This window comes from Armigeres subalbatus, chromosome 2, assembly GCF_024139115.2.
Source record: "Armigeres subalbatus isolate Guangzhou_Male chromosome 2, GZ_Asu_2, whole genome shotgun sequence".
NCBI classification, from domain to species: Eukaryota; Metazoa; Arthropoda; class Insecta; order Diptera; family Culicidae; genus Armigeres; species Armigeres subalbatus.
Window position 1 is genome coordinate 376,230,966 of NC_085140.1, and position 72,089 is coordinate 376,303,054.

The window sequence follows — 72,089 nt, forward strand, 5'->3', positions numbered from 1 at the left end:
ACTGGATTATCAAATTTATAGAATACTCTTATGAAATTTCAGCGACTTTCCGGAAACCCTCTCGGATTTCAAGAGATTTTTTCGCACATCCTCAGATAAGTTATAAAACTCCCTATGACTATTAGGACAATCATTATCACTATTATTATTATTTATTCAGACTAAGGCCGAAGTGGCCTGTGCGGTATATAAGAGTCTTCTCCATTCGGCTCGGGCCATGGCTACACGTCGCCAACCACGCAGTCTACGGAGGGTCCGCAAGTCATCTTCCACCTGATCGATCCGCCTTGCCCGGTGCGCACCTCGCCTTCTTTTGGCTGTCGGATCGTTGTCGAGAACCATTTCATGGGGTTACTGTCCGACATTCTGGTTACATGCCCGGCCCACCGCAGTCGTCCGATTTTCGCGGTGTGAAGGATGGATGGTTCTCCTAACAGCTGATGCAACTCGTGGTTCATTCGCCTCCTCCACGTACCGTCCGCCATCTGCATCCCACCATAGATGGTACGCAGCACTTTCCTTTCGAAAACTCCAAATGCGCGTTGGTCCTCCACGAGCATCGTCCAGGTCTCGTGTCCGTAGAGAACTACCGGTCTAATGAGCGTTTTGTAGATTGTCAGTTTGGTACGGCGGCGAACTCTATTCGATCGGAGCGTCTTGCGGAGTCCAAAGTACGTACGATTTCCAGCCACTATGCGTCTCCGAATTTCTCTGCTGGTGTCATTTTCGGCAGTCACCAGTGAGCCCAAGTACACAAATTCTTCTACCACCTCGATTTCGTCACCACCGATGCAAACTCGCGGTGGGTGGCTCACATTGTCTTCTCTTGAACCTCTTCCTATCATGTACTTCGTCTTCGACGTGTTCATGACTAGTCCGATCCGATTGGCTTCCCCCTTCAGTCTGATGTAGGCTTCCTCCATCTTCTCAAAGTTACGTGCCATAATATCTATGTCGTCGGCGAAGCCAAATAGCTGGACGAACTTATTGAAAATTGTACCACTCGTGTTAATCCCTGCTCTTCGTATTACCCCTTCCAAAGCGATGTTGAATAGCAGACACGAAAGACCATCACCTTGCCGTAACCCTCTGCGGGTTTCGAAGGGAGTTCGGAATGCCCCTGAAACTCGAACTACGCACATCACCCGATCCATCGTCGTTTTGATCAACCGTATCAGTTTATCCGGAAATCCGTGTTCGTGCATTAGCTGCCATAGCTGGTCCCGATCGATTGTATTATATGCGGCTTTAAAGTCGATGAATAGATGATGTGTGGGCACGTTGTATTCGCAGCATTTCTGCAGTACTTGGCGAATGGCGAACACCTGGTCCGTGGTGGAGCGTTCGCCCATAAAACCAGTCGTTTCTCTGATCCGGGGGCACCGTGCCGAGTGCAGCGGTTGCGGTGCTACCAATGGCAGATCGAATATCTCTCCAGCCATCTTCAAGAGACGCTGCGCCTAGCTGCTCTTCCGTTGGGAGTGCCACATCCAGCTGCTGCGCGTATTCTTGGGCTAGTCTACCGTCTTGTAGCCGCCGTAGCCGAATTTCAGACTTGTTTTCTTTTTAACTTCTAAAATTTCATGCAAACGTAGGTATATTTGTGATGACTATACAGATTCTAATAAACTCTTAGAAGCTTCCAGAATTATTCTTCTCATAGGAGTGCTATCAGACATCTGAATGTGCTACAACATAAACTGCTTCATATTCGCATATTTCTGCGATTGTACGCTCATATCCTTGTCTAGTTTCTCAACTTCGAGAGTCTAGTGAGTACATCTTCTGCCTTATATACAGGAGGTCTGGCGTTAACTACATCACTTTTCTAAGTGAATCCTTGATCTATATTTTTGTTCATCTAACTTACCAAGTTAACGAAATCTCCTTTCCGTGGTATTGTGGGGATGCAGAGGTTTTCTCGGTCTCTAGTTGCAACAATAACTACACACTAGCATTCCTCTCCTTTCCCAACTGACTGGAGCCCTAGGCAGTAAATACCAACCTTTATTCATTTGGATCGTAGAGCAATTTACACCAGCTCTAACCAGTCACTGAGAAGCAACCATTGATAAGTACAGCCAGTCTTAGCTAACCATATCCTTGTTTAGATATTCAACTTTTGATTGATTCATGTCAGCCTGTCAATTCTTATAAAATTTCAGAAGTTCTCTGAGCTTCCCTAAACAAGCAAAAATAATTACATGCTTCCAGAATGTTTCAACAATTTTATGGAATAGCAGATACTATTATAAATATCAAGACTTCTTGTAAAATCTCAATACATCATTGAGCACTTTTTGGAATGAAAAAAATTCCTTATAGGCTTTGAGAATCCTTTCGGAATAGATTTTTCCTTTACAATCTCTGGAAACATCCACGATTGTCAGTTAAACCTCTGATTAACTTTGAACCGTTTTAATGATATTTTTATAGAACTAGAAATTGAAATAGTATTGATAATATTAGAATTAGATCTTTTAGTTATCCATATGGTATGTTTTCACCATAATCATGGGTAGGACAATGCATCGACTGTCCTACCCAGGTATTTTCATGCGTAGGACATGTCCTACTTGTCCCACCCACTCCCGGCGCCACTGATTGTGAGGAATGATCGCATACGTACAGTCGTGGAGGTGGTGTGTGCATTTATTATAAAAGTTTTTTGCAATGCAAATTGCTTTCTGCATATGAAATTTATGAAAATTGTATTATGGGGTGAACTAAATATTATTTGACCGATGGAGCTCAAATTTTCTAGGGCTTAGGAAATGTTTGCGTAACGTCCGGTTTTTAAATTCGGCGTTAAATTGTTTTCGCCATAAGACATTTTTTCGAAGTCCCAAAACAGTCGATTAAAAAAAATATTCTCAAAGTTTCATGCATTTTGGCACCAAAAAACAAACAAATTATTTCCTCTAGTGAGATAAAAAAAAAAAGTTTAATTTTGAGCAACCTTAAATCATGTGCGATTTAGCTCAAATTTTGCATAGGGTGATATGTTTGGCTACGAAAACGTTTGCGCATCGTCCGGTGTTAAAATTCGATGAAAAAATGTCATCATCTGAAAAAATTAAAAAAAAATGTTCTAAGAGAAAAAATCGATTTCTTTTAATTTTTTTTTAAATAACATCAGATCTCGACGTTTCATGCATTTGAAAGTCATTTGATATCAAAAACAAAAATTCGATTTTTGACTTTTCCTTTGGGTCCCCCCTTGGAAAAATAATCGTGTTTGAAAATTTCAAAACTTTGATGAATTTTAGGCACCCCTAAGTCATGTCCGATTTGAGCTCAAATTTTGCATGGGGTCATAATTTGGGGTAATGAAACTTGTGAGCAATGTCGTTTTTTGAAATTCGAAAATGTCATTTTCATTGGCACCCTACTATATAGTAATGGCACAGACATACAGTAAACAAAATACATAATATTTGTATTTGCGTAATGGGAGCGGACGGTAGTGAGCCAGGACCAATGAGACCCCCCTTTTCAAATGCCTCAGGGTCGGCGTACGCGAAAATACAGGAAACTTTCATATGAACACCAAAACCGAATTCTTCGAATTATACACACAGGTACCTTTATTGCTTCCTCTTTTCCCCACTTTCTTAGCTTATTTCCTACCTCACTTTCTCTAACTTTCTTCGGTGGGCCCCTACGGTCATGTTCCGCTACTCCAACAGCTCTCTACCGTGTACTATCTCGAGGTTTCGATGCTGGCTTGTCTCCTCGATCCTATGCACGGACGAACGCCTGCATCGTTAGTACTATCCACAAAATGGCGGTGACTGGATAGACTTGATCCCTTTTTCTGATTTCCGATGTATAACAACCAAAAATAAATAAACATACGCAATTTCCACACAGACTCTCTAAGAAATATAGTATTTAACTTTACTGATGTGTGACAGTCTTTAAATTATTGTTGTTATTGATACACAATCGATTTTTTGGAGTGCTGTCAAAAATCGACTTTGAAAATATTCGGGGGGAATTGATCCCTCTCTAAGAACTTGGTTTGATAAAATTCGAAAGGTGCCCTCAGAATTTTTAAATATTTTCCCTTCAAAATACGCGGAATAATCGAATTGCTGTGCGTATACATGAGTGATTTTTGTTATTGAATTCGACAGCACATGCAATTTTAAAATTTGGGGAGACTTGATCCCTTTTCTATGAGATCTATGCAATAAATAATTTTTACTGCTAACCCTTCATCAAATCCGGCAAATCTACAAAAAATTAGAAGCCTAAGAACAGATTTATATTTTTTTGAATTTTTTCGCCAAATTTTTGTATGGGTGACTAATGGGGGATCAAGTGTCCCCATATTGAGACAATAACTATTCTAAAACTTTTATGGATTGTTGACATTTTCATCAGTACAGATCATTAAGCATATTTATGGCTTTGTGCTGTGAATGAAAAGAAAGCATTTGGTCATTGTTATGAAATATTGTTCAAATTTTGCGTGGCCAATAAAAAATCTTTATGAAGGTCAAAACATACAAACCGCCCTGCAGCATAAATAAGGGTGTCAATCCAAAAATAACTCACTACATAAAGGTCATTTGTCTAAAGGATCTATACTAAAAACACGCTAGAACAAAACTACTTTAGTTCTCGATAAAACAGGAGGTGATCAAGTCTCCCCGGGGATCAAGTCTACCCACCTTCCCCTACTGCGGACGTACCAGAATGGCAAATCTGGCCTAGGGCGTGTGGAGTCAATCTTCGGACGCTAGTGGTCCACTGATATGCTACTTGGCTATTGGTCCCAAGTATACACCACGGTCAAGTTTTTTTTTTCTTCCTAAGCAATGGAGGGGGAATCTGCTCAACAGACATCCTGGGTTGTCCAGGAAGTGCGGGGTTAAAGACCACCTCCAACAGCAAACGAGGGAGGCATGACTACATCCCCGACCAGACTACATCGTACAACCAGAAAGTAATGCTTCAAAGGGGGGCCAGTGCACGACGCACCCTCGAGGTTAGCTGCGTGTCCTTGCAGCATCGAACATCGTGACTCGCTTTTTTAGAAGAACACCATGGTATCGTGCCAGCGCATAACCGGCTTTCCAGGTAGCCTTACCACGCCCTATGTCCTCGGAAGGTGGGAAGGGTAGACTTCGCACCTGCTTCCCTCTGCACGGCTGGTATCAAGAATGATGATGCCGCGTGCACCCCAAATTGACCTCTCTGCGATAGGGTCTGTTTTCCAACACACAAAGGGACTTGCCGACGCGGTGCCTACGCCTACCCCAGCCTTGACGAGGACCCCTTTCCGTCCTCGGGCTCGGAACCCGCCCGGTTGACCGACGCCTTAAAAGCAACGATACCATTTTGTCTGTGATATCATGTTGTCCAGTTCACATAGGCTAATGAGTGCACGTGCGCGAATGTCCAGCCAAAAAGGGGTTCTGTTTGAGGGGGTGTTGGGGTAATTTGTGGCGGTTAGTGATGAGAGGTGAGCGATGGTCCGGTTAAAACTATACCTGGATGTTTCCTTCTACCTTCGCACAATTTATCACTTCACTTCTGCAATGGTTTCAGCTTGGCTTAAGTTTTTCCAATGGCTTTATGGTAATCGACTCACGTCTTGCTTTAGCAAAAGGTGCAAACTAATTGCGATTCAGCGATGGTGGTCGTTCACGCGAAAAGCTTTGGCTGTTACATTTTCCCCTCATCACATTTTCGCTCTATTGAATTACTCCACCCACAATGGCCTCCCATGTCCTTGCGTACACCTGGTGTTGAGTTGTGGAACTATCCTATGATGCTAATGTCTGCATAGTGGGTGTTGGTTGGGTCAATTTTCAATAAATCAATAATTTTCAAGACATGTACAACAAAGAACGAATAGTAAAACCACGAAAATCTCAACAATCTTGGATTCTAAATTAATGATTTTGTGTGTGTGTGTTACTTCTACGTGAAGTTAAACGATTTAAGATATGAGTATATCATCTTGATTTAGATGTTAAGAATATCAGTGGAAGCTTGCGGAGATATATCATCTTCCACACTGATATTCTTCCTCCCCTTCATACGGGAGCTTGGCAGAAGGAAGGTCGTGTGATATGTGCCATCACAAATATTGCCCTCCGCTCGCTTTCAAATCGACTTCTATAAAAACATTCTTCATGCCTGCCGTATCCTAACGGAACTATCAATTCTATACTTTCGCCTCTAATTCTATCATGATCATGTACGTCTATGTTTGGAAGATGATATTAGCATTTTCATATCATTGTAAATCTTGGATTATTCTACACACCACTGGTTACACATGCCAAAAAGGAGCGCTCGGCAAGGTCACTGAGCTTACTCTGAATTTCAGAGCCAGCCAATTCGAAGCCGTTTAGGTCCCAAGCAGCACAACTTGTTTCACTACACTGAGGATACTGGTCGTAAGATTTTCATACGACAAAGCTTATGAGAATGTTTCATAAGAATTGAACTATGAAAATCTTAAGATCATATTTCGATCAAATCTATCTTTTTATTGGATATCCAACAAGACGATTCCTCGAAGCGTCGGTGGACGTGTGGTGTGATCACACGCCTCCTAATCACGATGTCCGTGGTTCGAAACCAGGTTCCACTTTTTTTTAAAGAACTTGAATTTTTTCATAAGATTGTCGTATGAAATGCATTCCATTAGTGAATCGTATGAAAATCAATACATTTTCTTGTGGCGAAATTTCAAAAGAGAATCGTATGATAGTATTACGACCAGTATCCTCAGTGTACTGAACATTTCACTGTGTTGCAACTATTCGGAAAGAAACAATCTTTACGTATGTGCCATCAAATATAACTCTCTTGCAATCTGAAAAGCGCAAGGGGTGGAGCCTACGGAAACATCCTTCGATTACAGAAAAATTGCAATAATGTTGCAAAACACTACAGCCGAAAAATAAAATAAAACAAAAATATAAACCTGGATTCGATTTATGGATCTTGTGATTGGATTGACAGTCCTTCACTCTACCACAGCACCATTGAACACTTCGAAGGGACTGCATGTTGACTCACCATAAAAACCATACGCTTATGAAGTTTTGTACTCGGGGTTTCTGTTACTTGATTGCACCATCACCGGAAAAAAATTGAGTTGCCAAAACGTTGAACGATGCTTAATTAAACATGAAGACACACTCAACTTATTTGCAACTTAATTTAAACAAACAATTAAATTTTGAAAGACGCATAAAAGTTGCATGGTAAAAACTATGCAACTTAATGATTTTGTTTTGTGTTTCCAACATGAAATGCAGTATTCTTTGGTTGTTTGATTCCAAATGTCGAACACGTACTGCATTGCAATGTTGATGAAACATTGATCACAATTCGAACGTTTTTGACATCTTCATGCAACTTTTTCGTGCTTTGATGTTTTTTCAATGCCTTTAATGAAACTGAAGAGAAATAAGGTGCTTTTTGGAAGATGTTGCGTGGGCTACTTGGGGTGCTCCATGGTTATAGGCTGGTCCTGCGTATTGATACACGGTCAATCGCACCTAGCAGAATCTCATCGATTACGGTGAAGGACAGTAACGGTGATAGAACACATTCTTGCCTCACACCAGCAACGACCCGGGCAGGGTCACACGATACCCCATGTGCAGCACTCTACACAAGAGGGCAAGGCCGATGATTTTCTCATGAACCACCTTCCGTCTCAGAACGCCTCACATATTCTCGTGATTGAGACGGTCGAAAGCTTTTTCGTAGTCAATGAATATCAAGCAAAGGGACTTTTGGAATTCGTCAGAGGGGGGACAACGAATTTTTTTTCATATGGATTTTGGCAAGTATGACAGTCGCCTCTTATTTGGTGCATAAATTTATACTCCAATGTCAAAATGCTCCTATACTTTCACATATTGGCGGAGTATTCGTGAACATTTGTATTGTTTACCATTTTTATAAGAGAGGTGTCGTGCCGCTTAGTGGCCATTAGGACACAATCCGAAAAATCTCCGATGAAATATAAATTTCGCCGAAGCAAAATGGCTGCCGTTCACACTAATTATGAAAATGGTTTTAGCAGCGTCCAACCGTCACGTGCTACCGCGTCAACAATCGCTAACAGAATGACCTAGGATTAAAAGTTTCGTCTAGTTCGAAGGAAGCAGCGTTTTCAGAAAACCTATTCTTGTCACTTTCCTCTAAAGTTGCTTTTTCTTTTATTTCTTTCAAACCGATAGCTCGTTCAATATATCCCGCTCTCACACCTGGCCTCGGCTCGAAATACCTTCCCGAAGTCAATCTACATACAGTCGAAATACTTTTCGCACATACTTTCGTTCACTTACCATAGTTGATTGTACGTTCTCTTTTGCTCAACAGATATAATTCTCGCTTCATTCGTCTCTTTCTCTCAGCAAGTATACATGATTTCGTAAAGGAGCTGGTCCTTGATTTTTGTTCTGCTCCTGAATTGAATTTGAAGAGAAATGTTTATAGCAATACTAGCTATTCCTCTCATACGCATTGACACCCTTTGAATCGCATTTTCTCCAGGGATTTATATTGCACGGAAAGGAAAAAGGATTTGTCGATATATTACATATGTTTTTATCTCGGACTTAATATACTACAATATCTCCCACCACTACTCTAAACAGTAAACTCTAATTGAGATTCTCACGTCCGAATGTGTGAGTGGCGATTAAAGGAAAACAAACACTCCTAGATGGTGCAACTCAGCAAAGATTGGGTAAAAATGAGTATATTTCCATATATTTTTTGACTCTTTTGATATCATTGTGATGACCCGATCATTTTTGAGGTTATGAGCAGAAGGAAAACAAACATGTTTTTACTAGAGGCCTGAATAAGAGAAACGCGGATAGGTATGTGCCGCCAATCGAACCGTCAAAAAACAGCAGCCAATCGAGCAGGAGACCTGTCAAGCAGCCAAAATGTTGGCTCAAATACTGAAAACGGCTAAATTTGATTTTATGCCATTTTTAAATAAACAAATTTTACATTAGTTTGCAATAATATATGCAAGTCATTTATAGATTATGAAATGTAATTTCTTTGTTTATTGGATTCTATTGTTATGTGATGTGGAGACATTAAATAACGGATTGTGGGATTTTTCCTACATAAACCATTTCCTTCTTTTCATGTGTTGTTCTTTGATGAAGAAGATTGAATGCAGTGTTTGCAAAGTCATATTTTCTATCCGCCTTTCTCTTATCCAGGCTCTATTCCCGTCTTTGTATATACTCTGAGATTCGAAACTATCCAAAATCAAGTGTGAAACTACTCAAATTTGAGAAATCTGCTAACACTCCCATTTTGGATATATTTTTATTTTGGTTGTTGGGTGATTTATACTTAATTTCGAAGTTTACCCCCAACACTTTCCACTGAGTTATTTTGTTTATATGTAAGTATCCAAAATTAAGTTTTGGCACTTAACACGGTTTTGGCTGAAAATTTACTTACAACCATTTTAACCGACGCTCATGACGTTTCATGAAGTTTCGAACTTAAAGTTAAACTTAAATTGATAATTGTGTGAAAATTTGCCTAAAATGGAACGAAATGCAAGGTTCCGAGGAAGGTACTTCACTACAGGTGAGTTACAATTAGTTTCTTATCAATATAATATGAAATACTAATTTATTCTGCGTACAGTTTTAGGAAGGAATAATTATTTTACCGGCAATCATCAAGAAATCACCTCGGAAACCACCTCTTTGATTTTATCACATATCCCGCAAGGTAAGTACGACGTTATTACATAGAACTAATTTTTACATGTAAATACCTGATATCCCAGGTAAATTATTGCTTATAAACGTTTGCGGTTATGAAATCTAACCTCAAACTACACATGAAGACACCTGCATTCGGTGGCGTAGCCAAATTTACCTACAATTTCCTTCGTGGCTTTTTTGATGAGTAATTCGGCAATTTTTCTTCTTTTACAGATTCGGAACGTTGTTTGCATCAAGTATTTGATCGTGACAGCAGAGGACACGACACACATCTTGCAGGATCATTAAAGTTATTCATAATCAATATGTCATTATTATATGTTTGTTTTCTATTTTTAAAATAGTTTGAATAAAAAAATAAAAACATGATGATAATTATAGATTTTAGTATGTTTACGAAACAAATCCTCATTTCGCCTAAAATTTGCTACCGTGAAAACCAGATTTTTAGTAATTTTCACGCAAAGTCGACTCATTGACTATAAGTAAAAATCACCCAACCAAAGTTTTATTAAAATAACTCAAAATTGAGTACTTAGTGAATAACTCAATTTTGAGTTGTTGCACTTTGCTGTCAAGTTGAGTGAAAAAGACTCAATTTTGAGTTGTTTCGGTTCTCCGTGTAGTGTCTTTAGTGTCTTTAAGTAAAACCAGAAAAAAATTGCTTTTCTCGCGAACGTAAGTAATTCCGTTCTTGAACGACCGTAAAAGCAACATCCGAACCGTTTGGATCCAAAAAGCCTGTGTTTCAAAATAGTGGGGTAAGCACCCATATTTACATCATAATTGTCAGAGTTTGACGAAATATATTTATATATATATTTTCTTAATTTTTTTTCCAGCCTTTCTGCTGTGCAAGTTTAACTTGCTTGACGATAATACCTTCAGTATCCTCCATCCCATGTATCATGACTAGAAATTTGAAACCTCACAAACACCTTGGAACTAAATACGAAAAGTAACATGTCGACAATATCCCGAGCCGTAATCGTGTTGACTGAGACTTAATTCCACGATACGACTTAACCTGTTTCATTATGTGGATAAGAAGTTCACGGCCGGTCTGATGGCCTCGTCGACCAGACTAAGATAAATCTCAACTACCGGTGAGCAAATGAGCATTAGCATTAGAAATATGTATCATTTATCGGGTGGGAACGATCATTACGTAATAAATGAACACACTTGGTTTATATTTGGGCTGTGCCCTTTATTTGATTAAGCCGTTGTTACTACGCTGGGAAGCTAAACAGTCAACTTTTAATGAATCGTTTTAAAAAGTTCATTGGTAAACATGATATATGAAACTATCATTGAATTTCCCCGGTCGTTTTATATTTGAGCGCTGACGAAGCGTAACCTTGTCCGTCGGTCGGGTGTCGATATAGGAATCCTTTTCAGCATTCCGCGAGTCATCATTCGAAAGTGTTATCATTCCTTTGTCTGCCTCCTTTTCGCTGTCCATTTTCGGCTCGTTAAACGAGCTTGAAACCTCCATCATAGGTGGGGCTAGCTTTACATCCTGCACATTTCTGGCATATTGCACGCCATTACCGCTCATTATGACAATTTTTGCTCCTGTTCTTGCTACTACAGAGTATCGTTCAGATGAGAAAGTCGGATCACTTTTGCATTTTTTTTGCTGGCTTACTAGCACGGTATCTCCAACCTTGATAGGACATTCCTTTGCCCCGCGTGTCTGATCTGCGTAATGCTTACTATAGAGCTTAGTTTCTGCATCTAACTCGCGTATGTGCTCGCGATCTAACTGTTTGGGCCGATGCACACCCGCATAAATTAAAATGATCTGCATTACTGTTATTATTATTCATTTGAATTAAGCAATATTGTTAATATTTATATTATAATCGATTTAAAATATGATTATAAGTTTATCCAGAACAAATACTGTACAGCATTTCAAATTTACGACTCCATATGCTATAATTTCACAATATATCATTTCTTTACAATTTTTTATAATTCATGTTTGATTTTCCTTAGGAAGAAAATCATAATTGACTGTGATGGGCCATCAACACATATAGTAACAGTACTGAATGTAGCGTTGATATAATCATGTACCCTTGAAGTTAAAATTATTTCGCTGTGGTTCCACACATACAATTAGAAATCATATGGTTCGATGGTAAAACTATGATAAGCGTTCTTTTTCTACAATAAGTGTGCGTATCTTTTGACTGACGCCTAACTGCCCTGTTTTATTTACATATGTGATGGATGTTGGTTTGTCAGAACCAGACAAATTTTATATTTGTGCACAGTTTTGCAGTTTTTTTAAATTTCTTGCATCACTAAAAAGGTAAGTGCATTTAATCAAATATCTACAATCTATACAATATAAATTCGATTTACAAATGAATAAATTATCATTCTACAGTTTGCTATGGTTCGAAGAAAGGAATCCGTCTTCCTAGGCGCTGAGCCTGAAGCAAAAGCCGCAAGTGGCAGTACGCCGTCCGGAAGCGGAGGCGGAAGTACGCCGTCCGATCGAAGCTAATCTGCAAGGATGACGAAGTGTTGGTCGTGTGGTCACTATAACGCAATCAAGTTGGCAAATCCCTGTAGATTAACCGCAAACAGTTCGTTGCCGTTTGGCGGATCCAGCGGGCGAAAATAAATGGTACAAAAATTCATTCGAACCTGACTGTAGAACTGAAGATGGACAAGGATCGCATCAAGACTCTAAACCGCCATATCGCTTGAGGACGAGCGACGCTGTCGAAGGATAATACACCGTGGAAACGGTCGCGGATTCCGCCATGAATACCAGTTCTTCCGGGCCCCTAAGCCCACTGTTGCTTTCGTTCATTCATACACAAACATCGCATTGATTTAAAAAGGAAAGTATATCATGATTTACAGTATCATTTTCAATAAAGCATAATTATCATATAAATAACCTCGTAAATATCTTATTTCTCGTGTTTCCATGGAAAAAAAAATACCAATCGCAGTCCATTCGCATTAAAGATAAGGGATACGGTCCATCGATTTTTTTGTGTACCGTTCTACTGTAACCACATTACATTCCATACCGTTTTATCGAAAAACAAGGATTGTAACTGAAACATATCACATACTGTGTATGAATAAAAATGTACCGAAAAACGCCTGGTTTTGAATGGTAATTATACTTAACCGCCCATTACCCATGTAGTTGATTTGCCAAACACAGTATAACATACTGTAAGAATCATTTATGATGAGGTTAGTTTATCATAGTTTTAAACAGCAATCGGAATAGTAGGAGTAATGTTATTTATCGTCAGAAATTATCTGAGATATGGTTCAATTATGGTTCAGATTTATGCGGGCATTCCAAAGACTGGGAAACTGGCCCCGGTATTTGAACCCAACTAGCAGTTCAAACGGTGTTACCTTTAGTCTCGCATGAGGAATCAGTGTGTTATGGTTATGCACATATGTTTCTAAGCTAATTCTCCAATTAGAACCATCAATTGTGGATGCTGATACTGCTTTAATTAGAGACTGGTTCTGTCGCTCTATAAGTTCATTCGACTGTGGGCTCAAAGGAATAGATTTCCTTACTTTTACGCCCTTATTCTCCCAGAAGGAACAAAACGTTGAACTATTGAATGGCGGCCCGTTGTCGCTCTGCAAGATGCGTGGACAACCCCAAAGTTTAAATACATCACACAAAGCCGCATTGGTGGCCTCCGCCGTTTTACGTCTCACCTCGACGACAAATAGATATCGTGAGTAAGTGTCCACTACAGTTAAAAAATCTCCTGACCCATAGCCGGGAATGGAAAGGAAGTCCGTCTGGACTATTTCCCAAGGTCCATCGGGAAGATCACGTGATGAGATTGGCAAAGGAGGGTTTTTCTTGGACAGCATACAACAAGTTTGGCATTCTTTGACAAACTGTTCAGTTTCCACAGCCATTCGTGGCCACCAAAAGAATTCGCGCATAATTCTTTTCATGGCGACTTCTCCCACATGCCCACCATGTGCTGATTCCATTGCCTTTCTCCGTAAGTCGTTTGGTAGAATGATTTTATCGTTTTTACAAACCAACGCCCCGATGTAGTGGAGAGTTCTCTTTTGTGCCTCGTATTTCCTCAGTTCCCGAGGCCATACATCATATTTCAAAGCTTCGATGACCCTTATCAATTCGTCGTCTTTTTCTGATGCCACTTCAATCTCCTCAAGACACATTGCCATACCGCCAGCGTCTAAAGCAAACAGTACATGGTCTTTGCACGTCTCATCGAAAGGCTCTGCTTGAGAAATTTGAAGGAACAATCTCGACAGTACATCCGCGACGTTTTCTTCACCTAGAGAAATTAATAATCATGATTTTATTCTAGCATACACAGAAACCAATTCTATTCACCTGGAACTCGCTCTACCACAAAATCAAAGGGTTGCAAACGAAGAGCCCACGCTTCCGCCCGAGAAATTGCTCGTTTACCAATACGATGTTTTCCGCCGAAAATAAATTGATTTGCTTCAGCATCTGTTCTTATGGTAAAAAACATGCTGGATAAATAATATGCGAAGCGCTCGACGCCCCATACCACGGCGAGCGCTTCTCGATGAGCTTGAGGATATCTTTGCTCCGTCGTAGTTAATGCTTTGGACGCACATGCGATGATTCTCGGCCTTCCTTCGTTGTTAAACTGCACCAAGACAGCTCCCAAGCCGACCGCTGATGCATCAACGAAGAGCTCCGTTCTGTCAGATATTTGAAAATATCCTAGGGTTTTGATGCACTTTATTGCTTCTTGCTTAAAGTTTTGGAACTCCTGCTCCTCTTCGTCGGTCCAGTAGAAGCTCTCTGCATTAGCTAATGCTCGCAACTTCTCAGTTCGTGTTGCTCGGTGTGGCACAAACTTATCTATAAATGTCACCAATCCCAAAAAGCTCTTCACCTCAGCGACGGTTTCTGGGATTCGGAATTCTTCAATAGCGCGCATTTTCTCTTCTTCGATTTGCCACCCTTCCGGAGTAATCTTAAATCCAATAAACTTGACGTTCTGGCTCTTGAAGGTGCATTTCGCCTCATTAATTTTCACATTGTGTTCTCTGAGGCGGAACATTACAGCTTGTAGGTTCTCGTCGTGCTCCTCCGGAGTTTTTCCGAATACGAAGATATCATCCAAGTAGTTCCTAACTCCTCGACAGCCTCCAAGAATTTTGCGCTGTAATACCTCTTGGAAAATGTCCGGCGCGTTGCATAGCCCAAATGGCAACCTAACACATCGGAACATTCCAAATTCCGTACAGAAATTGGTGAGATGACGACTTTCTACATCGAGCTCGATGTGGAAGTACGCATTAACCAAATCTATCGTCGAGAACCATTTTGCGCCATCCAGCTCCGCTAAAATTTTTTCCAGGCTTGGCATTGCGAAGGGGGTTCTTTGAATGTAACTGTTCGGCCCTCTTAGGTCTATTACTAGCCTTATGTCGTTTTTTCCTTTCGGTATGGCCAGCATTGACGAACAGAAGAGATTTTCCATTTCATCGGTAACCGATTCGATTATACCCGCCGCTAGCAGCTGTTGAAGCCGTTTCTCAACCATTGGCTTAACGGCTATTGGAATATTCATAAATACGTTTCGACAGGGTGGCCTTGTTCGATCGTAGCTTATTTTAACCGGGGGAATATTAAATTTAGGAAATGTTTCATCTATTCCCACCGAAGCTATATCATCCGCTTCGTACCATGAATGTGAAGGCGACTCAATCGTTTTCACCGGAACTTGCAAACCTAGCAGCAAAACGCTGTATCTAGTTGCCGTTGCTCGACCTAATAAAGACCGGCATTCCTTCACAACATAAAATTTTTCGAGCAACGTTGGGCGATCGTCGGAAATATGCATGAAAGAATCTGGTATTTAATCAGTGACGTATGTGTTTTGTAAACAAAGATTCAACGTCGATTTGTCCATCCGATGACTCGCACGCAAACCAACACCACCAACAGGTAGCCGAAGGCTTCCGCTACCTGTCTGTGGTGATGGATTGCGTGGGAGTGCTATCAGATTGGACAAAGCGACGTTTGAATCTATGTTTACAAAATCACATACGTCCTTTTGAATAAGTACCCGAGAAATGTGGATATTACCTGTATCTTTCCCTCTGTCGCGTAGGCCTTCAAAGGACGATCACTTCTTTCCTGGATATTATATAGTTCATTTCGATACCTATCATCTGAGCACATCAAGTCAAATCGTTGTTCAGTAATTGTATTTACTTGAGCGCCCGCACGGAAAGGAAAAAGGATTTGTCGATATATTACATATGTTTTTATCTCGGACTTAATATACTACAAGAGGGTGGTGTCGAACGCATATATCAAATTAAAGAATGATACGATAAAAAATATACAAAATGCGTTAAAATGTAATGTTATCGTTTCCATTTTTGACCGAAATATTCTGATAAATAATTATGTGCTGAGAAGAAGCTCCATACTGGGGAGAAACACACGTTACTGCCATTTTCGAATCCGCTGTGCGTTTTACAACATTCTCACTAACGGTATTGTTTATATGCTATAGACGATGCCGTTGTGGTGGTGCCGGAATCATTGACTCGATAAGTGGCAACCAAAATCTGACACCTTTACACCCACCTGGAATTCGTTGACCTGCACCAGAAAGATACGAAGCGTGATAATATTGGCCACACAGGATTTTCCGGCACGGGTCCGGAGGATCCTTAATAAATTTTGTGTATAGCACTTGCAGACTCATCATCGGTTCATTGATTTCATGATGAGCTGTGGCAGATAATTTCAGAACATGGTTTTCCAGCGGAACTGATTAGGCTGATGCATGCTTAATGGCTTGAAATTAAGTATGCAGGCGTGGTGTCAACCTCGTTTATGACCTTGGATGGATTGAAGCAGGGTGACGCACTTTCAAATTTATTGTTCAACATTGCACTCGTAACCGGCTTAGCAGATGGAAACGCAATTTGCTCTGTACGTTTAAAATGGACTAGGTACTCAAAAATGATCCGAATTCGACTTATTTTCATTAAAAATGGAACAACCCGAAATGTGAGTGTAATAACTATATTTTTTTGTAATCTGTTATCATACATATTACAATAATCCATGCGTTTGCTAGACGAGTTGATTCCACTAGACGAGTAAAAACTGATTTCTGTATCAAAATTCACGCAAACAAAGGAAAAAATACTTCATAATTGTGATATCTGTACTATGCAAATGGTATGGCAGATTTTCTATCCCACAATGCAATTCCGGCCCATCATTTCTGTTTGCAATTCTTCGGAATGCCTTCAAGCCCACAGTGTGTTATGACTCCCATAAGGTAAACCTACTGCCGGGCCAGCTACTCGCAACCAATATGGCAGATATTAGACTAAAGAGATCATCATCAAACTCTCGTGCTACGTCCGCACAAACATATGCTTGGTAAACCATATCAGATGGGTATTAGAACACACCACGGTAACTTTATCCTGTACCAACATATGATGTGGTCTGAGCGTGCAACGAGCGATAAACACTCTTGTCGGGTTGCATCATAGCAAAAACTGATATGAGCAACTGCTCATTGAAGTTGATGGGCAAATAATTATTTATCAAGATGCACTCCGCTGTCGTTTCGGTTAGAGAAGCTCCGAAAGAAGTTGGATATTTGCTGCCATATGCCTTTCGGGTGGGTGCACTTCGGCCTGGTAATATTGCTTTTTCGAGTGGTGAATGGTTTCAAGCATCATCCACCGGCAAGCAGGAACACAAAAGAAGTCAACTATTCATCTGGCGTATTATTCGATTAGAAATTTTGGAAAACTTTCACCATCCTGCAGCCGCGCTTCTGCTGATCGGCTTTTGTTGGTAGCAATATATGCTCATGTTTGGAATTAATTATTCATTCGAATTATTTGCTTAGTAAAGCACGTGCGATTATTGTTCCGCTCGACCGTAATAATTTAATATATGTTCTAGTACGAATATTACGCCTATTGAATTTGAACTAGCCAACCTGTTGGCACCGACAGTCAGACGGAGCACTCAACCATAGTATATGACTTTTTGAGTTATATGAAATATATGGAATCGGTAACTGAACTAATGAATATCAAGTGTGCCAGCAGTTACTTCTGATTGTCTGTGCTGTCAGTATATTTTACCGGATAGCGCAGAAGGGGTCGTGTTTGGGAACCAAACATTATTTGACCATGTGGCGTTGTTCGGCGGGATTTTGTACATGCATTTGTGTGCACATTCTAGTGCCTCCTGGGAGTTAAACGATATACATCAAGCTGATTATGAACCTCATTTCCATACGGCGAATAGCTTGAGCCAAACAGTAATTAGGCTTATCTACAATCGCTTCTACGGTTAGGAAAATGCCTAAAGCGAAAAGTGAAAATATTCAAGAATACTTTGTATTTGAATCAAAATTTTTATTATTATAATCTATTAATTTGATGGTTTTGTTCTACTAATGTCATAGGCTTCTCTTATGCAAAGGACAAATTGGGAAAGTGATTTGAGTAAGTCACATGACTTGAACGCAAATTCAATGATTAAACACTTCCATCCAACTAACTTAAATAAAAGAAAATATTTACATTACCAATCAGGAATTTCTAACTCGGCTTGCACGTACTTGACGTCTTTAGAAATTTTGATTTGCTGAAAAGCTATGACCAGTGTTGAGAAATGTCATTTCAGTATCATGGGACTAGCTGCTAATATAATATACGATATTTTCATTTCGAAATTTTTGAAGAATCTAAAAAGCTTGAAGGACCCTTTCATTATCGCCCGATCTAAATATACTGCAGTTCGGTTCGAATGTGCTTTATTACAGTAAAACAGTTGGAGAAACCTCTATGAGTCGATATTGAAGAAACCATCGGCTCATAGAAATATCGAGATGAGGATTTTTTTTTTACGGACCCTTTTCTTTACATACTGGGTGTCATTTAAATTTTTGGAAATCGAGAGTTTCACGCTGAAAGGGAAGATTTTGAACGTTACTAGCGCCTGGATTTTGAAGATTTATATATCAATCGAATCGGACACCCTTCAGCAATTTGACAATTTCATTGAAACTTAACATTATTAACGATGAGCTATTGAAAATTTCAAATCTTGTCAAAGCCAGTAATTTATTTTTCTTCATTTCTGTGAATTTTTAAATTATTTCAGATCTTCACTTGTCATGATATTGCCAGTACTAAGGGGCTCCATCGACGCTCCGACATGTTGTACAACTTTGACTCCACCCCCAGGAAATTTGGTTCGGTCGGAGTCAAGTCGGACTGTCTGTGGGTAAGTTGTACGACTGTTGAACAGTACAACTTGTCCACAGACGGTCCGATTTTACTCCAACCGAACCAAATTTCGTTGGGGCGGAGTCAAAGTTGTACAACATGTCGGAGCGTGTATGGGGCCCCTAAAGGAGCAACTGGCAAGGGCGGGCGCTAAAAGCAGCTACCCTCAGGTCAAACCTAGGGACCTTCCGCAAGCAGAGAGTACAATACATACACAATAATTAACAACAAAGTAGGTCGACAAAAACGGACGTCAATCACGGTCTTCCGCGGTGGGAGTCTCCATCGATAAACTTTGGCCAGGTGGCCAACTGAGGCTGTGCGGATGTCCAAGAATCCAATTGTTGAGTCGGGCTGTTCTCCGGAGTTCAATCGCTGCAGCCAGATAGGAAATCCAACCTTAGCGCATAACATCGATCCACAAAACTGACCGAAGAACGAAAAACTTTTCAGAGCGAAGGAATTTTGCAAAAAAAATATTCGGATCGGAGGATTTCCGCAATAAACTGATCAGAACATCAGTTAAATGATGACCTAATTCAGATCGCATTTAAAAACAAATCCATCTTTGAGAAACCAGATGAGGACAAACAGGCTAGGGGCGATTAGTAAAATACGTCCCACCTTGATTGGGAGGGGGATTTCCGAGCAGCGTGACGATCCATACAAAAATTTTAGGGATTTGTTACAAAAAGCGTGACGAAAGGAGGAGGGGGATCGGAAATGCGTGACGTACTTTGTTTATCTTCCCCTAGCGGTAGCGGCAGCTATAGAGATGGACGAAATGGCTCATCTTATTGAGCGATCCGGAATTGGTCCGCTCAATACAGTGAACTAGCTCATTTGAACGGTTCATCCGCTCACTACATTTTATAAAGTATATTTGACAAAGAGAAATACAATAATTTTTTTTAGTTCAGTTCAGTGGTTATTTACTTTACGAAACTCTCAATCGGTGCAGGGAGTCAGCAATAGCTGCCCAGCTAGCATTGTTAAACGCATTTTTTACATCAAGTGGAATCAATGCGCAGTATCTAATACTATATCTGGACTCGGTTACTTCATCCATGCCCTTGCACAGGATGTTCGAAACCATCACCCAGGACCTCCTCCGTCAATTTTTTGTACTCAGAACTTTTCTGAGCAGCATCCCGCTTCAAGACGAGAATCATCTCGCCTTTCCGCGTCCTTCGGATGCAGTTGACTAGACCAGAGAGTTTGTCGTTAACTCTCATGGCCTTCAAGATTTCGGCGTAGCATTTATCGTCAGTACTGACGATAATCGCCTCGCCTCTGTCTTTACGCTTACCATTGCCATTGGAAGGCGCACCCGTCTTCTCCTGAGCTTTACCCTTCTTAACAGTGGTGCGCATCCCTCCACCTGCCGCATTCTTTGCGGCCTGCTGCCGTTGGCTTCTCGCCTTCTTGTGGTTCACGACCTCCCTCCAGAGTAGGTCTTCCTCCCGGTGAGCTTCAGTGGTCCTCGATGGTAGAGGCACTGGTTTCACCGGCTTGGGAGGGCCGGCCTTCCGCTCGACCTTCTTCCGTCTCTCCCGCTTAGGAGCTGCGGACTTCTCGACAGTTGTTTTCAGGTTCGCTTCCTGCGTAACCTTACTCAGCCTCGGAGTCGCTCCTGTCACGGCCATCATTCTGCGGAGTTCCTCGATCTGGCTGTCCGCCAACCGTTTACCTACAGACATGAGACGAATCTTCGATTCCGCCTCCTCTTTTTCTTTTTCCGCCTGCTTCCGCTCCTTAACAAGTTTGCGGAGTTCTCTTTCCGCACTCTTGCTGGCCTCTAGTAGGGACCTCCACTCCAACTTGGCCTTGACTACTAGGGCACCGAGCGCCTGCACAGCAAGTGTCAGGTCATTGCTGTAATTAACTCGGTTGTCCAAGAACGACATGATCACGTCTGATCGTCTGGCCACCGCGTTCCTCGTGGTTCGCCATCACCGATTTGATGACGCGGGTCAGGGTGGGGTCGTCCATCTTCACTTCAACCGGCATCTCCTCAGACCCTCCACCTTTTTTTCCATCGCCTTCCCCCGGCGATCTTTGGGGAGACCTTTCAAGGCCGCTGCGTCTGGCGAAAGGGTTTCCTTACCACCATTCACCTCTCCTGCATCTCTCGTAGTTTTAGTTGGTTTCGCTGAATTCATTTCTAGTGGGTCCCCCTTGCTGCTGCTGTCGAATCCTGCTGATGTAGTCGCATTCGCGATCCCATGGTTATACCTTGCGGCATGCAGGGAGACCATGCGAGGGTTGACACTTTCGTGTTCAGAGCCAGATCAGCGCTAGTCGGGAAATAGCATCTGAGCCTACTCCCTGAGTGTCTTTAATGCGGCACACAGTCGCTTTGATAGAGTCTGCTTACGGACACTTGTGGTTTTTTGGGAGGGATTTAGCAGAGCCCACTGCTAAACCCCACCGCATCCTAGGCAGTTCTCCCTGACTCGCAGACAGCTGAGGAGGGGTCGTCAAGCCCTTGGGCATAGTCCCTGCTGCCCCCACGGCGATAGTCTGAAACACATCGACTGCACGCTCGCACTCCACTCTCTTTTTTGTGTATTTCTGTTGGTTCGTTCGTTCATTCAAAGAACCATTTCTTCAATACAAAGTCAGATCTGCACTGTGTAGGAGCGCGCTCCCGCTCCACGCTCTTTTGTTTTGGTTCGTTCGTTCGTTCAAAAAACCCTTTCCTCGGTTCAGTCAGACTGCGCTGGCGCTTGTTGCTGGGTATGTAGCTCTTTTTGCGCTCCCGCTCCACGCTCATTCATTCGTTCGTTAGTGTGGCGCGCGCAAGGAATGAACTACCAGCAGCAAGTAGATTCAAGCGTTTGTGTGGAAAGAGCGAACGCTTTTTCACTCGCGAAAAAGAACTAGTTCTTTTGAACCGTTCACGAGCGGGATGCCTACCTCTAGCAGCTAGGGAATCTTGTATGTTTGTCGGTATTCCGTAGCTTGAGCGAGGAATGTCAAACTTTGGACATCAGCAGATCACATGTTCCACTAAGTTTTGTACTCCGCAGATGTCACAAACGGTACGAAAGGGCCTTCTGCCGAAATTATGTGAGAATCCGGTCACACCGGAGGCAGGAGATTACTTGCTGGTCCTTGAGACTGGGCATGTCGTTCCAGGGTGCCATGGATTCCTTGACCTTCCGCAATTGTGTGGTTCTTGAAGCAGTCCATTAGTTTTCCCAGTCCTGGCAGACGATCTTTTTGATCCAGGCTTTAACGTCAGGAGGGGGAATCGATGTTGTGAAACGCCGGCCTTGGTGGCCGACTGCAGCCAGAATGTCCGCAGTGACGTTGCCTGGCACTCACAATGTCTGGGAATCCAGGTGAAAATTGTCGATTGTTGTTCACTAGCGAGGATGGTCTGGACCCATGGATGTTTCGGGTGGTCAATTTGTAGCGCAGGGATGGCAGTAGCGGAATCAGTCAGAGCTAGAACTGGTTTGTCGGAGGGAGTAGTAGTGGCAATCAACAGAGCTGCGGTTCGCCGAGAAGACGATGAATTGCAGGAAGGCTGTCCGAGATCGTTAGGTTGCTCCCGGCTTCCCATTAATCTTGAGACTAGGGCCGGAGAAACGATGCCGTCCTTTGCACTTATGCCCGCGGACGCTTTTTCCGGCCGACATGGTGAATCCAATCGACGAGGCCCACCGATGAACGGCACTAACCGCTGCTTGGGTTCGGATACGCGTTCGCGTCGGAGTATCTCCGACTACCAGTAAAAATTTCAGATGTAATCAATACCATTCTAGCATTCCTAAGACCTAACACGAACATCACGAATGAAGTAAATCACAGGCCTTCGAGTCCACCGCAAGATTTTCTTAATGCATAAAAGAAGCAGTACCTGCCGTGCGCGAATAATTAGGGATGAATGACCTTCTGAGTTAATATCCCTCAAAAAACAAACCAGCAACCAGTGCGCGAGTCATCCATTACACATGACGCATAACAACACAAGCTCAACGATGACCAGCGCAAGATTTAGACCTGAGTCCGTCTTCTGCTGCCAAATATGCTGGTTAAGCATGCCGTTTGAGGGAATCGAAACCGACATACACCGGTTAGTATTTTCGCGTCGGAATCCTCAAAAAAAATCGCGTCGGAATCCTCAAAGGATTTCCCTAGGAATATCCGAATGAAGAACTCATGTCGGAATCCCCAACGGATTTTTATGGGGGACCAAAAGAAATTCCGTCGGAATCTTGAAAGGCTTCCCGCCGGAATTCCCAAAGGATTTTGGTCGGTATTTCAAACAGCTGAACAGTCACGAACAACGACGAAAGCTACACTAAAACGGTTTTCTGGGTCACTGCCACACTTGCAGAAGAACGAAGCCAAGTTTACAAGCCATAAATATATGATTGGTGGACATTATTGTAATTTGTGTGATGATGATTTTTGACATCAAGTTCGGCGGAGGGGTTTTAGTGATATGTTGCATCTTATTGCAACATCAATTGATTCTGTCTTTTTCCTGTTGCTCGCTGCTGGTGTCTACTTCCTAAGCGAACTAAGAATTGCAGTTCAGGTGGGAAGTGCGTGTTCTTTTATAAGACAACATTATTAGCAATGGGGGGACTAAAACACTCGTAGTAGACTCGGGATTAGTAGGATGAGACATGGAATTTCGGATGATAAAATTTAGGATTGGTAACTTGGGACGATGATTTAGTCACGTTCGCGTTGTATGCGAGCAGTATCAAACAATGTTTTTCTATATATTTATTTTATCATTTTTTTTCTACAAATTGTAATCAAATTTATTCTTGTTTTATATTTTTTTTAAAAAGCTCAAAATGTGGTGAATTTTATTCCTCAGCTGTTCAGATTTTTGTTTTTATACGACATAATAATAATACTTTTTTGATCGGCATAGTTTACATTAAATTTATATGCTGTTACTCTAAAAATAAGGGCGTAGTATTTATTGATACCACGGTACACAATTTTACTCATGTTTGGCATCTACGTGGACAATAATTGGGAATAAAAGTTCTCAATCAGTGCTAGAATACCCATTGCACCTGTACCAGTATTTTCAAATAACAGAGCAATAGACAAGCGTCAGTCAGAACAAACAACATACATCAGACAACTCGAAATTCAATTACTTTATCCTCTGGGATAAATAAACCTGCTTTTCAGATGTCAACTATGTGCTTCCAGCATGAATTAGTTTAATGGCTCCAAAACATGGAAAGGACATTTGAAAATTGAGTGTTAACATACTCCATGTGAAAAAGGCACCGATTTCTATTTCTTCCTGATGTGTTCCTGAATCAATACAACCCAAATCGACAATGTTGCAAATTGTGTCCGATCAAGACCTACCAAAAATGGAAAACGCCCCCAATCCCACACTGCAGACGAAAAATAGCCAATATGTGCTCGCCGGTATCCAGTTTTGGAGTGCAATACAACACATTCCACCCCCAGCCGCATGGGATCGACACTTGGCCTCAGAGAAGAAGCAATCACCAAACGAACATAACAAAGTCGAATAATCTAAAGCGTACGACAATCGCATTTGCATGCATAGTGCGATGCGACAGAACTTTTTCGGAAGAGCCCAACTCAAAGGCAACAGAGCGAGAGTCTTTGTAGTACCACATAATCTCCTTTGAAGTATGGAAAGTGGGCAACTTTTCCTACAGGATTCCGTCTTCAGTGATGCTGCAGTTTTCGGTTTCCATCGGGTTTATGTGGATCTTTTTTTGGCCGAGAAATGGTACCGGTCATTGGTATGGCTGGCCGGTTGCACCCTTTGCGTTCCCTGCCTCGGCCACTCACTTTCTAAACTGTTCTTAACTGGGTTTTCGCAGGAAAAAGCCCGTCCGTGTGTTGTCGTGCCGCCTATACACTCGAACTCGAGAGAAGAGATTTCCCACATTTAGGCGCTACATTGGATTAGAGTGCCCTCTTGCAGATGATACTTGTGCTGCAGCCTAGCTTTTCGACCTAGGCGGTGTCTCTGCACATAATCATCCACACCGTCGTCGGACCAACTCAGCAAACCTTGAGCAACAACAGTTTAACGACTGGGGCAGTCAGTTGCGGAATCCATTTGTACACCTAGGAGAGAATTGTACATGACGAACCAGGTTAGCTTATTTTCAGATTTATCTATGCAATTGATTGATCGTTCATAATAACCGTGAAAATATCCTTCATTGGAAAAGAGGTGGACACCGAGGTGGAAACAATTCAGAACATTTAAATGTCAAAATTCATATTTTCTTATTTCAATTTGATTTATTATAAACTGCAAAGCTATAAATAGTTCTCATAATTGATGGATTTTTTTTATTATTAGGGGGAAAGACGGCTTTGGCAGGTTTTGTTCTATTATTGGCAGGGGGGTTTTTGTCGACCAAATTTTATGAAATTTGGCCACAATGTTCTTTGATATGTGTTCGGTTCCGAACGTGTAATTTTTGTTTCTACTTTTGTGTGTTATTTATATGTATGAAATTGCGATAATTGATTCGAACCTATGATTAGTTTAGTCTATAGATGTACATTAAAATAGTACCTTTCCTTTAAATCGTAAACAAAAAATAAATTTGAATTCAATCTTGCAATTAACAAAGCAAGCTCTGCCTACCAGGAACAGTTAGGTTTTGTTGTATTGGCGTTGCCATGGTAATGGGGTGAGCTTGGAGATTAGTTTAATGTCCATCTGACACACACACACATTCAAACAATTTAACTATAAATAGCCAGGCACTTTCGTGCAGATTTTGAATTTTGTATTTGACTGTCAACGAATATACATCGAGAGGAAAAGCGAACCCGGAGTTTTATTCTGCTACCAGACCACCATCCAGATCCAGTTTCTACTGCGCTGCTGCAAGAGAACCGATTGCTGCTGCTGATCCACTACCATACAGTCCACCTGTTCTGCCGCTCATCGGAGCATCGTTGGAGGAATCAAACAGTCAAGAATTGTCCGTTCGATACGATCCACATTAGACCTTGTCGGGTTTCTTCAACTATTAATTAAATAACACTGACAAACAACAAATCAATTTTATAATTTCACTTTTATTATTTTTCTTTTCATTTTTCATTTTTTCATCACCTCACTTTAACATCCGTTTTCAGCAACATTCGTCACAAAACTGATTATCCTCGAACTGAGAGAAGCCCTACAGCGGATTACTCTCTCCTCTCCGCTCGAATAGAATTATTTGCTGTCCAAGGGGATCTCCATATCTCGCGTTCACGGCAGATGAATGTTTGTTTTTTTTTCACTCTAATAATTTGTCGTACAAACTTCAAAGTATTAAATACTAGAATACGTGTATGACACGATTGTTTTAAACTAATATTATCTTAAACAGAAGCGGATACCAAATGATATTGTACTATTTCCTACATCCTTCTTCTTCTCTACTCTTGATCAATTGTAACATTTTGAATCGAATAATATTTAAATTTATTATAAAAGTAAAAAAAACATTAATCAGTTCAAAAACTTCATAAAGAGTAAAATATCAATAGAAATTGAATTACTATATATTTAATCCTATTTGAATACATATTTGAGATGGCTGATTTAATATGATGTTCTGAAAAGAGAAAATGGTTAATAACGTATCAAAACTGCAATTATGTGAAACGAGACTTACCATGACCATGAATTAAAAGTGAAATAGAATAATTGGAATTAAGCACAATCTTTGAAACTATGATACTGATACATGTTACTTATAGTTTCTATTAGTAATTCAGGCTTCACACGTTTGAAATTTTTACCGATTCGAAAATAACACCAATATCTTCATATATCCTCAAGTATCACGTAGAGCTCACCAGGCTCTAGAACAGGCTCAGACCAGGCTCTAGAACAGGCTCAGACCAGGCTCAGCTCATCTCAGTTTACATTTTCTAACACTAATACACGGCAACAACTGATCTTGTTCATGCAGTCATGGGTAGAGCTCACCAGGCTCTAAAAAATCAATCTTGCATCAAAACCAGAAAAATTCCAATAATATTCTCAGTTCATCTCAGTTTACACTTTCTAACTCTAATACATGGCAACAGCTGATCTTGTTCATGCAGTCATGGGTAGAGCATACCAGGCTCTAGAAAATCAATCTTGCACCAAAACCAGAAAAAAATCCAATAATATTCTCAGTTTATCTCAGTTTACACTTTCTAACTCTAATACATGGCAACAAATGATCTTGTTCATGCAGTCATGGGTAGAGCTTACCAGGCTCTAGAAAATCAATCTTGCATCAAAACCAGAAAAAATCCAATAATATTCTCAATTCATCTCAGTTTACACTTTCTAACACTAATACACGGCAACAACTGATCTTGTTCTTGCAGTCATGGGTAGAGCTTACCAGGCTCTAGAAAATCAATCTTGCATCAAAACCAGAAAAATTACAACAGCATTCTCAGTCCATCTCAGTTTACACTTTCTAACTCTAATACATGGCAACAGCTGATCTTGTTCATGCAGTTATGGGTAGAGCTTACCAGGCTCTAAAAAATCAATCTTGCATCAAAACCAGAAAAAAAATCCAATAATTTTCTCATTTTATCTCAATTTACACTTTCTAACACTAATACATGGCAATCGCTGATCTTGTTCATGCATTCATGGGTAGAGCATACCAGGCTCTCAAAAATCAATCTTGCATCAAAACCAGAAAAATTTCAACAGCATTCTCGATTCATCTCAGCTTACACTTTCTAACTCTAATACATGGCAACAGCTGATCTTGTTCATGCAGTCATGGGTAGAGCTTACCAGGCTCTAGAAAATCAATCTTGCATCAAAACCAGAAAAAATTCCAATAATATTCTCAGTTCATCTCAGTTTACACTTTCTAACTCTAATACATGGCAACAGCTGATCTTGTTCATGCAGTCATGGGTAGAACTTACCAGACTCTAGAAAATCAATCTTGCATAAAAACCAGAAAAATTCCAATAATATTCTCAGCTCATCTCAGTTTACACTTTCTAACTCTAATACATGGCAACAGCTGATCTTGTTCATGCAGTCATGGGTAGAGCTTACCAGGCTCTAGAAAATCAATCTTGCATCAAAACCAGAAAAAATCCAATAATATTCTCAGTTCATCTCAGTTTACACTTTCTAACACTAATACATGGCAACAGCTGATCTTGTTCATGCAGTCATGGGTAGAGCTTACCAGGCTCTAGAAAATCAATCTTGCATCAAAACCAGAAAAATTCCAATAATATTCTCAGTTCATCTCAGTTTACACTTTCTAACTCCAATACATGGCAACAGCTGATCTTGTTCATGCATTTATGGGTAGAGCATACCAGGCTCTCAAAAATCAATCTTGCATCAAAACCAGAAAAATTACAACAGCATTCTCGATTCATCTCAGCTTACACTTTCTAACTCTAATACATGGCAACAGCTGATCTTGTTCATGCAGTCATGGGTAGAGCTTACCAGGCTCTAGAAAATCAATCTTGCATCGAAACCAGAAAAATTCCAATAATATTCTCAGTTCATCTCAGCTTACACTTTTTAACACTAATAAAAGGCACCAGCTGATCTTGTTCATGCAGTCATGGGTAGAACTTACCAGGCTCTAGAAAATCAATCTTGCATCAAAACCAGAAAAAATCCAACAGCATTCTCGATTCTTCTCAGCTTACACTTTCTAACACTAATACACGCATCAGCTAATCTTTGTCATGCAGTCATCGTCAGAGCTTATCAATCGGATATTAAATTTGCTTCTATAGGATCCACCCGGATTAAACGTCATCTCAGAGACGCACCAATCCACTCGAGTTTGATTTTTCCATGATCCACCGGATCAAACGTCCACACAGAGACGCACCAACCCACTCGGAGATTGGATTTCTTCATACCATTTACACTTATCAAACGTTGCTAAATACAATAATTATTCACATCAGGAAAATTCCAATAATATTCTCAGTTCATCTCAGTTTACACTTTCTAACACTAATAAAAGGCACCAGCTGATCTTGTTCATGCAGTCATGGGTAGAACTTACCAGGCTCTAGAAAATCAATCTTGCAGCAAAACCAGAAAAAAATCCAATAATATTCTCAGCTCATCTCAGTTTACACTTTCTAACTCTAATACATGGCAACAGCTGATCTTGTTCATGCAGTCATGGGTAGAGCTTACCAGGCTCTAGAAAATCAATCTTGCATCGAAACCAGAAAAATTCCAATAATATTCTCAGTTCATCTCAGTTTACACTTTCTGACACTAATAAAAGGCACCAGCTGATCTTGTTCATGCAGTCATGGGTAGAACTTACCAGGCTCTAGAAAATCAATCTTGCATCAAAACCAGAAAATTTCCAACAGCATTCTCGATTCATCTCAGCTTACACCTTCTAACACTAATACACGCATCAGCTAATCTTTGTCATGCAGTCATCGTCAGAGCTTATCAATCGGATATTAAATTTGCTTCTATAGGATCCACCCGGATCAAACGTCATCTCAGAGACGCACCAATCCACTCGGAGATTGGATTTTTCCATGTGATCCACCCAGATCAAACGTCCACACAGAGACGCACCTACCCAGAAAAATTCCAATAATATTCTTAGTTTATCTAAATTTACACTTTCTAACACTAATACATGGCAACAACTGATCTTGTTCATGCAGTCATGGGTAGAGCTTACCAGGCTCTAGAAAATCAATCTTGCATCAAAACCAGAAAATTTCCAACAGCATTCTCGATTCATCTCAGCTTACACTTTCTAACACTAATACACGCGTCAGCTAATCTTTGTCATGCAGTCATCGTCAGAGCTTATCAATCGGATATTAAATTTGCTTCTATAGGACCCACCGGATCAAACGTCCACACAGAGACGCACCAACCCACTCGGAGATTGGATTTCTTCATACCATTTACACTTATCAAACGTTGCTAAATACAATTATTCTTGACATCAGGAAAATTCCAATAATATTCTCAGTTCATCTCAGTTTACACTTTCTAACACTAATACATGGCAACAACTGATCTTGTTCATGCAGTCATGGGTAGAACTTACCAGGCTCTAGAAAATCAATCTTGCATCAAAACCAGAAAAATTCCAACAGCATTCTCGATTCATCTCAGCTTACACCTTCTAACACGAATACACGCATCAGCTAATCTTTGTCATGCAGTCATCGTCAGAGCTTATCAATCGGATATTAAATTTGCTTCTATAGGATCCACCCGGATCAAACGTCATCTCAGAGACGCACCAATCCACTCGGAGATTGGATTTTTCCATGTGATCCACCCGGATCAAACGTCCACACAGAGACGCACCAACCCACTCGGAGATTGGATTTCTTCATACCATTTACACTTATCAAACGTTGCTAAATACAATTATTATTCACAATCAGGAAAATTCCAATAATATTCTCAGTTTATCTCAGTTTACACTTTCTAACACTAATACATGGCAACAGCTAATCTCTTGTTCATGCAGTCATGGGTAGAACTTACCAGGCTCTAGAAAATCAATCTTGCATCAAAACCAGAAAAATTCCAATATCTCTACTCAGTTCATCCCAGTTTACACTTTCTAACACTAGTATAAGGCACCAGCTGATCTTGTTCATGCAGTCATGGGTAGAACTTACCAGGCTCTAGAAAATCAATCTTGCATCAAAACCAGAAAAATTCCAATAATATTCTCAGTTCATCTCAGTTTACACTTTCTAACACTAATACATGGCAACAGCTGATCTTGTTCATGCAATCATGGGTAGAACTTACCAGGCTCTAGAAAATCAATCTTGCATCAAAACCAGAAAAAAAAATCCAATAATATTCTCAGTTCATCTCAGTTTACACTTTCTAACACTAATACATGGCAACAGCTGATCTTGTTCATGCAGACATGGGTAGAGCTTACCAGGCTCTAGAAAATCAATCTTGCATCAAAACCAGAAAAATTCCAATAACTCTACTCAGTTCATCTCAGTTTACACTTTCTAACACTAATAAAAGGCACCAGCTGATCTTGTTCATGCAGTCATGGGTAGAGCTTACCAGGCTCTAGAAAATGAATCTTGCATCAAAACCAGAAAAATTCCAATAATATTCTCAGTTCATCTCAGTTTACACTTTCTAACACTAATACATGGCAACAACTGATCTTGTTCATGCAGTCATGGGTAGAACTTACCAGGCTTTAGAAATCAATCTTGCATCAAAACCAGAAAAATTCCAACAGCATTCTCGATTCATCTCAGCTTACACCTTCTAACACGAATACACGCATCAGCTAATCTTTGTCATGCAGTCATCGTCAGAGCTTATCAATCGGATATTAAATTTGCTTCTATAGGATCCACCCGGATCAAACGTCATCTCAGAGACGCACCAATCCACTCGGAGATTGGATTTTTCCATGTGATCCACCCGGATCAAACGTCCACACAGAGACGCACCAACCCACTCGGAGATTGGATTTCTTCATACCATTTACACTTATCAAACGTTGCTAAATACAATTATTATTCACAATCAGGAAAATTCCAATAATATTCTCAGTTTATCTCAGTTTACACTTTCTAACACTAATACATGGCAACAGCTAATCTTGTTCATGCAGTCATGGGTAGAACTTACCAGGCTCTAGAAAATCAATCTTGCATCAAAACCAGAAAATTCCAATATCTCTACTCAGTTCATCCCAGTTTACACTTTCTAACACTAGTATAAGGCACCAGCTGATCTTGTTCATGCAGTCATGGGTAGAACTTACCAGGCTCTAGAAAATCAATCTTGCATCAAAACCAGAAAAATTCCAATAATATTCTCAGTTCATCTCAGTTTACACTTTCTAACACTAATACATGGCAACAGCTGATCTTGTTCATGCAGTCATGGGTAGAACTTACCAGGCTCTAGAAAATCAATCTTGCATCAAAACCAGAAAAAAAATCCAATAATATTCTCAGTTCATCTCAGTTTACACTTTCTAACACTAATACATGGCAACAGCTGATCTTGTTCATGCAGTCATGGGTAGAGAGCTTACCAGGCTCTAGAAAATGAATCTTGCATCAAAACCAGAAAAATTCCAATAATATTCTCAGTTCATCTCAGTTTACACTTTCTAACACTAATAAAGGCACCAGCTGATCTTGTTTATACAGTCATGTGTAAAGCTTACCAGGCTCTAGAAAATGAATCTTGCATCAAAACCAGAAAAATTCCAATATCTCTACTCAGTTCATCCCAGTTTACACTTTCTAACACTAATACATGGCAACAGCTGATCTTGTTCATGCAATCATGGGTAGAACTTACCAGGCTCTAGAAAATTAATCTTGCATCAAAACCAGAAAAATTCCAATAATATTCTCAGTTCATCTCAGTTTACACTTTCTAACACTAATACATGGCAACAGCTGATCTTGTTCATGCAGTCATGGGTAGAACTTACCAGGCTCTAAAAAATCAATCTTGCATCAAAACCAGAAAAATTCCAACAGCATTCTCGATTCATCTCAGCTTACACCTTCTAACACGAATACACGCATCAGCTAATCTTTGTCATGCAGTCATCGTCAGAGCTTATCAATCGGATATTAAATTTGCTTCTATAGGATCCACCGGATCAAACGTCATCTCAGAGACGCACCAATCCACTCGGAGATTGGATTTTTCCATGTGATCCACCCGGATCAAACGTCCACACAGAGACGCACCAACCCACTCGGAGATTGGATTTCTTCATACCATTTACACTTATCAAACGTTGCTAAATACAATTATTATTCACAATCAGGAAAATTCCAATAATATTCTCAGTTTATCTCAGTTTACACTTTCTAACACTAATACATGGCAACAGCTAATCTTGTTCATGCAGTCATGGGTAGAACTTACCAGGCTCTAGAAAATCAATCTTGCATCAAAACCAGAAAAATTCCAATATCTCTACTCAGTTCATCCCAGTTTACACTTTCTAACACTAGTATAAGGCACCAGCTGATCTTGTTCATGCAGTCATGGGTAGAACTTACCAGGCTCTAGAAAATCAATCTTGCATCAAAACCAGAAAAATTCCAATAATATTCTCAGTTCATCTCAGTTTACACTTTCTAACACTAATACATGGCAACAGCTGATCTTGTTCATGCAAATCATGGGTAGAAACTTATCAGGCTCTAGAAAATCAATCTTGCATCAAAACCAGAAAAAAATCCAATAATATTCTCAGTTCATCTCAGTTTACACTTTCTAACACTAATACATGGCAACAGCTGATCTTGTTTATGCAGTCATGTGTAAAGCTTACCAGGCTCTAGAAAATGAATCTTGCATCAAAACCAGAAAAATTCAACAATATTCTCAGTTCATCTCAGTTTACACTTTCTAACACTAATAAAAGGCACCAGCTGATCTTGTTCATGCAATCATGGGTAGAACTTACCAGGCTCTAGAAAATCAATCTTGCATCAAAACCAGAAAAATTCCAATAATATTCTCAGTTCATCTCAGTTTACACTTTCTAACACTAATACATGGCAACAGCTGATCTTGTTCATGCAATCATGGGTAGAACTTACCAGGCTCTAGAAAATCAATCTTGCATCAAAACCAGAAAAAAATCCAATAATATTCTCAGTTCATCTCAGTTTACACTTTCTAACACTAATACATGGCAACAGCTGATCTTGTTCATGCAGTCATGGGTAGAGCTTACCAGGCTCTAGAAAATGAATCTTGCATCAAAACCAGAAAAATTCCAATAATATTCTCAGTTCATCTCAGTTTACACTTTCTAACACTAATACATGGCACCAGCTGATCTTGTTCATGCAGTCATGGGTAGAGCTTACCAGGCTCTAGAAAATCAATCTTGCATCAAAACCAGAAAAATTCCAATAATATTCTCAGTTCATCTCAGTTTACACTTTCTAACACTAATAAAAGGCACCAGCTGATCTTGTTCATGCAGTCATGGGTAGAACTTACCAGGCTCTAGAAAATCAATCTTGCATCAAAACCAGAAAAATTCCAATAATATTCTCAGTTCATCTCAGTTTACACTTTCTAACACTAATACATGGCAACAGCTGATCTTGTTCATGCAATCATGGGTAGAACTTACCAGGCTCTAGAAAATCAATCTTGCACCAAAACCAGAAAAATTCCAATAATATTCTCAGTTCATCTCAGTTTACACTTTCTAACACTAATACATGGCACCAACTGATCTTGTCCATGCAGTCATGGGTAGAGCTTACCAGGCTCTAGAAAATCAATCTTGCATCAAAACCAGAAAAAAATCCAATAATATTTTCAGTTCATCTCAGTTTACACTTTCTAACACTAATACATGGCAACAGCTGATCTTGTTCATGCAGTCATGGGTAGAGCTTACCCGGCTCTAGAAAATGAATCTTACATCAAAACCAGAAAAATTCCAATAATATTCTCAGTTCATCTCAGTTTACACTTTCTAACACTAATAAAAGGCACCAGCTGATCTTGTTCATGCAGTCATGGGTAGAGCTTACCAGGCTCTAGAAAATCAATCTTGCATCAAAACCAGAAAAATTCCAATAATATTCTCAGTTCATCTCAGTTTACACTTTCTAACACTAATACATGGCAACAGCTGATCTTGTTCATGCAATCATGGGTAGAACTTACCAGGCTCTAGAAAATCAATCTTGCACCAAAACCAGAAAAATTCCAATAATATTCTCAGTTCATCTCAGTTTACACTTTCTAACACTAATACATGGCACCAACTGATCTTGTCCATGCAGTCATGGGTAGAGCTTACCAGGCTCTAGAAAATGAATCTTGCATCAAAACCAGAAAAATTCCAATAATATTCTCAGTTCATCTCAGTTTACACTTTCTAACACTAATACATGGCAACAGCTGATCTTGTTCATGCAGTCATGGGTAGAGCTTACCAGGCTCTAGAAAATGAATCTTACATCAAAACCAGAAAAATTCCAATAATATTCTCAGTTCATCTCAGTTTACACTTTCTAACACTAATAAAAGGCACCAGCTGATCTTGTTCATGCAGTCATGGGTAGAGCTTACCAGGCTCTAGAAAATCAATCTTGCATCAAAACCAGAAAAATTCCAATAATATTCTCAGTTCATCTCAGTTTACACTTTCTAACACTAATACATGGCAACAGCTGATCTTGTTCATGCAATCATGGGTAGAACTTACCAGGCTCTAGAAAATCAATCTTGCACCAAAACCAGAAAAATTCCAATAATATTCTCAGTTCATCTCAGTTTACACTTTCTAACACTAATACATGGCACCAACTGATCTTGTCCATGCAGTCATGGGTAGAGCTTACCAGGCTCTAGAAAATCAATCTTGCATCAAAACCAGAAAAAAATCCAATAATATTCTCAGTTCTTCTCAGTTTACACTTTCTAACACTAATACATGGCAACAGCTGATCTTGTTCATGCAGTCATGGGTAGAGCTTACCAGGCTCTAGAAAATGAATCTTACATCAAAACCAGAAAAATTCCAATAATATTCTCAGTTCATCTCAGTTTACACTTTCTAACACTAATAAAAGGCACCAGCTGATCTTGTTCATGCAGTCATGGGTAGAGCTTACCAGGCTCTAGAAAATCAATCTTGCATCAAAACCAGAAAAATTCCAATAATATTCTCAGTTCATCTCAGTTTACACTTTCTAACACTAATACATGGCAACAGCTGATCTTGTTCATGCAATCATGGGTAGAACTTACCAGGCTCTAGAAAATCAATCTTGCATCAAAACCAGAAAAAAAATCCAATAATATTCTCAGTTCATCTCAGTTTACACTTTCTAACACTAATACATGGCAACAGCTGATCTTGTTCATGCAGTCATGGGTAGAGCTTACCAGGCTCTAGAAAATGAATCTTGCATCAAAACCAGAAAAATTCCAATAATTTTCTCAGTTCATCTCAGTTTACACTTTCTAACACTAATAAAAGGCACCAGCTGATCTTGTTCATGCAGTCATGGGTAGAGCTTACCAGGCTCTAGAAAATGAATCTTGCATCAAAACCAGAAAATTCCAATAATATTCTCAGTTCATCTCAGTTTACACTTTCTAACACTAATAAAAGGCACCAGCTGATCTTGTTCATGCAGTCATGGGTAGAACTTACCAGGCTCTAGAAAATCAATCTTGCATCAAAACCAGAAAAATTCCAATAATATTCTCAGTTCATCTCAGTTTACACTTTCTAACACTAATACATGGCAACAGCTGATCTTGTTCATGCAATCATGGGTAGAACTTACCAGGCTCTAGAAAATCAATCTTGCACCAAAACCAGAAAAATTCCAATAATATTCTCAGTTCATCTCAGTTTACACTTTCTAACACTAATACATGGCACCAACTGATCTTGTCCATGCAGTCATGGGTAGAGCTTACCAGGCTCTAGAAAATCAATCTTGCATCAAAACCAGAAAAAAATCCAATAATATTCTCAGTTCATCTCAGTTTACACTTTCTAACACTAATACATGGCAACAGCTGATCTTGTTCATGCAGTCATGGGTAGAGCTTACCAGGCTCTAGAAAATGAATCTTACATCAAAACCAGAAAAATTCCAATAATATTCTCAGTTCATCTCAGTTTACACTTTCTAACACTAATAAAAGGCACCAGCTGATCTTGTTCATGCAGTCATGGGTAGAGCTTACCAGGCTCTAGAAAATCAATCTTGCATCAAAACCAGAAAAATTCCAATAATATTCTCAGTTCATCTCAGTTTACACTTTCTAACACTAATACATGGCAACAGCTGATCTTGTTCATGCAGTCATGGGTAGAGCTTACCAGGCTCTAGAAAATCAATCTTGCATCAAAACCAGAAAAATTCCAATAATATTCTCAGTTCATCACAGCTTACACTTTCTAACACTAATACACGCATCAGCTAATCTTTGTCATGCAGTCATCGTTAGAGCTTATCAATCGGATATTGCGCATAAATCCCAAAATTTTATTCCTACCTTTGGGTTTCCGCGCCGAGTACTCAGCGCAAGACTCGGCGACAAGGGGAAAGTTATAAAGTTGGTAACCCTGATTTTTGACAATTAATGTCGATTGTTTGTGTGAGTGCACCGATGTCTAAAAATAGAGCTTTTAGCTGAATTTTTCATTGTCAAATGCAAGTTTTGACAGTATTATTCATGTATGAGTGAAAAACATGTATAAAAGGTCTATCGGGGAAGCAGTCGCTGGAGACAAATGTCATTGTCTTCAACGACGAAACGAAAAGTTTCAATGCAAACAGCAATATTAAATTTGCTTCTATAGGATCCACCCGAATCAAACGTCTTCTCAGAGACGCACCAATCCACTCGGAGATTGGATTTTTCATGTGATCCACCCGGATCAAACGTCCACACAGAGACGCACCAACCCACTCGGAGATTGGATTTCTTTATACCATTCACACTTATCAAACGTTGCTAAATACAATTATTATTCACAATCAGGAAAATTCCATTAATATTCTCAGTTTATCTCAGTTTACACTTTCTAACACTAATAAAAGGCACCAGCTGATCTTGTTCATGCAGTCATGGGTAGAACTTACCAGGCTCTAGAAAATCAATCTTGCAGCAAAACCAGAAAAATTCCAATAATATTCTCAGTTCATCTCAGTTTACACTTTCTAACACTAATACATGGCAACAGCTGATCTTGTTCATGCAATCATGGGTAGAACTTACCAGGCTCTAGAAAATCAATCTTGCACCAAAACCAGAAAAATTCCAATAATATTCTCAGTTCATCTCAGTTTACACTTTCTAACACTAATACATGGCACCAACTGATCTTGTCCATGCAGTCATGGGTAGAGCTTACCAGGCTCTAGAAAATCAATCTTGCATCAAAACCAGAAAAAAATCCAATAATATTCTCAGTTCATCTCAGTTTACACTTTCTAACACTAATACATGGCAACAGCTGATCTTGTTCATGCAGTCATGGGTAGAGCTTACCAGGCTCTAGAAAATGAATCTTACATCAAAACCAGAAAAATTCCAATAATATTCTCAGTTCATCTCAGTTTACACTTTCTAACACTAATAAAAGGCACCAGCTGATCTTGTTCATGCAGTCATGGGTAGAGCTTACCAGGCTCTAGAAAATCAATCTTGCATCAAAACCAGAAAAATTCCAATAATATTCTCAGTTCATCTCAGTTTACACTTTCTAACACTAATACATGGCAACAGCTGATCTTGTTCATGCAGTCATGGGTAGAGCTTACCAGGCTCTAGAAAATCAATCTTGCATCAAAACCAGAAAAATTCCAATAATATTCTCAGTTCATCACAGCTTACACTTTCTAACACTAATACACGCATCAGCTAATCTTTGTCATGCAGTCATCGTTAGAGCTTATCAATCGGATATTGCGCATAAATCCCAAAATTTTATTCCTACCTTTGGGTTTCCGCGCCGAGTACTCAGCGCAAGACTCGGCGACAAGGGGAAAGTTATAAAGTTGGTAACCCTGATTTTTGACAATTAATGTCGATCGTTTGTGTGAATGCACCGATGTCAAAAATAGAGCTTTTAGCTGAATTTTTCATTTTCAAATGCAAGTTTTGACAGTATTATTCATGTATGAGTGAAAACATGTATAAAAGGTCTATCGGGGAGGCAGTCGCTGGAGACAAACGTCATTGTCTTCAACGACGAAACGAAAAGTTTCAATGCAAAAAGCAATATTAAATTTGCTTCTATAGGATCCACCCGGATCAAACGTCTTCTCAGAGACGCACCAATCCACTCGGAGATTGGATTTTTCATGTGATCCACCCGGATCAAACGTCCACACAGAGACGCACCAACCCACTCGGAGATTGGATTTCTTTATACCATTCACACTTATCAAACGTTGCTAAATACAATTATTATTCACAATCAGGAAAATTCCATTAATATTCAAAGTTTATCTCAGTTTACACTTTCTAACACTAATAAAAGGCACCAGCTGATCTTGTTCATGCAGTCATGGGTAGAACTTACCAGGCTCTAGAAAATCAATCTTGCATCAAAACCAGAAAAATTCCAATAATATCCTCAGTTCATCCCAGCTTACACTTTCTAAACTAATACACGCATAAGCTGATCTTTGACATGCAGTCATAGTCAGAGTTCATCAATCGGAGATTAAATCTGCTTCTATAGGATCCACCCGGATCAAACGTCCACTCAGAGACGCACCAAACCACTTGGAGATTGGATTTCTTCATATCATTCCACTTATCAAACGTTACTGAATGCAATTATTATTCACAAGGAAAATTCCAATAATATTCTCAGTTCATCTCAGTTTACACTTTCTAACTCATACACATGGCAACAGCGTTCCCAGCAAGCTAGTGAATCTTAAACTGAACTAGTCTGAACTGGTCTAGACCTTCTTAACCATTTTGTAGAAGATAAATCTGTAATAGTTTCCGGGATATTTAACCCAAAGCGAATGAAACTCAACTAAACTTATTCTCAATATAATGGTCTTGACCTTTGCCACAAAGCGAATGGATATCAGATTCTTAGATATCCAGTCCAATCATGTGTACTAGTGTTCGTCCCTACGAACAAATTTGTCATAGATGTCAACTTTCAAAATCATATAAATTCCGTGATATCTTTTCCAGACTATGTTTTCGTATAAACTAGCGCCGCCAATTGGCCAATTTCAAAACCAAAAAGATGTTAAATACAACATGTTCGTTCTTCCGATCAACTTTGATATAGATGTCAATGCTCAAAATCTGATGAATTCCGAGATATCTTACCCAAATGATGTTTTCGTATACACAGCGCTGCCAAGTGGTTGAATTCAAAACCAAAACGATCTTCAATACAACGTGTTCGTCCTCCCTCCGAACAACTCTGTCGAAGATGTTAACTTTTAAAATCCCATGATTTCCGCGATATCTTTTCCAGACTATGTTTTCGTATAAACCAGCGCCGCCAATTGGCCAATTTCAAAAGCAAAACGATCTTCAATACAACGTCCCGCATAGAAATAAATCGTATGCTGAATATTTCATATTATAAGTATTCTATTCCGCTTGTAATCATCATTAGCTGTACGATACATGTGCAATCATATGATTAAGTTTTTTACCGCCCTGATCATACCAAATTATTGACAGATTGTACATCTTATAATAAAGATACCTGGAATGAGAAATGAAAAATATTCTCATAAGAAAAAAATCATACATGATATAATTTGGGTAGCTTTCCACACCCGACTGCAGAAAAAGAAGTGTTTTCATTTTCAGTGTTGAAGCACGTTGAAGTGTCAATTCTGTCGGCAGTTGGTCGGGCAGACTTTATAAATATCATTATAAATAGTTTTTCCTCAAGTTGGTGGTGATCTCAAATGCATGTAAGTCAAAACATAATTATATTAAATGCTAAATGAATCTATTCTTGTTTCTCCCATTTCTGTTTGTTTCTAGAATCATCCATTTCCTCCCATACGCTACACGGGGAAGCGCCGTGATCGAGCGCCGGTTGTACGCTTCTCCGCCTTTTCTACTGGATTCAGCTAATCGGGATCAACCTTGGGCCAAGTGATATGCTTCCGAAGGTAATAATCTTCTGTGCTGGCCGTCCTTCAATGTATGTGGTCTTTGGGGTGTAAAAGTTAAAACCTAACGTCGTTCCAATAATAGAACGGTATTCTGACAGACCGTGCCAGAATCCTGATGCATACACTAAGACCCCCATCGCGAAGTATCCGGTGTGATGCCGCATTGCGGCGGGGCCAATCGCAAAAACCATTCAAATATTGGACCGATGTTAGTTGGTAATGATTGGTCTCTAGATGTTATGCCTTGTGCCTTCCTCCGTTCTGATCATGATCTTCAAGTATTGAACGCAATGTAAAATAACGGTGACGAAAACAGTAGAATTTGACAGACTAAAGCTCCAAACACAATGTCAGCGGAACGGCAACGGAAACGGCATATTTGACAGAAAATATATGGGCTAACTGTCGAATTTGCCGTTTCCGTTGCCATTCCGCTGACATTGTGTTTGGGGCTTAACTAACGGTCGAATTCTGTTATTACCCCAAATTCTGCCATTCCCTTACATTGTGCGTTCAGGGCTTGGTTCAGGGCTTTAGTATCACGAACGAGACGTGGGAGCAAATAAAACAAATCTTAAAACGAAAGTCGCGAAAGTGGCTGAACCTAAACGCATGTTTGTTTGTACATCATAGTGTATAAGGAAAGCGCCGTGGATTAATTCTTCTATTTAATATAATTTCCAGGTGAAATTGTTGAGTGGACATCCGTACGGAAGAGGTCGTATAAACGCAGCTTATGTATCCAGTGTCCTGCACTCGGTAATGGCGGTGAGTGTGGCAAAATATGTTTTGATATGATTATGATAGCTATATTAGGCAATAAATTAAATATATAACAGATACTTTTTCGTGCTGGCTAATTTTATTACTGAGGAAAGAATAAGACATTATCCTACTAAAGTTTGAAATATAATATTATACATATTACAATACCCTAATCGTATAATTAAAAGATTATCGTACAGCGTTTAATTCGGATTAACAGCTGAATCGTAGAAGAATCTTACTATTTATCGTCTTTGTTGAATATAATCAAAACCTGAATGATCATACGAAACAAAAATGAAGATAAATCAATGATTCATGGTAAAATTGCTTCGCAAAAATCCATGCAAAAGTCGATGTTTTTGAATGGTAACGATACTTAACAACCCATTCAATGTATCATCCAAAACCAAAATATTATAAGGGCTACCGTAAATATCATTCAAGGTATAATTAACGTACAGTATTTTATATGATTCCATAAAACATTCAATTATAATTTTCTATACTCTAAAAACGATAACTAGAAAGATCGTTGTATAATTTCATTTTATTCGGGGTGTTCGTCGCTTCGAAAAACTTTGTTAAAGATGTCAACTTTTAAAATCTCACAAATTCCAAAATATCATATTCAAATATGTAATGTTCTCGTATAAACTAACGCCGCCAAGTGGCCAAATTCAGAATCAAAAAGATTTTCAATACAATGTGTTTAGCAATCGCATTCTTCAATACAATTTTATTCAATTACAATATTCGCAAACAGCCCTGTAATATGATTATAATTAGACAAAAATCTTCAACAACCCTGTACGCATTCTTCAATACAATTTTATTCAATTACAATATTCGCAAACAGCCCTGTAATATGATTATAATTAGACAAAAATCTTCAACAACCCTGTACAGCAATGTGTGTGTATACATCATTATTTCCTGCTCTAGCTCGGGTTTGGCATATCGGCAATCAACAAAACTGCGCTTGAACTTCAAAGCGCAATTCAGCAAAAAGAAAACAAAACTTACTTGAATAATCCGGCAAAGTAAAAATTCCAATGAGTTAAAAAATGGCCGCATCGCATCACCAAACACTTTCGTTCACACTACAAAAACGGCACGCCAACGCCATGAATAGGGAGCGTAAACTATTATATACCGACCATGCCATTGTCGGGTTTCTTCAACTATTAATTAAATAACACTGACAAACAACAAATCAATTTTATAATTTCACTTTTTATTATTTTTCTTTTCATTTTTTTTCATTTTTTTCATCACCTCACTTTAACATCCGTTTTCAGCAACGTTCGTCACAAAACTGATTATCCTCGAACTGAGAGAAGCCCTACAGCGGATTACTCTCTCCGCTCTCCGCTCGAATAGAATTATTTGCTGTCCAAGGGGATCTCCATATCTCGCGTTCACGGCAGATGAATGTTTGTTTTCTTTCACTCTAATAATTTGTCGTACAAACTTCAAAGTATGAAATACTAGAATACGTGTATGACACGATTGTTTTAAACTAATATTATCTTTAACAGAAGCGGATACCAAATGATATTGTACTATTTCCTACAGACCTCACCAGTGGTAATCTAATGTGGACACCGTTTCGACTGCACACGGACAATCTGTTGCTTTCCTCAGTCAAGATCCCCGTTGCTGGATCCTCAACAAGAAACAACATTGTATCCCAGCGAGCCGATCCATTATAAGACCCTTCCGGTAATCTTTCGTGGATATCGGTTCGCCTTGCACATGGATTACATGTTGTTCTCTGGCCTGTTGAGTGTTAGCCAGTAGCAAATTTTTGACTGCACCCCCGGAAGGAAGAGTCCGTTTCCCGTTTCCGTTTTTGACATTGTGCACCGCACATTGTTGGGTCCGTTTCCGTCTCATTCGTGACGTTGTGCACCGCACATTGTTTGGTCCAAACCGAACCGGATAGCAGCATCGGTGCCTTGCAGTTGCAGTTGAATGTTTCCTCCGTGGCTCTGGTAGAGAATCAAGTAGTTCCGCCGTGAATCGACCATCCGGTCGGCGGCTTTCGCGTTCCGAAAGTACAGTCGCGCAAGTTAAGTGAAAATTTGAAATACGTCCGAACAAGTTTCGGCCAAGACAGTACAGTTGTGTGTGTGTGTGTGCCCGCTTGGGGCGAAGAAAAAGGACAGTAAAGTAGTGAAGTGACAGTGTAGTGCATCAATGTCGTTGAAGCACACGCCCCAGAAAAGTGCTAACGACAAAATGGCGGAACTGAAAACACTTGTGCATCTCCGTGGCCAAGCGAAGGCCAAAGTGACCAGGATCCGGAAAGCAGTTGAAGATGTCGAAGGAGCCGGTGTTGTTCAATTTACCCTCGCCCAGTTGAGGGTATATGTGAAGAATTTGGAGTCTCACTTCCAGGAGTATCTCAACTTCCACCACCAAATTACCGCAATGCTGCCACCAGAGAAGCTAGACGACAATGACGCAACGTACATCCAGTTTGAGTACCACCATATGGAAACCGCTACGATGGTGGAAGCTCTAATAGAATCCGCAACCCCGCAAGTCACTCCCGTCCAACCATCGGGTGCCCAACAGTCGCAAATTGTTGTGCAACAGCAACCGCTCCCGGTTCCTATCCCTTCGTTTGATGGGAAGCCGGAAAATTGGCCACGATTCAAGCAAATATTTTCGGATATCATGGCCCGATCAAGGGACTCCAACGCAGTAAAACTACACCACCTCGAGAGAGCACTAGCGGGTGGTTCTGCTGCCAAGATTATCGACCCAAAAACGCTTAGCGAAGGCAATTTCCCCCACGCCTGGGCGTTGCTGCTTGACATTTTCGAGGACGAAAGGAAGGCAGTAGATGCTCACATCCATGGATTGCTGAGCCTAAAACGGATGAGCAAGGAGTGTTCCAAGCAGCTGAGGGAACTGCTGAACGAAGTAACCCGCCACGTCGAAGGACTGAAGCTGTTAAATCAGGATTTGGAAGGCGTCTCTGAAAGATTTGTCGTCGTCGTTCTGTCCGATGCGTTCGATCCCGAGACGAGGAAGCAGTGGGAAGCCATCATTCCTCATAAGGAAATCCCGACATACGAAGATACCGTGCAATATTTGAAGGAGCGATGTTCGTTGTTGGAGCGTTGTGAAGCAAGCCATCCGAGACCGACGTCAGCTAAGGAGTCCAGCCTGAAATCCATTCCGAAGCCCCCACCGGCGAGATCGTTTGCTATGGTTACACCGGTAACTAATAGTGAGACAATGTGTGAGATCTGCAGTGCGAGCCACCCCAATTTCAAGTGCGACAAGTTTCTATCCCTGACGGTACCCCAGCGTAGAATCAAGGTAAGAGAGCTTAATATTTGTTTCAATTGCCTGAGGAAAGGCCATATTGCCTCAAAATGCCCTTCGACAAAATCTTGCCAGGAGTGTCAAAGCAGACACAATACACTACTTCATGAGCCCAAGTTTGCCAAACCAAATCCAAAGCCCGTTGTCGAATCTCCAAGATTCAAACCTGAACCCACCCAAATTATTGGAAGTACTCATGTTCCGCCCACAGTTGAAAGTGTTTCGTCCTTGTCCAATCCCGTACATAAGGTTTCTCGTTCCGATGGCACGCTTTTGCTCACGGCCATGGTTGATGTCCTTGACTGCCATGGAAATACCCACCCTTGTCGCGCATTCCTCGATTGTGGTTCCCAACCACATCTAGTTTCCCGTTCCTTTGTGGAAGGCTTGGGGATCAGCCAGTTACCCACCCATGTGCAAGTATTTGGAGCAGCCGGTAAAAGATCGGTACTTGATAAGAAAACAACACTTACATTCCGTTCCCGTTGTATGAACTACCAAGCTCAAATCGAGTGTTTGGTCACCGATGTGGTGACAGGTACCCTCCCTGGTCAAAAAATGGATCCTCGATCATGGAAAATTCCCTCTGGTTTGTTGCTTGCCGATCCTACCTTCCATATCCCAGGAGAAATCCAATTATTGATTGGAGTTAAACTGTTCTTCCATTTGATGTTGCCCGGACAGTTGTTGCTAGGCAACAGGCTACCCATTCTTAAGGAAACCAGACTGGGGTGGGTTGTAGCTGGTGGTGCTGAGGATGTGGATGATAATCAGCATTGCTATACAGCCAGTCTACGGCCATTATCAGAATGTATGGAGAAGTTTTGGTCTGTTGAGGCTGTTGAGTCTGTCGATGCCGTGTCCAAGGAGGAGCAGGATTGTGAGCAAATCTTTAATTCCACTACCTCTCGTAACCTGGATGGAACCTATACTGTCCAACTACCGTTGAAGGAATCAGTAAATGAGTTAGGAACCAACCGATCGTTAGCTTTGAAACGTTTTCACATGCTAGAGCAACGATTATCCAAAAATGCCGAGTTGAAGAATGCGTACAAGGATTTGTCCCATTGTAAGCAAGTTTCCGATTTGGACGACCCCCCTGGAAAGTTGGTTCACTACTTGCCCCATCACGCAGTCCTAAAGCCAAGCAGTTCCTCCACCCGTTTGAGAGTTGTTTTTGACGCCTCGGCACGAACAACAGGTCCATCTCTAAATAATGTTCTGATGGTCGGCCCTACTGTTCAGGATGACCTATTTTCCATCATTCTCCGATTCCGTAAACATCGCTTCGCGATAACAGCCGATATTTCCAAAATGTATAGAAGGATTCGTGTTGATGAGAATCATTCCAGTCTACAGCGAATTTTTTGGAGGAATAATCCCAATGACCCGCTTCAGACACTCGAATTGACAACCGTGACCTACAGGGACAGCCAGCGCCCCGTATCTGGCTACTCGAACACTGCTACAGCTTGCCCGAGACGAATCCCAACGATTCCCAATAGCATCGAAGACCATAGAAGAAGATATCTACGTAGATGACGTGGTAACAGGAGCGGATACCATTGAACAAGCCGTGCAGCTTCGTTCTGACTTGACGAATTTGATGAAGTCAGGAGGTTTCCCAGTTCATAAATGGTGTGCAAGCGATGCAACCATTCTAGACACCGTCGATGAGGAAGACCGCGAGAAGTATTTGGAATTTGAAAATTCTGATGTCAACAAAGTTATTAAAACTTTAGGCCTACTGTGGGATCCTGATGCCGATTCCTTCCGCTTCCATTGTGGATTGACATTCCAACTCGTGACTTCGCCAACCAAACGTATCGTACTCTCTGAAATCGCTCGGTTGTTTGATCCGTTAGGAATGGTTGCTCCCGTGATCGTCCTAGCGAAGGAGATCATGCAACGTTTATGGAAGGATGAAGTAGGATGGGACGACCGCTTGGAAGGTGATATTCTGCAGTCTTGGCTTACGTTCAGACAATCCCTGAAGTACGTTGAAATGATAAAAATTCCCCGCTTCGTTGGATTGGTGGACGCCGAATGTATCGAAATACATGGTTTTGCCGACGCTTCTAGTCGTGCTTATGGAGCAGTTATTTACGTAAGAGTTGTTTCTAGCACTGATGTTAAAGTTTCGCTACTCTGCAGCAAGTCAAGAATTGCCCCTCTCAAGCCATTGACAATTCCCAAAATGGAGTTGTGTGCCGCCTTGTTGCTGTCCAGATTGGTTCCCAAGTGTGTATTATCGTTGAAGATTGACATTCAGCGTATCTGTTTATGGTCTGACAGCCAAATTGTACTCGCTTGGTTACAAAAGCCCGCCAGCCAACTCGATGTTTTTGTCCGCAACCGTGTGACGGAGATCAATTCATCCACCAATGATTGCGTTTGGTCGTATGTCCGTTCCGAAGACAACCCGGCAGATGTGGTGTCTAGAGGGCAGTTGCCTCAGAACCTAGCGATGAATAGTCTGTGGTGGTACGGACCACCTTTTTTGAAACTATGCCAATATGATGTCGCCGTTCCAGACTCGTTACCAGAGTCAGATGTACCCAACATGATTCCGATGTTACCAACTACCTGTGTTCCAGTTGTTCTGCAAGATGTTCCGTTTCTCGAAGCCTTTGGTTCATTCCGAAAATTGCAGAGAGTTGTTGGGTACGTTTTACGCTTTGCGAACAACTGCAGACTCAATCGAGCAAATCGAGTATGTCATAACCATTTGACAGTATCTGAATTGCGCAAATCATTGATTGCTATTGTTGGATTGTGTCAACGCCTTGAATTGTCCGATGAATTTGACTTAATTTCCTCGGGAAAGCCCAGCCGTCGTTTAGCAGCACTAGATCCTGTGTTGGTAGATGGATTGTTGAGAGTAGGAGGAAGATTAGAAAACTCTCGCTTGTCGTATGATGCTCGACACCAAATCTTGCTACCGAACAAAAGTCATGTCTCTGAAATGCTGATACGTGATATGCATTTGGAAAATCTCCACCTAGGACCATCCGGACTAATGTCGCTCATGCGTCAAAAATTTTGGTTGATTAACGCCAAATCAACCATTCGCAAGGTGTTGAGAAAGTGCGTCACCTGTTTCCGATCGAACCCTCGTTGTCTGCAACCCGTAATGGGACGTTTACCCGAAGCTCGCGTAGTTCCAGCTGCACCGTTTTCTCGTACCGGCGTGGATTTTGCCGGACCGGTATTTATAAAGGTCGGTTTTCGAAAGTTCGTACGAGTGAAGGCCTATATTTGTATTTTTATATGTTTCGTAACCAAGGCCATACATTTAGAATTAGTATCCGATTTATCGTCCGCGGCCTTTGTAGCAGCCCTGCAAAGATTCGTTAGTCGTCGCGGCTTAGTAGATGAAATCCATTCCGACCATGGCACAAATTTTGCTGGTGCAAAGTCAGACCTCCATCAGCTTTATTTAATGTTCCGCGATGATCAAGCCAAGGGAAAAATTAATGACTTCTGTTGTGCCCGTGAAATTGTTTGGAAGTTCATCCCACCTCGTTCGCCGAATTTTGGGGGTTTATGGGAGGCTGGGGTGAAGAGTACGAAAACCCATTTAAAAAAGGTTTTGGCCAATGCCTGTCTCAGCTACGAAGAATTTTACACTGTGCTCACCCAAATAGAAGCAGTACTAAATTCGCGTCCCCTTTTTGCCAATTCCTTAGATCCCCATGAACCGTCTGCCTTAACCCCTGGCCATTTTCTTATCGGCAGAGAGCTTGTTGCTGTCCCTGAACCCACATTTGAAGGAACTCCTGTGAATCATTTGACTCGTTGGAAGTATCTCCAGTCTCTCCGTGAACAATTTTGGAAACGTTGGTCGAATGAATACTTGAACACATTGCAAGCTCGCTCTAAATGGGTCAAAGGATCGTCAAATGTGGTTCCCGGGCTTATTGTTCTAATTAAAGAAGATAATCTCCCCCCACAGTCATGGAAATTGGGTACGATTTTGAAGGTGTATCCTGGCAATGATTCAGTTATAAGGGTGGTAGACGTAAAAACATCTACCGGGGTATACCGTCGCTCAGGCTCAAGACTAGCACCTCTCCCAATTGAAGAAAACGATAAAGCTCTCGCACCTGCAGATCCACATATCAGCCCGGGGGGAGAATGTTCGGTTCCGAACGTGTAATTTTTGTTTCTACTTTTGTGTGTTATTTATATGTATGAAATTGCGATAATTGATTCGAACCTATGATTAGTTTAGTCTATAGATGTACATTAAAATAGTACCTTTCCCTTAAATCGTAAACAAAAAATAAATTTGAATTCAATCTTGCAATTAACAAAGCAAGCTCTGCCTACCAGGAACAGTTAGGTTTTGTTGTATTGGCGTTGCCATGGTAATGGGGTGAGCTTGGAGATTAGTTTAATGTCCATCTGACACACACACATTCAAACAATTTAACTATAAATAGCCAGGCACTTTCGTGCAGATTTTGAATTTTGTATTTGACTGTCAACGAATATACATCGAGAGGAAAAGCGAACCCGGAGTTTTATTCTGCTACCAGACCACCATCCAGATCCAGTTTCTACTGCGCTGCTGCAAGAGAACCGATTGCTGCTGCTGATCCACTACCATACAGTCCACCCGTTCTGCCGCTCATCGGAGCATCGTTGGAGGAATCAAACAGTCAAGAATTGTCCGTTCGATACGATCCACATTAGACCTCACCAGTGGTAATCTAATGTGGACACCGTTTCGACTGCACACGGACAATCTGTTGCTTTCCTCAGTCAAGATCCCCGTTGCTGGAGCCTCAACAAGAAACAACATTGTATCCCAGCGAGCCGATCCATTATAAGACCCTTCCGGTAATCTTTCGTGGATATCGGTTCGCCTTGCACATGGATTACATGTTGTTCTCTGGCCTGTTGAGTGTTAGCCAGTAGCAAATTTTTGACTGCACCCCCGGAAGGAAGAGTCCGTTTCCCGTTTCCGTTTTTGACATTGTGCACCGCACATTGTTGGGTCCGTTTCCGTCTCATTCGTGACGTTGTGCACCGCACAATATGCAAAGAATGTTTAGGCCAAATTTGAGCATAGTCAGACATAAAAAAACCCCTGCCAATAATAGAACAAAACCTGCCAAAGCCGTCATTCCCCCTAGTTGTTCTTCGTAAAAATACGAAGCAAATTGCACACTACCACTTCCTTAGCTTTGCAGAAGATACGCAGCTACAAATCAAGACCATGTTTGGGTTAAATACAACTCTTATAACAGGCAGGCGTAAGAGCGTATATTGTGCGTTTTGTAACACTCGCCCATTCCAACCCAGTTCAACTCGTCCAACAAACAGGAAGAAATAAATTCATCTCTTACTGGTAGTGTGTAACAATTGCAGTTGACGCAAAGATAGGTGGATTACAAGCACAATTCCGGGAATGAACGGATGCTCTCGTTGTACCTCGTACCGTACGACTGAAATGGAACATGCTACCGGGTCGTCCGTCGTGTTGTTGAAAATCTGTTTACTGGGTGCTAAAACCGGAGTGCGCTGCTGCTGACACTACACCGTCTGCCATTTCAGAGCTGTTGGGGTGGTAACCTTATCTGCTTGAACGTTGAAAAATGAATGACTTACAGGAAGAGAATGTCGAAAATTAAATCACATTCTATTCTTTACCAGATGGAAAACCTTGTGTACTTACTGTGCGCTTAACGGCAAGATGGGATTATGGAGTACGCATAATCAGCCAAAAGATAATCATTTCGCGAGTTGTAATTCACTGAACCTAGATATGATATGATTAGCATTTTTGTTTCAACTAATGGCAGATATTTGAATTATTAACTATTCTCACTTCCTCCTCTATTTGCATTGTCAGCTTAATTTTCATTGTGCAGTCCTACAGATAAAATGTTTTAGATTTCTACTAAACATTTAATGTTCCAATTAGTGGGAATATACCTTTCATATAAGTTGAGTCACATGGGCATTATTGCATATTCTGAACTTTTATAAAAACGCATAATAAAGCTATGTCCATTTAGAATCCGGAATAATAAAATCATCTGTATCTCGGTAACGGATTGATGTACAAATAAGGTTAATACATCAAAACAAGGGTAATTCACTGTACTTTAAGGAAAAATTATTGATTCAAATAATTTCTTCTTGTTTCTAGTGAAAATTCGCACCTTCTTCTTTATTCCTCTCATCAAAAGTTGCACACCTCCAGAGTCAACTTCCTTGGCACATTTGTTCCACATTTTGGTCATCTGAGTCGCGTCCCGAGCTGTTTTTCTACTTTTCTTAAGCTTCCGCTTCATTACTGCCCAAAATGTCTCGATGGGCCGGAGCTGTGAGCAGTTGCGTGGATTTATGTTTTTATCGATCGAACCTTCGTTATTATCGCGGTACCATTGGATGATTTCCCGGCTGTAGTGGCAACTCGCCAAATCTGGCCAAAACTTCACGGGACCTTTATGGGCTTTATGGAAGGTCGATCGCGGTTTTTGAGAGATTCCTCGTTGTACAGCTTCGAGTCCATCGTCTTATTCGTCACAAACACTTAGGTCTTTGCCCCACAGTTGCATATCCCTTGCCGAAGTCATCCATTTTTTTTGCAAGTTTGTCCAAAAAGCAAACTTAAACTTTGCAGGAACTACTCCTCGTGCCGTCACCATGTAGAATTTTTGGCTAGGAAGCTGTCCGAAATCCATTTTGACGTAGGTTCCATCGTCGATGACAGGATTATCAACGTGAGTGTGCAGACTTTTTTCTCTCCTTTCGGCTTTCATCTGGAATAATTTTTGACACGCTGCACGAAACTTCGTGAAATTTATACCACAGCAAGTGGGCGCCTAGGTAGACAAATCGCTGTAAAAGAATTCTTGCAGCGGTCACTTTCCGTGCCGCTGCAATACAATAAATGATTCCGGATTCTAAATGGACATAGCTTTATTAGTGATTGGTACTATTTCCTTCAAAGTTCGAAAAACTTTGTAATCAAATCCACCACCAACAGTTTCTGACCAACCGAGTGCCGTTAGGGGATCTCATTCGCCGGTTGAATTAAATCCTACAATAGCGTTTGCTCCGGATGTATTAGTAATGGTGGTTCAGGAATCTTCTAAGGGGTCGTACACATATTACGTAAGCATTTTTTCTGGGTTTTTCGAATCCCATACAAATTTTTTTCATACAAATGATTTTTAATTTATGTGGTGCGTAAGAAAAAGACGGGGGGGGGGCTCCTTAGCCGTGCGGTAAGACGCGCGGCTACAAAGCAAGACCATGCTGAGGGTGGCTGGGTTCGATTCCCGGTGCCGGTCTAGACAATTTTCGGATTGGAAATTGTCTCGACTTCCTTGGGCATAAAAGTATCATCGTGTTAGCCTCATGATATACGAATGCAGAAATGGTAACTTGGCTTAGAAACCTCGCAGTTAATAACTGTGGAAGTGCTAATTGAACACTAAGCTGCGAGGCGGCAATGTCCCAGTGGGGGATGTAATGCCAATGAAGAGAGAGAGAGAAGAAAAAGACAGACCCCCCTCCCACCATAAGTGCTTACGTAATATGTGTACGGCCTCTAACGATGCTGCATGTTCTAAGAACCACTGTCCTTTGGATGCTATGGAGGCTATGAGATTGTTCCAGCTCTCCTAAGGATCTCAGAAGAGATTTCGGGATGATTCCGGTTGCTGAGATAACAATCGGAATTATACGCACGTCCTCCAGGTTCCACATCTGCTTCAACTCCTCCGCCAAGTCGTGGTACTTCGTTATCTTGGTGGAGAATGTTGTTTGGACATTATGGTCTAGCGGTACAGCAATGTCGATGAGGGTTAAACGCTTCATCCTTTTGTAACAATATCGGGCCGATTGGCACGAACACATCCGAACATCCGTTATGATCTCGCGATCCCAGTACAGCTTCACGAAACTATTTTCCAGAATCGGGACAGGCACATATTTGTAGTAGGCGACAAACTGGTTAACCAAGCTGGGCTTTAATGCAAGCTGTTTGCGCACAATCTTGACTACCACCATCGGGGGTGACAATGGGTCTGGGGGGTGAGAATAGGTCATCGCTCTCACCGGCAGTCTGGAGGTCGTAGAACAAAATCGTTCATAACGGTCTCTTATATTTTAGTCTTCTTGCCCTCAGATACATTCAATCTATTCTACAATCATTTTAAGTGGTTGAAACAGTGACCCATTCTCACCCCCATTTGACCCATTGTCACCCCCGACGACGGTACTTCGTTATGGGGACCGAGATAGGCTGAAGCAGCTAAGGCTGAACACCCGGACACGATATATTCCAGCTCCAGTTGATGGGGGTGCGTCCCATGCAACTCCTTCTGCTTCCACGATGCAATCATCTCGTCGACAGATTTGATGTCGCAATTCAGCTGATAGTCCTCCTGCGCCAGATGCAGGGCACTGAATCCGTGGTCAGCTTCACACACAGCGCGATAGATTTCGTGACGGCTTTCCGCGAAGTATCTTCGCAACTGCTGGATCTGGGAAACACATATTGTTTGTATATCGGTGACGCCTCTTCCTCCTACTGTACGTGGCAGGGTGACTCTTTCAATGGACGATTTTGGATGGCGCATGCGATGCTTAGTGAACGCCACTCGTACTGCTCGTTCTAACGCCTCCAAGTCAGTCTTGGTCCACTTCACCACCCCGAAACTGTATGTCAACAAGGGCACAGCAAACGTGTTTATCGCCTTCACCTTGTTGCCGGACGACAAGAGGCTCTTCAAAATACCGTTGACACGATGCAAGAACTTTTCCTGCAGCTCTTTCTTGATCGTCGTATGGCGAATTCCTTTCAGTTGCAGGAAACCTAGGAACTTGTACGTTTCGCCTTCAACCATGTTTCGAATCTCCTCCTGTTCGTTGACGCGGAAACTGTCGGCATTTACCAGGTGACCCCGGTGTAGATGTATGGATCGACATTTATCGATACCAAACTCCATCCGGATGTCGTTGCTGAATACCGTTACAAGCCGCAGAAATTGGTGCAGCTTCTCCACAGATTCCGCAAACAGCTTCAAGTCGTCCATAAAGAAGGTGTGGGTAATGTTTGTACTCCTCTCCCCACTCTTCAAATGATAGCCATAGTTGTGTTGGTTGAGTGCTCTGCTAAGAGGGTTCATGGCAAGGCAAAACCATAGAGGACTAAAGGTATCGCCTTGGAATATGCCCCTCTTGATGCTGAGAGTCCTGGACCGTAACACCTTTTCTCCGTCGGTAATGTGTAGGGATGTGCTCCACATCCCCATAGCGTGCTGCATTAGCCTGATGACGTTACCGTCAATCTTATACAACTGCAGTACCTTAAGAAGGTACGAGTGAGGTACTGAGTCGTATGCCTTTTTATAGTCGATATACGTCATGCTCAGGTTTCTTTGCTTGTGGGTGGCCTGCCCAACAACGACTGCATCAATGATGACCTGATCCTTGCAGCCTCGTGTGTTACGTCGACAACCTTTTTGTTCCTCGGTCATCAGGTTGTTGACGTCGCAATGGTTCTGCACCCTCCTCGCTATTACCGATGACAGCACTTTGTACAGACTTGAAAGGCTATAGGTCTGTCCTTGGTTGGGTTCAAAATGTTCCGATCCTTCGGTAGAAGATAAGTGACACCTAGTGATGAATTCCGGTAGCTGCTCGGGTTATCTAGTACCGTGTTGAAGCATTCCGCCATCCGCCCGTGGACCGTTGTGAGTTTTTTATACCAGAAATTATGCACAAAATCGGGTCCTGGTGCAGCCCAATTCCTGGTATACCGAGTAGCCTCACGTATGTCTTGGGCGGTCATGTTGATAGCGGTCATGTCTCCAATTCCACCACAATATTGCTCTTCTTCTGCCATCCACACCCCATCGCCGTTGTGTATGTTATGTTATTATTATTATTATAGAGTTTTGGCACTTCCTCAGCAAGCGTGCTGAGAATTTTCACCTACCCCGTGCAATCTGAATGCCAAAGGGGATTAGGCTCTGTGGATCTCATTCGCCGGTTGACTTAAAATCCTATAATAAACGTTTGCACCGGATGTATTAGTTATGGTGGTTCAGGAATCTTCTTACGATGCTGCAAGTTCCAAGAACCACTGTCTTTTGGATGCTATGGAGGTTATGAGATAGTTCCAGCTCTCCTAAGGATCTCAGAAGAGATTTCGGGACGATTCCGGTTGCTGAGATAACAACCGGAATTATACGCACGTCCTCCAGGTGCCACATCTGCTTCAACTCCTCCGCCAAGTCGTGGTACTTCGTTATCTTGTTGGAGAATGTTGTTTGGACATTATGGCCTAGCGGTACAGCAATATCGATGAGGGTTACCCGCTTCATCCTTTTGTCGTAGACCACAATATCGGGCCGATTGGCACGAATGAGGACATCCGTTATGATCTCGCGATCCCAGTACAGCTTCACGAAACTATTTTCCAGAACCGGGACAGGCACATATTTGTAGTAGGCGATAAACTGGTTAACCAAGTTGTGCTTTAAAGCAAGCTGTTGGTGCACAATCTTGGCTACTTCGTTATGACGACCGAGATAGGCTGAATCAGCTAAGGCTGAACACCCGGACACGATATGTTCGATCGTCTCTCCTACTGAATTGCACTTCCTGCAGCGGTCCTCCACGTTTTCGTGCAATATATAGTGCCGATAGTTCTTCGTCGCAATTACCCGGTCCTGGATGGCTACCATGAATCCTTCTGTTTCCGAGAAGAGTTCACCCCGCACCAGCCACGTATTCGACGCCGCTTTGTCGATATATTCCAGCTCCAGTTGATGGGGGTGCGTCCCATGTAACTCCTTCTGCTTCCACGATGCGATCATCTCGTCGACAGATTTGATGTCGCAATTCAGCTGATAGTCCTCCTGCGCCAGATGCAGGGCACTGAATCCGTGGTCAGCTTCACACACAGCGCGATAGATTTCGTGGCGGTTCTGGCTTTCCACGAAGTATCTTCGCAACTGCTGGATCTGGCAAACACATAGTGTTTGTATATCGGTGACGCCTCTTCCTCCTACTGTACGTGGCAGGGTGACTCTCTCAATGGACGATTTTGGATGGCGCATGCGATGCTTAGTGAACGCCACTCGTACTGCTCGTTCTAACGCCTCCAAGTCAGTCTTGGTCCACTTCACCACCCCGAAACTGTATATCAACAATGGCACAGCAAACGTGTTTATCGCCTTCACCTTGTTGCCGGCCGACAAGAGGCTCTTCAAAATACCGTTGACACGATGCAAGAACTTTTCCTGCAGCTCTTTCTTGATTGTCGTATGGCGAATTCCTTTCAGTTGCAGGAAACCTAGGAACTTGTACGTTTCGCCTTCAACCATGTTTCGAATCTCCTCCTGTTCGTTGACGCGGAAACTGTCGGCATCCACCAGGTGACCCCGGTGTAGATGTATGGATCGACATTTATCGATACCAAACTCCATCCGGATGTCGTTGCTGAATACCGTTACAAGCCGCAGAAATTGGTGCAGCTTCTCCACAGATTCCGCAAACAGCTTCAAGTCGTCCATAAAGAAGTTGTGGGTAATGTTTGTACTCCTTTCCCCACTCTTCAAATGATAGCCATAGTTGTGTTGGTTGAGTGCTCTGCTGAGAGGGTTCATGGCAAGGCAAAACCATAGAGGACTAAAGGTATCGCCTTGGAATATGCCCCTCCTGATGCTGAGAGTCCTGGACCGTAACACCTTTTCTCCGTCGGTAATGTGTAGGGATGTGCTCCACATCCCCATAGCGTGCTGCATTAGCCTGATGACGTTACCGTCTATCTTATACAACTGCAGTACCTTAAGAAGGTACGAGTGAGGTACTGAGTCGTATGCCTTTTTATAGTCGATATACGCCATGCTCAGGTTTCTTTGCTTGTGGGTGGCCTGCCCAACAACGACTGCATCAATGATGACCTGATCCTTGCAGCCTCGTGTGTTACGTCGACAACCTTTTTGTTCCTCGGTCATCAGGTTGTTGACGTCGCAATGGTTCTGCACCCTCCTCGCTATTACCGATGACAGCACTTTGTACAGACTCGAAAGGCACGTTATTGGTCTGTACTTGGCTGGGTTCAAAGTGTTCCGATTCTTCGGCAGAAGATAAGTGACACCCCTAGTGATGAATTCCGGTAGCTGCTCGGGGTTATCTAGTACCGTGTTGAAGCATTCCGCCATCCGCCCGTGGACCGTTGTGAGTTTTTATACCAGAAATTATGCACAAAATCGGGTCCTGGTGCAGCCCAATTCCTGGTATACCGAGTAGCCTCACGTATGTCTTGGGCGGTCACGTTGATAGCGGTCATGTCTCCAATTCCACCACAATATTGCTCTTCTTCTGCCATCCACACCCCATCGCCGTTATGTATGACGGGGTTCTCCCATAGATTGGACCAAAACAGCGTGACTTCTCCAATCTCCGGAAGGCCCTCGCCAAAGTCGGCTTTGTCGTTTCGGATGTGGTTGTAGAACTCCCTTTCGTTGATGTTGAACATTCGATTTTGCTCCTTCCTCTTCGAACATTCTCCATAACGTCGCAGTCGTTTAGCAAGAGCACTCAACCGCTGTACATGGGTGTCGAGGATCTCAGTTATGTTCGCCTCGGTGAGATCACGGAGTTCTGTGGGTTTCACAATTTCAGCAACATTCCGAACTAGCCTGGTTGATCGATTCCCCTGCTTGTACTGTGTTAATCGACCAACCTTTGACCGCAGTGTGGCGATGCGGTTCTCCAGACGTCGCATCCACGCGGGTTTTCGTGCTTTGGGGCGTGCGCGTCCATAACTCTCACCTTGTGGGCGCGTTCGCAATCCCAACGTTCTTACGTTCTTACGTTCATTTTCATTTATTTAGTTAACATCTAAACAGATAACACTGAATCAACAATTTGACGCCACAATGCACGGTTCGAGGCCGCATCTCTCCATCCTCGGGTACGCCCCACGCTCGCCAAGTCGTTCTGCACCTGGTCTGCCCATCTCGCTCGCTGCGCTCCACGCCGTCTCGTACCTGCCGGATCGGAAGCGAATACCATCTTTGCAGGGTTGCTGTCCGGCATTCTTGCAACATGTCCTGCCCATCGTACCCTTCCGGCTTTAGCTACCTTCTGGATACTGGGTTCGCCGTAGAGTTGGGCGAGCTCATGGTTCATTCTTCGCCGCCACACACCGTCTTCTTGCACACCGCCAAAGATGGTCCTAAGCACCCGTCTCTCGAATACTCCGAGTGCTTGCAAGTCCTCCTCGAGCATTGTCCATGTTTCATGTCCGTAGAGGACTACCGGTCTTATTAACGTCTTGTACATGACACATTTGGTGCGGTGGCGAATCTTTTTCGACCGCAGTTTCTTCTGGAGCCCGTAGTAGGCCCGACTTCCACAGATGATGCGCCTTCGTATTTCACGACTAACGTTGTTGTCAGCCGTTAGCAAGGATCCAAGGTAGACGAATTCCTCGACCACCTCGAAGGTATCCCCGTCTATCGTAACACTGCTTCCCAGGCGGGCCCTGTCGCGCTCGGTTCCGCCCACAAGCATGTACTTTGTCTTTGACGCATTCACCACCAGTCCAACTTTTGTTGCTTCACGTTTCAGGCGGGTGTACAGTTCTGCCACCTTTGCAAATGTTCGGCCGACAATGTCCATGTCATCCGCGAAGCAAATAAATTGACTGGATCTGTTGAAAATCGTACCCCGGCTGTTACACCCGGCTCTCCGCATGACACCTTCTAGCGCAATGTTGAACAACAGGCACGAAAGTCCATCACCTTGTCTTAGTCCCCGGCGCGATTCGAACGAACTGGAGTGTTCGCCCGAAATCTTCACCCAGTTTTGCACACCATCCACCGTTGCTTTGATCAGTCTGGTAAGCTTCCCAGAGAAGCTGTTCTCGTCCATAATTTCCCATAGCTCTACGCGGTCTATACTGTTGTACGCCGACTTGAAATTTACGAACAGATGGTGCTTTGGGACCTAGTATTCACGGCATTTTTGAAGGATTTGCCGTACAGTAACGATCTGGTCCGTTGTCGAGCGGCCGTCAACGAAGTCGGCTTGATAACTTCCCACGAACTCGTTCACTAATGGTGACAGACGACGGAAGATGATCTGGGATATCACTTTGTAGGCGGCATTAAGGATGGTGATCGCTCGAAAGTTCTCACACTCCAGTTTGTCGCCTTTCTTGTAGATGGGGCATATAACCCCTTCCTTCCACTCCTCCGGTAGCTGTTCGGTTTCCCAGATTCTGACTATCAGTTTGTGCAGGCAAGTGGCCAGCTTTTCCGGGCCCATCTTGATGAGCTCAGCTCCGATACCATCCTTACCAGCTGCTTTATTGGTCTTTAGCTGTTGAATGGCATCCTTAACTTCCCTCAAGGTGGGGGCTGGTTGGCTTCCATCGTCCGCTGAACTGACGTAGTCATCTCCTCCGCTGCCTTGACTTTCACTGCCTGTACTCTCAGCGCCATTCAGATGTTCCTCGTAGTGCTGCTTCCACCTTTCGATCACCACACGTTCGTCCGTCAAGATGCTCCCATCCTTATCCCGGCACATTTCGGCTCGCGGCACGAAGCCTTTGCGGGATGCGTTGAGCTTCTGGTAGAACTTGCGTGTTTCTTGAGAACGGCACAGCTGTTCCATCTCCTCGCACTCCGCTTCTTCCAGGCGGCGTTTCTTCTCCTGAAAAAGGCGGGTCTGCTGTCTCCGCTTCCGTCTATAACGTTCCACGTTCTGCCGGGTACCTTGCTGCAGCGCGACCGCCCGCGCTGCGTCCTTCTCCTCCAGAATCTGTCTGCACTCTTCGTCGAACCAATCGTTCCGTCGACTTCGACCCATATACCCGACGTTGTTCTCCGCTGCGTCGTTAATGGCTGCTTTAACTGTACTCCAGCAGTCCTCAAGAGGGGCCACATCGAGCTCACCCTCTTCTGGCAACGCTGCCTCGAGATGTTGCGCGTATGCAGTGGCGACATCAGGTTGCTTCAGTCGCTCTAGGTCGTACCGCGGCGGTCGTCGGTACCGAACATTGTTGATGACGGATAGTTTTGGGCGCAGTTTAACCATCACCAGATAGTGGTCAGAGTCGATGTTAGCGCCACGATATGTCCTGACGTCGATAATGTCGGAGAAGTGCCGTCCATCAATCAGAACGTGGTCGATTTGTGATTCTGTCTGCAGTGGTGATCTCCAGGTGTACCGATACGGGAGGCTGTGTTGGAAGTAGGTGCTACGAATGGCCATATTCTTGGAGGCGGCGAAATCAATTAGTCGTAGGCCGTTTTCGTTCGTCAGCCGGTGAGCGCTGAACTTTCCAATAGTCGGTCTAAACTCCTCCTCTTGGCCAACCTGAGCGTTCAAATCTCCTATGATGATTTTGACGTCGTGTCTTGGGCAGCTGTCGTACTCACGTTCCAGCTGCGCGTAGAATGCGTCCTTATCATCATCAGTGCTTCCGGAGTGTGGGCTATGGACGTTGATTATGCTGAAGTTGAAGAACCGGCCTTTGATCCTCAACCTGCACATTCTTTCATTGATCGGCCACCACCCGATCACGCGCCTTTGCATATCGCCCATCACTATGAAAGCTGTTCCCAGCTCGTGTGTGTTGCCGCAGCTCTGGTAGATGGTATGATTACCTCTAAACGTTCGCACCATTGATCCCTTCCAACAAACTTCCATTATGGTCTAGCGGTACAGCAATATCGATGAGGGTTACCCGCTTCATCCTTTTGTCGTAGACCACAATATCGGGCCGATTGGCACGAATGAGGACATCCGTTATGATCTCGCGATCCCAGTACCGCTTCACGAAACTATTTTCCAGAACCGGGACAGGCACATATTTGTAGTAGGCGATAAACTGGTTAACCAAGTTGTGCTTTAAAGCAAGCTGTTGGTGCACAATCTTGGCTACTTCGTTATGACGACCGAGATAGGCTGAATCAGCTAAGGCTGAACACCCGGACACGATATGTTCGATCGTCTCTCCTACTGAATTGCACTTCCTGCAGCGGTCCTCCACGTTTTCGTGCAATATATAGTGCCGATAGTTCTTCGTCGCAATTACCCGGTCCTGGATGGCTACCATGAATCCTTCTGTTTCCGAGAAGAGTTCACCCGCACCAGCCACGTATTCGACGCCGCTTTGTCGATATATTCCAGCTCCAGTTGATGAGGTGCGTCCTCTGCTTCCACGATGCGATCATCTCGTCGACAGATTTGATGTCGCAATTCAGCTGATAGTCCTCCTGCGCCAGATGCAGGGCACTGAATCCGTGGTCAGCTTCACACACAGCGCGATAGATTTCGTGGCGGTTCTGGCTTTCCACGAAGTATCTTCGCAACTGCTGGATCTGGCAAACACATAGTGTTTGTATATCGGTGACGCCTCTTCCTCCTACTGTACGTGGCAGGGTGACTCTCTCAATGGACGATTTTGGATGGCGCATGCGATGCTTAGTGAACGCCACTCGTACTGCTCGTTCTAACGCCTCCAAGTCAGTCTTGGTCCACTTCACCACCCCGAAACTGTATATCAACAATGGCACAGCAAACGTGTTTATCGCCTTCACCTTGTTGCCGGCCGACAAGAGGCTCTTCAAAATACCGTTGACACGATGCAAGAACTTTTCCTGCAGCTCTTTCTTGATTGTCGTATGGCGAATTCCTTTCAGTTGCAGGAAACCTAGGAACTTGTACGTTTCGCCTTCAACCATGTTTCGAATCTCCTCCTGTTCGTTGACGCGGAAACTGTCGGCATCCACCAGGTGACCCCGGTGTAGATGTATGGATCGACATTTATCGATACCAAACTCCATCCGGATGTCGTTGCTGAATACCGTTACAAGCCGCAGAAATTGGTGCAGCTTCTCCACAGATTCCGCAAACAGCTTCAAGTCGTCCATAAAGAAGTTGTGGGTAATGTTTGTACTCCTTTCCCCACTCTTCAAATGATAGCCATAGTTGTGTTGGTTGAGTGCTCTGCTGAGAGGGTTCATGGCAAGGCAAAACCATAGAGGACTAAAGGTATCGCCTTGGAATATGCCCTCCTGATGCTGAGAGTCCTGGACCGTAACACCTTTTCTCCGTCGGTAATGTGTAGGGATGTGCTCCACATCCCCATAGCGTGCTGCATTAGCCTGATGACGTTACCGTCTATCTTATACAACTGCAGTACCTTAAGAAGGTACGAGTGAGGTACTGAGTCGTATGCCTTTTTATAGTCGATATACGCCATGCTCAGGTTTCTTTGCTTGTGGGTGGCCTGCCCAACAACGACTGCATCAATGATGACCTGATCCTTGCAGCCTCGTGTGTTACGTCGACAACCTTTTTGTTCCTCGGTCATCAGGTTGTTGACGTCGCAATGGTTCTGCACCCTCCTCGCTACTACCGATGACAGCACTTTGTACAGACTCGAAAGGCACGTTATTGGTCTGTACTTGGCTGGGTTCAAAGTGTTCCGATTCTTCGGCAGAAGATAAGTGACACCCCTAGTGATGAATTCCGGTAGCTGCTCGGGGTTATCTAGTACCGTGTTGAAGCATTCCGCCATCCGCCCGTGGACCGTTGTGAGTTTTTTATACCAGAAATTATGCACAAAATCGGGTCCTGGTGCAGCCCAATTCCTGGTATACCGAGTAGCCTCACGTATGTCTTGGGCGGTCACGTTGATAGCGGTCATGTCTCCAATTCCACCACAATATTGCTCTTCTTCTGCCATCCACACCCCATCGCCGTTATGTATGACGGGGTTCTCCCATAGATTGGACCAAAACAGCGTGACTTCTCCAATCTCCGGAAGGCCCTCGCCAAAGTCGGCTTTGTCGTTTCGGATGTGGTTGTAGAACTCCCTTTCGTTGATGTTGAACATTCGATTTTGCTCCTTCCTCTTCGAACATTCTCCATAACGTCGCAGTCGTTTAGCAAGAGCACTCAACCGCTGTACATGGGTGTCGAGGATCTCAGTTATGTTCGCCTCGGTGAGATCACGGAGTTCTGTGGGTTTCACAATTTCAGCAACATTCCGAACTAGCCTGGTTGATCGATTCCCCTGCTTGTACTGTGTTAATCGACCAACCTTTGACCGCAGTGTGGCGATGCGGTTCTCCAGACGTCGCATCCACGCGGGTTTTCGTGCTTTGGGGCGTGCGCGTCCATAACTCTCACCTTGTGGGCGCGTTCGCAATCCCAACGTTCTTACGTTCTTACGTTATTATTATTATTATAGAGTTTTGGCACTTCCTCAGCAAGCGTGCTGGGAATTTTCACCTACCCCGGGCAATCTGAATGCCAAAGGGGATTAGGCTCTGTGGATCTCATTCGCCGGTTGACTTAAAATCCTATAATAAACGTTTGCACCGGATGTATTAGTTATGGTGGTTCAGGAATCTTCTTACGATGCTGCAAGTTCCAAGAACCACTGTCTTTTGGATGCTATGGAGGTTATGAGATAGTTCCAGCTCTCCTAAGGATCTCAGAAGAGATTTCGGGACGATTCCGGTTGCTGATATAACAACCGGAATTATACGCACGTCCTCCAGGTGCCACATCTGCTTCAACTCCTCCGCCAAGTCGTGGTACTTCGTTATCTTGTTGGAGAATGTTGTTTGGACATTATGGTCTAGCGGTACAGCAATATCGATGAGGGTTACCCGCTTCATCCTTTTGTCGTAGACCACAATATCGGGCCGATTGGCACGAATGAGGACATCCGTTATGATCTCGCGATCCCAGTACAGCTTCACGAAACTATTTTCCAGAACCGGGACAGGCACATATTTGTAGTAGGCGATAAACTGGTTAACCAAGTTGTGCTTTAAAGCAAGCTGTTGGTGCACAATCTTGGCTACTTCGTTATGACGACCGAGATAGGCTGAATCAGCTAAGGCTGAACACCCGGACACGATATGTTCGATCGTCTCTCCTACTGAATTGCACTTCCTGCAGCGGTCCTCCACGTTTTCGTGCAATATATAGTGCCGATAGTTCTTCGTCGCAATTACCCGGTCCTGGATGGCTACCATGAATCCTTCTGTTTCCGAGAAGAGTTCACCCGCACCAGCCACGTATTCGACGCCGCTTTGTCGATATATTCCAGCTCCAGTTGATGGGGTGCGTCCCATGTAACTCCTTCTGCTTCCACGATGCGATCATCTCGTCGACAGATTTGATGTCGCAATTCAGCTGATAGTCCTACTGCGCCAGATGCAGGGCACTCAATCCGTGGTCAGCTTCACACACAGCGCGATAGATTTCGTGGCGGTTCTGGCTTTCCACGAAGTATCTTCGCAACTGCTGGATCTGGGAAACACATAGTGTTTGTATATCGGTGACGCCTCTTCCTCCTACTGTACGTGGCAGGGTGAATCTCTCAATGGACGATTTTGGATGGCGCATGCGATGCTTAGTGAACGCCACTCGTACTGCTCGTTCTAACGCCTCCAAGTCAGTCTTGGTCCACTTCACCACCCCGAAACTGTATGTCAACAATGGCACAGCAAACGTGTTTATCGCCTTCACCTTGTTGCCGGCCGACAAGAGGCTCTTCAAAATACCGTTGACACGATGCAAGAACTTTTCCTGCAGCTCTTTCTTGATTGTCGTATGGCGAATTCCTTTCAGTTGCAGGAAACCTAGGAACTTGTACGTTTCGCCTTCAACCATGTTTCGAATCTCCTCCTGTTCGTTGACGCGGAAACTGTCGGCATCCACCAGGTGACCCCGGTGTAGATGTATGGATCGACATTTATCGATACCAAACTCCATCCGGATGTCGTTGCTGAATACCGTTACAAGCCGCAGAAATTGGTGCAGCTTCTCCACAGATTCCGCAAACAGCTTCAAGTCGTCCATAAAGAAGGTGTGGGTAATGTTTGTACTCCTTTCCCCACTCTTCAAATGATAGCCATAGTTGTGTTGGTTGAGTGCTCTGCTAAGAGGGTTCATGGCAAGGCAAAACCATAGAGGACTAAAGGTATCGCCTTAGAATATGCTCCTCCTGATGCTGAGTGTCCTTGACCGTAACACCTTTTCTCCATCGGTAATGTATAGAGATGTGCTCCACATCCCTATAGCATGCTGCATTGGCCTGATGACGTTACCGTCTATCTTATACAACTGCAGTACCTTAAGAAGGTACGAGTGAGGTACTGAGTCGTATGCCTTTTTATAGTCGATATACGCCATGCTCAGGTTTCTTTGCTTGTGGGTGGCCTGCCCAACAACGACTGCATCAATGATGACCTGATCCTTGCAGCCTCGTGTGTTACGTCGACAACCTTTTTGTTCCTCGGTCATCAGGTTGTTGACGTCGCAATGGTTCTGCACCCTCCTCGCTATTACCGATGACAGCACTTTGTACAGACTCGAAAGGCACGTTATTGGTCTGTACTTGGCTTGGTTCAAAGTGTTCCGATCCTTCGGCAGAAGATAAGTGACACCCCTAGTGATGAATTCCGGTAGCTGCCCGGGGTTATCTAGTACCGTGTTGAAGCATTCCGCCATCCGTCCGTGGACCGTTGTGAGTTTTTTAAACCAGAAATTATGCACAAAATCGGGTCCTGGTGCAGCCCAATTCCTGGTATACCGAGTAGCCTCACGTATGTCTTGGGCGGTCACGTTGATAGCGGTCATGTCTCCAATTCCACCACAATATTGCTCTTCTTCTGCCATCCACACCCCATCGCCGTTGTGTATGACGGGTTTCTCCCATAGATTGGACCAAAACTGCGTGACTTCTCCAATCTCCGGAAGGCCCTCGCCAAAGTCGGCTTTGTCGTTTCGGATGTGGTTGTAGAACTCCCTTTCGTTGATGTTGAACATTCGATTTTGCTCCTTCCTCTTCGAACATTCTCCATAACGTCGCAGTCGTTTAGCAAGAGCACTCAACCGCTGTACATGGGTGTCGAGGATCTCAGTTATGTTCGCCTCGGTGAGATCACGGAGTTCTGTGGGTTTCACAATTTCAGCAACATTCCGAACTAGCCTGGTTGATCGATTCCCCTGCTTGTACTGTGTTAATCGACCAACCTTTGACCGCAGTGTGGCGATGCGGGTCTCCAGACGTCGCATCCACGCGGGTTTTCGTGCTTTGGGGCGTGCGCGTCCATCACTCTCACCTTGTGGGCGCGTTCGTAATCCCAACGTTCTTACAACAGCCACTGCAGCCGAATACACGATAAATTGCAGCTCCTCAAGGTTCTCCACGGTTTCCAAGTACTGTGGCAAAATATCCTGGTTAAGGATGCTTACTGTACTCGTCAACCGATAGGAGTACTGCAACTTGGGTATCCGGTGTCGGGACATGGGGTCTGTCCCACGGAACTGTGTAACTGCTGTGCCCATATGATTAGCTAGTTCGTCCTTCAATTGCTGTCGTTGCAATTCCACTGTTGGTCCTGGAGCGGCGGGTGCAATCGAATCGCGACGGTTACTTGCGATTGATGCATCCAACCCAACAGAACTCCTTCTCGACGTATCGCTCGATCTTGCCTCCTCCTCCTCTCCTAATTCCCTCTGCACTTCCCGCTTGATGTACTCTACGTCTTCTGGAGTCAGCATATTATGTGACATAATAGCTCTCTGGCGTGTGTACAACTTTGTCTGGTCAAGCTGGGGTGCAAACCGAGGGAACCTCTCATTGAACATCTCCAGCATCGCCGGTCTGCCGGACATATCCGTCTCCATCCTGGTGCAAACGTAGTAGCAACGGATCACGTACTGATTCATCTCCCTTGTCCACATGATCCGTTGCCGTCGGCGGCCCGCTAACGTGAGTGATTGACGTCGATCAACCACAGCAACATCAGCAGGTGCAGCATTGCCTTGGTGATTTCTTCTGCTGCCGTTTCTGTTTTGCCTTGTCGGCACGGGCTGAGCCCGATGACTAGAGGGTCGCTGTTGCACCTCTCCTTCCTCTAGCCGCTGGCCGCTCGCTCTGTCCCCCGTTCCAGGACCAGCTCCAGTAGGGGCTCCCTCCTCGGGCAATCGCATGGGTGGTATTCTTCTTGAGCGTAACTCCATATTTGGGTGTGCTTTCATTCCCGGAAGCTACGGGTTCTGTAAAGTTATTTAATTCTTTACAGTACTAAATAGCTAGGTTCAAGCGCCAGTGCTCGCCCGAGGGTGGTTTTTCATTGGTGCTTAGGAATTGGGCCTTCAGCTCCCACCTACTCGAAATGGTGGTTTTTCATGGACGCCCAGTGTATTTCACCTGAGCTCCCACCTACATTTATTATTATTATTATTATTATTAATATTCATATAATTGTCTTTATTTAAGTGGTCTTAGCCCCAAGGAGCATACATGTTGTAGATATATTACAGTAACTCATATGCAACCAAACTTAGTCACATTTGAACTGCTGCACCCAAAACATTGTGAATTGTGCTACTTGGGGCCCTAGACTAGTACAACACTAGCGAAAAAGCACGCTTGTCGTACACTACGGAGGCGAGACTGCATGAGTGATTCTGGACTAAGCGAGTCCCGGAAGGTTAAAAGCCGATGAAATTATCATGACATCCAAGGACTTTTCTAGAATTCGCATAGCGTCCATAGATTTAGAAAATTATGCGTATTTTGCATTTTAAAGAATCCTCACATCAACACTTTTTTTTGCAAAGTGATCAGCATATTTGTCTGTTATTTTGCTGATTTTTTTTTATTTTGCCAATCCGGTCTTAGTCTGAGAAATAAATATAAATAATAATAGAATACTATGCTACCTGGCCTGGCAAATGCTGGTTAAAGCGTAGCATTGATACTTCACCCTAAGTAGCACAATTGTCGTTAAAGAATTACTGTGACCTATGTATACAACCAGATCCAGTTATATATAAGCTCACTACAGCAATAACACTTCCACACATACACACTTAATTTTTTACCGGGATCTCAGCAAAATGTTAAACTTTTACCGAGCTTCGCACAGCCGTGCCCCAGCAAACAGGTTTTTTGCCGAAATTTCTGTCAAACTTGCTGAAAATCAGCAAATAAATTGCCGAAAATCAGCTAACAAACGTCATCTTTGCCGGGATATCAGTTTTTATTTTGCTGGGCTGACGGCTGTGCGGATTTTTGCCGAACTGCAGAATTAAAAACATTGTGTGTATACTCTTCCCTCCCTCTTCATACGGGAGCTTGGCAGAAGGAAGGTCGTGAGATTTACACCATCACAAATGTTGTCGTCCGCTCGCTTTCAAATAAACTTCTATAAAAAAATCTTCATGATTGCCGTATCCTAACGCAAATATCAAATTTATACTTTAGCCTCTAATTTTACCATGAACATGTACGTCTAAGTTTGGAAGATGATATTAGCATTTTCATATCATAATATGTATATACGTTGCTGCAACCAAATTGGCCTAAATTGAGCTACTCGGGCACGTACCTGAAGGAATAAAATCTCGCGATCTTTAGCCTCTTCCCCAACTCCCTCCTCATGGTGCTAGGTTACGAGCAACCTTAGAGAAGATAACGAACTCTGGTTGCATGCTGACAGGAAAAGGGGGGGGGGGAGTTTTCTCCTCTCCGGGTGTGAAAATTTGATTGAGCATCTGTTCCCCATGTCAGGGACGGTAGATCATCGTCCAAATGCCAGAGACGAACTCTAAGCAAAATTGTGCAACACGGTCAACCGCAAATTTAGGCGGAATTGTCCTCGGAGATTTAAGGGACTGGTGGCAGCCAGTTTAAAAAAAACAGCAACGAATAATCAGCGAGAGAAAATGTACCGGAGCGATCTATGAAGACCACGACGACGAAAAAGGACTAACGATTGGAAGCTCGGTTTGTGAAACTGCGAATTTCTCAATTTCATCGGCAGCACACGCATACTCCTCGATGTGCTCAAAGACCGTGGATTCGGCATCGTAGCGCTGCAGAAGGTTTGGTGGAAGGGATCAATGGTGCTGATCAATGGTGGAATCAAAGTTTAAAGGTAATCATACTGTACCAGGCGGCAAACACACACAAATTCGCATGATTGGGTGGTGTTCAATCAATGAGATAATGTGCGGGTTGAGGATCAAAGTCTAGCTCATGAACGTCCGTAGCCAACACTTTGAAAGCACTGATGATGATAAGGGCACATTCTACGTGCAGCTGGAGCGTGAGTACGATAGCTGCCCAAGTTACGACTTCAATATCATCAAAGGATATTTGAGATAGCCAAGATAGCCAAGAGAAGGAGTTTAGACCGACTGTTGGAAAGTTCAACGCCCACCTGCTGACGAATAAAAACGGCCTACGACTAATTGATTTCGCCACCTCCAAGAACTTCCAACACAGCCTTCCTATCGGTACATTTTGACATCACCGCTGCAGACAGAATCACAAATCGACCACGTTCTGATTGATGGGCGGCACTTCTCCGACATTATCGACGTAAGGACATATCGCGGGGCTAACATCGATTCTGATCACTATCTGGTGATGGATAAACTGCGTCCAAAACAATCCATCATCAACAATGTTCGGTACCGACGGTCGCCGCGGTACGACCTAGACCTGCTGAAGCAACCTGATGCCGCCACTGCATACGCGAAGCATCTCGAGGCAGCGTTGCCAGAAGTGAGTGAGCTCGATGGGGCCCCTTCTAAGGACTGCTGGAAAATAGTTGAAGCAGTCATTAACGACGCAGCGGAGAACAACGTCGGGTATGTGGAACGAAGTCGACGGAACGATTGGTTCGAAGAAGGGTGCAGATAGATCCTGGAGGAGAAGGACGCAGCGCGGGCGGTCGCTCTGCAGCAAGGGACCCGACAGAACGTGGAACTTTATAGATGGAAGAGGGGGCAGCAGAACCGTCTTTTTCAGGAGAAGAAACACCGCCTCGGTGAAGCGGAGTGCGAAGAGATGGAATAGCTGTGTCGTTCTCAAGAAAAACGGTAGTTCTATCAGAAGCTCAATGCATTCCACAAAGGCTTCGTTTCGCGAATCGCGATGTACAGGGATAAGAATGTGAGCATCTTGACGGACGAATGTGTGGTGATCGGAAGGTGGAAGCAGCACTACGAGGAACATTTAAATGGCACTGAGAGTACAGGCAATGAAAGTCAAGGCAGCGGAGGAGATGTTTACGTCAGTTCAGTGGACGATGGAAGCCAACCAACCCCCACCGTGAGGGAAGTTAAGGATGCCATCTGGCAGGTATAAGAAGGCGTGGAGCTCAGCGAGCGAGGTGGGCTGGCCAGGTACAGAACAACTTGGCGAGCCTGGGTGCATCAGAGGATGGAGAGATGCGTCCTCGAACCGTGTATTGTGTTGTGGCGTCAAATTGTTGGTTCAGTGTTATCTGTTCAGGTGTGGGAAAGTTGACCTTAAATAAGCCACATATGGGCGTAGCCAAGATTTCGAGAAGGGGGGGGGGCAATTTTTTTGGTCTTCTAAATCGTAGTTTTATAGTAGTTTTATAAAAACACATGAAACCAAATCGAAACAATAATGATTAAAACAATAATGGATTTAAAAATGCGTGATTTATTGCTCATCAAGTGAGAAAAATATTAACGAACTTAGTATTCAGAAAGAATATAAAATCGGCTATAACAATTATTTTAAAAATCCTGCATTCTTCCATAAGTTTAAGAAAACTAGAAGCATACATCTGAATTTCAGAACAAATCCTCTCTGAAATAATATTTATTATAAAATAGGCAGAAAAATCAATATGCAAGCTTTCTCCAGGAATTCCTTCGACAATTGCTCCTGGCATTCTACACGCAGAAAAAACTATTTTAAAAACAATAATATTTGACATAAATTCAAAAAGAATTTCGCATTGTTTTGGCGGTAATAAGAATTATTGTTGTTTCAACAATCCATTATTGTTGTTTTCAAAAGAGCTCCGTAAGCTCGAACTTTATAAAGCTCTTATGAAAGCTTCGATCGATAAAAATAGTATTGTTGATTCAACAAGAGATCTGTTTGATTCAACAAGAGATTGATGTTTGATTCAAAAGTCATATTTTTTTGAATTAAATAGATTTTCTATTTGTTTATTTTGATAGATTTTATTAATCATTTATGTTTTATGTTTATTTTTATATTTTCAAATATCTAGAGTCTATAAATTTTACAATATTTTTTCACTTTTTTTAGCTTTCAATTTCCACCTCAGTGCCATAAGGGTAGGGATGGAACCAACATTCGCCAAGCTGAAAAAACAATTTTTGCATTTGTAATAAGGAACATAATATACATAATTAATTTGCTTGATTGTGAAGTTATTTCACTTACCTTTTTAACATGCATTGAACGATTTTTTATTTGTTAATTCCTCATGCATTTAGGGGTCTTGGCCTTGCGAGCAAAGGCGTAGAATTCCACCACTGCGGAAAATAGTTTCTCCAGACCTTCAAATTGCTGCAATAGTAAAAGAAATAAGCAGATTTAAACATTTTCCTGCATTGCTAGAAAAATATACAAAACGTACCTTGATATATGGAAAATATCCCTTGCAATCACTATAAAAATTTCGAAATTTTTACAAATTGTGTCACGCGATTGTTTACACTTACACTAAAATCAAGTCGAACATTTCAGAATGCCTATATTTTTTTTCGAAACATATATATTTTATCATCTTATGTTTGATGGGTAATTGATTAGACTGCGGCTACAGAGCAAAAATATGTTCGATATTTCTGTAAGAACCACACCGCGAATCGCCACTGAATCTGTTGGCACCCCGCCCCAATATAAATCGTAAATCGAAACATATGACAGAAAATGTATTTTGCGCGGTAAAATCATTAATGTCAGTGATAATTTAGGATAATAAGGGGCCCTCCTTAGCCGCGCGGTGAGACGCGCGGCTATAAAGCAAGACCATGCTGAGGGTGGCTGGGTTCGATTCCCGGTGCCGGTCTAGGCAATTTTCGGATTGGAAATGGTCTCGACTTCCCTGGGCATAAAAGTATCATCGATCATCGTGTTAGTCTCATGATATACGAATGCAAAAATGGTATCTTGGCTTAGAAACCTCGCAGTTAATAACTGTGGAAGTGCTTAATGAACACTAAGCTGCGAGGCGGCTCTGTCCCAGTATGGGGATGTAATGCCAATAAGAAGAAGAAAAAAGAAGAATTTTCACTGGCTAGGAAGTGCTTCTTCGTTTCCAATATGGCTATCATTAATCCCGTTAAGGGAAATGCTGCTCTTTCAAGTAACATTTTTAGTTTTATTACGGCGATGAAAACCATTATTTGCTCTACATGAATTTTATAAAA

At 42.5% G+C, this 72,089-nt stretch overlaps 2 long non-coding RNA genes across 2 annotated transcripts; one reads left to right on the forward strand and one right to left on the reverse strand.

Moving 5' to 3' along the window:
- The first annotated feature begins 10,373 nt into the window (after positions 1–10,373).
- Positions 10,374–41,569, forward strand: LOC134217269 (uncharacterized). The gene is made up of 4 exons (XR_009980970.1): positions 10,374–10,507; positions 10,589–10,852; positions 40,594–40,724; positions 41,412–41,569. It is a non-coding gene; the product is annotated as an uncharacterized LOC134217269 (long non-coding RNA).
- A 29,016-nt stretch (positions 41,570–70,585) lies between these two features.
- On the reverse strand, positions 70,586–71,420 carry LOC134217270 (uncharacterized). The gene is made up of 3 exons (XR_009980971.1): positions 71,294–71,420; positions 71,098–71,223; positions 70,586–71,015 (listed from the first exon to the last, which is right to left on the reverse strand). It is a non-coding gene; the product is annotated as an uncharacterized LOC134217270 (long non-coding RNA).
- Between the last annotated feature and the right edge of the window lie 669 nt (positions 71,421–72,089).